The following is a 70,435-nucleotide window of genomic DNA, read 5'->3' on the forward strand; positions in this document are numbered from 1 at the left end:
TGTATATTTACACAAAGTCTTCACTTTTTTGGTAGGAAAAAAAAAGTCTTTTTTTTTTGGTAACTCTCTCGTTACATTCATCCATCTCTGATTTGATTGTTGGGTTTGTTGTTCCCACGGTCAACACTAATCTCGCGAGAACGGATATTCGAGATACTGCAGGTTGACATTCTCGCGAGGCTAACGACATAATTCATTTTGGAGAGGCACTTGAATGCTTTAAAAAATATTATAATATGGGAAATTTACGGGAAAATATTAATACGGGAGGATGACGGGAACGAGGGGTAAAAGCCTGTTTTGGTCAGTTTCCCGGCCAAAACAGGAGACAGTAAGCATAGCAGGAGTAGTAAACACAGTTTATCTGGCAGTCCTTCAGCACTGAGACTGACATGTCAGAGGCACCATGAGGAAACGTCCTTCTGGCTTTTTAGCCACAGCCACCAGAGGGCGCATTTGTGGTCAGTGTGCCTCACTCTCGTCGGGCTGCTGTCTGCCCCTGCAGCTACAACCACACACCTCCCATAGGCCCTGTAGACTAACCACAACCACTCACCTCCCATAGGCTCTGCAGACTAACCACAACCACACACCTCCCATAGGCCCTGCAGACTAACCACAACCACTCACCTCCCATAGGCCCTGCAGACTAACCACAACCACACACCTCCGATAGGCCCTGCAGACTAACCACAACCACACACCTCCCATAGGCCCTGCAGACTAACCACAACCACACACCTCCGATAGGCCCTGCAGACTAACCACAACCACACACCTCCCATAGGCCCTGCAGACTAACCACAACCACACACCTCCCATAGGCCCTGCAGACTAACCACACCCACGCACCTCCTACAGGCCCTGCAGACTAACCATAACCACACACCTCCTATAGGCCCTGCAGACTAACCATAACCATGCACCTCCCATAGGCCCTGCAGTCTAACCACAACCACGCACCTCCTACAGGCCCTGCAGACTAACCATAACCACACACCTCCCATAGGCCCTGCAGACTAACCACAACCACACATCTCCCATAGGCCCTGCAGACTAACCACAACCACACACCTCCCATAGGACCTGCAGACTAACCACAACCACGCACCTCCCAAAGGCCCTGCAGACTAACCACAACCACGCACCTCCCATAGGCCCTGCAGACTAACCATAACCATGCACCTCCCATAGGCCCTGCAGACTAACCACAACCACACACCTCCTATAGGACCTGCAGACTAACCACAACCACACACCTCCTATAGGCCCTGCAGACTAACCATAACCACGCACCTCCCATAGGACCTGCAGACTAACCACAACCACACACCTCCCATAGGACCTGCAGACTAACCACAACCACACACCTCCCATAGGCCCTGCAGACTAACCACAACCATGCACCTCCCATAGGCCCTGCAGACTAACCATAACCACACACCTCCCATAGGCCCTGCAGACTAACCATAACCACGCACCTCCCACAGGCCCTGCAGACTAACCACAACCATGCACCTCCCATAGGCCCTGCAGACTAACCATAACCACACACCTCCCATAGGCCCTGCAGACTAACCATAACCACGCACCTCCCACAGGCCCTGCAGACTAACCACAACCACGCACCTCCCATAGGCCCTGCAGACTAACCACAACCACACACCTCCTATAGGCCCTGCAGACTAACCATAACCACGCACCTCCCACAGGCCCTGCAGACTAACCACAACCACGCACCTCCCATAGGCCCTGCAGACTAACCATAACCACGCACCCCCCATAGGCCCTGCAGACTAACCACAACCACACACCTCCCATAGGCCCTGCAGACTAACCACAACCACGCACCTCCTACAGGCCCTGCAGACTAACCATAACCACGCACCTCCCACAGGCCCTGCAGACTAACCATAACCACGCACCTCCCATAGGCCCTGCAGACTAACCACAACCACGCACCTCCTATAGGCCCTGCAGACTAACCAAAACCACACACCTCCTATAGGCCCTGCAGACTAACCACAACCACGCACCTCCCATAGGCCCTGCAGACTAACCACAACCACACACCTCCCATAGGCCCTTCAGCATCCCTGACCTACCACACCCACTGCTGAGCACCAGTTACTTGGGAAGATCACAACCATCAAAAATTTAAAAATAAATAATCCTTGACAGTCTGACAGTACACTTCAGGGAAGAGTTGCACACGGCAGTGACAGGTCAGCCGCACGGTGCTGATTGGATGCCGATGACTCGGAGGTTATGTAGAGCTCACCTGCCCGAGGAACGGAAGATCAAGGCAGGGTGGCATTTAGTCCTGTGCTGGCCAGACGCACCATCAAGGGCGTTTTTACTGCAGTGGGAACAGGAAACATGAACCTCAAGCCCAGTGGTCTTCCTCTTCTACTGGCTCCGCTCTGTGTGCCAAAACCAACTGTCTCTCCTTTTGTGCTGTTTTCAAATGAGTTTCACATGGAGCTGTTCACTGTTTTGTTTTTTTTCTTGTAGGTGCCACAAGGCGTGGTTCAAAGCATACAGGACTGTCAGAAGGTTAGTGCTTGTGCCCTGGTTAATACAGCCGTGCAAAAAAGTTGGAATTAACTGGATGTTTGAATGAATTGCTTTTAATCAAATAAATAAAGACATTCATAACATACACTTTGCCATATCTTAATTAAACAAGTCAACCAACGTTTATAGGTTAATCCTGAGTATGCAGGCAGGCATCCTTCAGGGTGAGGGGCGGGGTCTAGCCCTTTGGGTGTGGCTGTGAGTGGGTCTGGGCGGGGTCTAGCCCTCTGGGTGTGGCTGTGAGTGGGTCTGGGCGGGGTCTAGCCTTCTGGGTGTGGCTGTGAGTGGGTCTGGGCGGGGTCTAGCCTTCTGGGTGTGGCTGTGAGTGGGTCTTGGCGGGGTCTAGCCTTCTGGGTGTGGCTGTGAGTGGGTCTGGGCGGGGTCTAGCCCTCTGGGTGTGGCTGTGAGTGGGTCTGGGCAGGGTCTAGCCCTCTGGGTGTGGCTGTGAGTGGGTCTGGGCAGGCTCTAGCCCTCTGGGTGTGGCTGTGAGTGGGTCTGGGCGGGGTCTAGCCCTCTGGGTGTGGCTGTGAAAGGGACTGGGCAGGGTTTATTGTAGCTCAGCACTGTGTCCAGGATGGGAGTGGTCATCTCACTTCAAACACACTGCCTGTCCATCACACTTATTGTCATGGTATTTCTCTTGATGAAACTTTCTGAAGAACACAAGAGAACTTCTCTAGTGTCAATCCACTTCTCAACCATCTGTTCTTTATGACAGATTTTTCATCTCCTGCTTTAGGGAGATTTACTTTTGCTGGTGGAAAGCTTGTTAGTTTGGAACTGAATCTGCACCAGTTTGGAACTAAATCAGGTCCTTGAAGAGAGAATTAGTGTAAAATTTATACACATACAACATGCACTGCTTTCCAGAGTGTCCACCAATGACATTACACATGCTTAACCGAATTACTTTGTTTACTAGCGTAGACCTTCATCCTTTAAAAGAAAACAAAAGAACACAGACACAACGATGCCAACTGAACCCTGGACAGCACAGGTTATTTTCCCTGTTTCAGAGCTTGTTTTGTTCTACATACAGGGGTCTTCTGGGAGACATGTTTTACAGGAGGACACGAGTTCTTCATAAAAGTTGAACGTAAAGAGAGAGTTACAGCCCTCCATTGCCATCCAGATGTTTTCATTAGCGTCACAGTCACGAACATGAAGGAAGCATTAAATAGTCAGAAATCTGCCTCTCAACTTGATTAAAGAGGGGAATGGAAATTACAACCAAGCGCAATGCTTCAGTAATCGATCACATCTTCTGCTTTGACAAGACCCACAATAAAAACAGCAATGTAGTGATGAAGCTTTCATCCACATATGTTTTCAGCTGGGACTGCCTGTGTGAGATGCGCACCTGGGCAGGTGAAGGTAGGGGGAGGGGGGTGGGTCCCTTACCTGTGTTTGTCCAGGTGAGGGTGAACTGTCCATTACATCTTTCCCTACAAATGTAATGAATAGATTCTTACTGGCTAATCCAATATATTTAATAAAGGTTTTCATAATAAAGCTGTTTTAGTGAAGACACACATGGTCAGGTGTTAATGCACTACCGCAAGGTGACGTCATAAACTACGCCACAAGTCATTATTTACGGGACACTAGTGTAAATAAACCTATACTTCAGTTTTTCTGTTACAAATTGTTCATTTATAGTATGTACGTGTGCCACGACCGTTTCATGTTTAATCTGCAATGAATAAAATACATGATATTTTCAGTAACAAATTACACTAGCTCTGTAAATACTTGTGTAATAAGACTGTGCAGCAGACATAAAGCTGTCCAGCTTAGGACATTTTACCCTTTAGGATGTTTAGGGTAAATGCATGTCTTTAATACAAGGGTGCGCTGCCAAAATGTGAATCTGATAAACAATATATGCACATACAATGTCAATAAAATAATAATTATGATCATTAAATACTGTTCGTGTAGACCTATATAGGCAATGTTTAACCATTACGAATATCAGTTACTTGATTCATAAATAATATAACAATTACCACAATTAACATTCTTCTTCTTCAAAAGTGAAAATCATTTGACTGAAGACAGCATATCATCATGAACAATTAGTGCTTGTTTAGAGCCCTTTAAAGCAAGACAAACAAAATTACTAATAAAGTCAAATAACTTTTTTAATGAGGTGTGACAAAATCCACATGGCTCAATAATTCAGAAGATCCTAAGACACAAAAATTCTTTATAATGCAGATATTTGCCATGAGAGATCATATATTGAATGAACTACTAAAAGCTGATTTCACTCAGCCTCTCGTGAGGTGTTCTGTGGGTGACGCTGATGGTTAGGGAAAAGTTTTTACTGTTTGATGGCTTCACATGAAAAAGTCCCCGTGATGTTGAAAAACATGCCATTTGGCTATGACCTTTTGGATACAGAACTTCTGTGGCTTTGCACAAGGACAATACCACGTATCACTGGAGACATTGTAGGTCACCATGACTATGCCTAGACTACTATAGTGTATTCTGACTGATAGAAAGACATATGCTTTTTGAAGATCCTGCCAATGTTACCTCCACACAGAATAGCACCTGAGCCTTTTCAGCAGTACTTCACTACTACACCTTTGCTTACTCATTTCATCAAGCATCATAGGATCTGGGTCTTCCCAGATGCTGTCCGAGAGCAATAATCCAGAGAACGGATTACATTTACATTTACATTTACAGCATTTAGCAGAAGCTCTTATCCAGAGCGACTTACAAAGTGCTTTGCTTCTGATCACAGAATACATCCTAGGAAATAGTACAGATAGGCCAGAATTCAAGACACCATTGAGTCAGACTACTACTAAACTACAGGAGTCAGTATCATTACCTAGTGTTTTGCAAGTTAGACATTTGCCAAGAAGCACAAATAACCATAAACAGACATACAATTTAAGAACAGCGGCAAGTGGTATCAGCTGAATTAGTGCTCTGGTTTCACAAAGGCTGAAGATCAAACCATTTGCTTTGCTTGCTGCTGGCAGTGCAAACATGCTTCGAGTTCACACATGGTTAAATGTTCTTTGTCATGGTCTGGTGGTAGGGAACTGGTCTTGTGACCGGAGGGTCGTGGGTTCGATTCCCAGACCTGAGGCCATGACTGAGGTGCCCTTGAGCAAGGCACCTAACCCCAACTGCTCCCCGGGCACCGGGCTAGGGCTGCCCACCGCTCTGGGCACGTGTGATCCACAGCCCCCTAGTAACCACTAGTGTGTGTGTGTGTGTGTATGTTCTAACTGCACAGATGGGTAAAAAGCGGAGAACAAATTTCGATTGCGGTGAAAAATCACAATTGACAAAAATATGGCACATTTGCCCCAGGTTTTTCTTTGCACATGTATACAGTAGGTACAGAGAATCTGTGCTTGCGTCGCTGTACCAATTCCCTGAGCTGCATCTACACAAATGCTGCGTCGATGCTGCAGTTACATCTCCACTGAAGATGAGCAGCAGAACAGTGAGGACATTGGACCCTTTTGAGCTGTGCAGAAACTGGAAAAGAGCTCGGTGGGAGAGTCGCCACAGGCAGTGAAGGTTCTTGACTGTGTGGTTTGTCGTTCTAGAGGACAGGAGTGGTGCTGGAGGCAGAGCAGACTCTGAGGTGCTGTGTGGCTGATGGGTGGAGGTGTCAGGAGAGGCAAGAGGGTACCAGTTAAGAGGGTACCTGTTAAGAGGGTACCAGTTAAGAGGGTACCAGTTAAGAGGGTACCAGTTAAGAGGGTACCTGTTAAAGCGGTTTGTACCTGTTAAGAGGGTACCAGTTAAGAGGGTACCAGTTAAGAGGGTACCTGTTAAGAGGGTACCAGTTAAGAGGGTACCTGTTAAAGCGGTTTGTACCTGTTAAGAGGGTACCTGTTAAAGCAGTTTGCTGCTGGTTGTTGAGGAGTTATACCAGACGTGGTACCTTTGCAAACTTGCAAATGGCGGCCTGTTTAATTTCAGTTTAATAATAGTCTTTGTACAAAACAGACAGTGTTAATGGCCTCATTCACATGACCTCGTAGCGTAGTTTGTATTTGTGGCTTACTGCATGCCACTATGGCGTATATAGTGTATATGGTGCAGTATGTGCAGTATACAGGATGTAATAGGCCATTTCAAACATAACCATAGCTAGGTAGCTATGGTTCTATTACTGACAATAAACATTACAAATCATTAAGCAATGTTTGATATTATTATGTTCTACATTTATAGGTTTCCAGTAAAACATTAATTGTTAAAGCTTGATAAAAACAATGTAATTATCAAATAATGATTCAAACACGACATGCGGCACGGACCAAGCATAAATGCAAACTTCACAAGAAACGTAAAACAAATATTGACTGGTTAAATCATTTTAGTTTGTTTATAACTTGTTTGTGCTGTCAATCATTTGTTTACACTTCTTTGTGCCGTCTGATTAAATTCGGGTCACAGCAATCATGCAGAAACTCGGATACCGTAATATGAAATTGTGTATGTAAATATAGAAGTTTTTCAGGTCAAAAAGCAACCGGGGACCTAGTCTCGGAACCTGTTTGGTTGGGGCACAAATCATCGATACTGTGTTCTGTTACTCGCTGTTGAAAGAGCTGTGACATTTTCACGCTTTATTTGCAACACTCAACCTTTCAGAGTTCTCATCCGATTCGCTGTTTGCCTCTAACTTCACCTCAATTCAGATGGATTCTGTACCTTAATCACGATTTCGATTGGTTTAATTTATTTTATCATAGTAAACGCCAAAGTCTGTTCCTTGTGTTTACTGTTCACTGTTTCTATTTCTCCCTTACTCGTAGTTATTTGTGTCTTCGCTAATGTTTACGTTTCCCGTTTTCTCTTTTATCACTACAAACGCATGTAAATTATCCCCGTGGATATTTGTGTTCATTTGGAGGGAAGCCGTTGTCGTACAATTAACAAAAGTAAAACCAAACAAACTCCAGAAACCCTAAGCCAAGATGACAAACCAGCTGTAGGATGCGTTTTCCCGATTCACACGTTAACACCGGAAACTTTTTTTTTTTCAAAATAAAAGTGCATAAGAAAATTATGGGTTTCAAAGGCTGTTTAGAGTTCTAGTCTTTACATGTTGTCATCTAGTAATTAGGCCAATAAGTGTACCATTTGTTCATTCGTTTGTTGTCTTTTCATGTTGTTGTCTTTTCACAACCAATAAATCCATAACTTTTAACAAACTCATTTATTAGATATACTTGCAAGACAAATAATAATTGCTTTCATGGTCTATATGGCCAGATCTTTTTTCTCTTCATTCAGTTGTTCCTTATAAATAAAATATTTAACTGTACAAAACAAATACATATTTTCATGATCACAGAATACATAAAAGTCCTTTGACATAAAAATCCAATCCAATCCATTTTGCTGTCCACCATAGGTGGTAATGCCTTCTGTGATGTATTCTCAGTACACACATGACACCGTGCATGAAGGAATGTTAAATACCCTCACTAATTCAGAAATTGAATGTCCCATCCAAACATTGCCTTCTTTGAACTCTGCTCATTCATGTCACCTTGACATTAGCACACTGGCCAGTGCTCGACCTGCCAAGTCACCCTCAGAGATAATGCCACATTATATATCCAAATCTGCAGAATATTAACAGGTAAGTAAGTGCAGTGTAGTTAGGTAAGATACATAGAGATATAAAAAACTGTAGTGAAGTATACAAAGATTAAGGACGTTTGGAAAGAAGGCTTTCAATCATAAGGTTTGTCTAAATTTCCACTAGTTTTTAATCAGGCAGTGAAGTTTTGTTTCATGGCTGTGTGTTTGATCAGGTGTATCCAGATTTATTACGTATGTATGTGTTCTTCATCTTGTCATTGCTTCTGTTATTTTTACAGATCTCAGAGAGTTGCACATCTGAACAAATTGAGTCAGGCAGATGTCAATATATCAGTAGTACTTTTAAACAATTATTATTATAATATATTATATTTGTTGATGCTGGAGTACATTGGTAGAATTAGCTATCATAACGTGGTAATGTCAGCGTCATGTTAAGTGAAGTACTCGGGTGCCTTAGACTGTCTTTAGTCATGTCCATTCCTCTAGACCAGGTATCACCAAATGGCGGACCGGATCCGGACCCGAACGCCGTCCTGTCCGGACCCAATCACATTCCTGATTAACTGGATACGGACCCAAATGCCAAAAAAATTTTACCGGGAGACTATATTTTAAACCGGAGAATTTATTTTCAGACGAGTGTTACGGTCACCACCCATTTGAGTGTTACGTTCGCCCCCCCGCTCAACAACTTTCGTTCGCCACCGCGGACCCAAGGTCTGAGCTATCTGCCAAAAATGGACCGCGGAAAGATTTAATTGATTACCCCTGCTCTAGACTACACTCGAGTTCCTTCTGTATTGTAATTGTTACACACACACACACACACACACACACACACACACACACACACACACACACACACACACACACACATATACAGTTGCAATCAAAAATATTCAACCCCCCAAAGATTTTAAGGATTCATCAATATATGTTTTTTCAAATAGCAAGATTCTGCTTTGGATGACTTCTTCATGAGTCGAGTGATACATAAAATCAGAACAGAAAATGCATGATATAGTATTTGTGTGTAACAGTATATTTTGTTAAGATAGCCATGTCACAACCCCTACATAATATTGTTGTTTTTAAAGCTTTCTGACAGGTTTTATGGACTAAAGTGGAGTTGAAACATAACTAAGCCTTTGAGAACTCTATAATGATCCTTCATTTGCTTCAGCTGTGATGCATATATAAACCCCACCCATGAAGGAATTCAAGGTGAGTTGCAATCATGGGAAAGACAAAGGAGCTTCCACAAAAGCTGAGAGAGGAGATTATTTCATCGCACCTAAAGGGCCTTGGGTATAAGAAGATTTCCAAAAAATATAACATCCCAAGAGACACCATTGGGAGCATTATAAGGAAGTTTAAAACTTAAGGAACAGCTGCAAACCTGCCTGGCCGTGGAAGAAAGCCCAAAATTTCATCAAGGGCCCTTAGCAACTTAGTCAGGACAACTAGAAAAACCCCTGTGTGAGTGCAAGACACCTACAGAATGACCTGATGAAGGCTGGAACAAGTGCTTCAGTAGCAACTATAAGACGTGCACTGAATAAAAGAGGACTTCATGGCCGGACTCCAAGACGCACTCCACTCTTAACCACAAGGAACATCAAAAGTCGACTAGAATATGCCAGGAGGAATTTGGATAAGGCTACAGAGTTTTGGGAGACAGTTCTATGGACTGATGAAACCAAACTGGAACTGTATGGACATATGGACCAATGGTATGTCTGGCGTGCGAAAGGCCAGCCTTACGACCAGAAGAATACCATCCCCACAGTCAAGCATGGAGGTGGGTCATTGATGATGTGGGGCTGTTTTTCTGCAGCAGGAACTGGTAATCTTGATTGTGTACCTAGCATCATGGATTCTCAGAAATACCAGGCCATTTTAAAGAGGAACGTGATGGCATCTGTTGACAAATTAAACCTTGGCAATCATTGGACCTTCCAGCAAGACAATGATCCCAAGCACACCTCCAAGTCAACCAAAGCTTGGTTGAGAAAAAGATCATGGAATGTCCTGGAGTGGCCTTCTCAGTCCCCAGATCTAAACCCGATTGAAAATCTTTGGTGGGATTTAAAGAAGGCAGTTGCAGCACGGAAACCATCAAACATCACTGAACTAGAGGCTTTTGCACGTGAAGAATGGGCCAAGATTCCAATTGAGAGGTGTAAGAAGCTTGTTAGTACTTACCAAAAACGTTTGTTGGAAGTTATAAAAGCTAAAGGATGCTCCACAAAGTATTGAAGCAGGGGGTTGAATAATAGTGCACATGCACATGTGTACAAAGAGTTACATTTTTCATTTGAACTTCAAAGTTAAGTCAACTTCTGTTGTCAAAATAACTCAAATATGTATTAATAAATACTGTTTGTTGTTTAATGAGGTTATTTTGTCATTTATTGTCAGTCTTTCATCCACATCTCTATAATGTCTTTGGAGGTGAGGGGGTTGAATATTTCTGATTGCAACTGTATATAAATAGAACAACTTTCATACTCAACAGCCATATTGTTCCCCACTGTCTGCCGTCATATCAGCAGTCTGAAGTAACTACACAAAACGTTTTTCAACAACTTTTCCACTCATACATATCTTTGGTTTCAGCAGACGTTAAGCACTGCTGTTGTACATTCAAATGAAGAAGCTCAGATAAACTATTAGGTGCAAATCTCCACAAAGACTCCACTGTCAGCGGCACCATGTTTAGATGTCGCCTACATTTCTATGATCACCTAGACAACTTCTTGGTTGTGGCCTAAGCCAGGGCATTCACATTCAGCTTTCCACCTGTATCTTCAGGTGTTGAGAGGGCCTTTAAATGGTGCTCTACCTATCGCCATAGATACAGAAGTAACCGCCACTATGGATTTATAGCGTCGAGAGGTTTTATATGGTTCCACTGATTCGGCCTTAGATACGATGAAGAGTGTCTAATAGATAAACCTCATCAAAAAAGACATTTTTAAAAAGTAGTAAGACCAATGTCATGGTCAGGACTACCACAGTCTCTCTCAGAAAGAGACTGGATCTGTTCCTGAACAAAATGTTCATCAGCCAGTAAACAGCCAGCTACCAAATAAACATTCTTGATAGATTTGGTTAGCTCAGAAAGCATATTTTTGTTTGTGAGGGATTGGGTTTGTGGGTATGATATGTTCCATAGAAACCAAGAACACTGGTGAAAACAAGTAATGTTTTTTTTTTTAAATTGAGGACAATGTTTACAATCACATAAACAAGTTCTCATATTTTATAGTTTTACCCTGTTACATAAATAGGTTTATGATACGAGTATAATATAAATAGAAAAAGTATATAGATGACAGACTAGTAATGCAGGATTAACACTTCCAGAACTGGTACTGCATCACTTGTCCCTCCTAATACTGTTATATTGAAAATGTGAACCACTTAACGAAGATGCGTATTGCTACTCGTGGACAGTGTCATCTCTTACAAACTGACTTCAGTCATTTATGGCTTCCTCCAGAGTTCTTCTTTACTACAAAACTGATATTCTTCATCTTCAACCAATATATCTCAATCTCATGTCAACACAAGTAAGAGAATATAACATTTGGGCAACATATTTGTTTTGGTTTTCTACTGATATCGTGTGACATCTCAAGAAAGACAGTAAAACACATGGAGCACACGACTTGTTAGTTTGCCAGCATCTGTTCAGTGTTCAGAGGAGTATTTTATATCTGGATGCATTCTATTCAATTCTGAGGGAAATAAACATGAAAAATGTCCTCATGTATTTTTCTTTCCATCGTTTTTGGTAGGAATTCCCCCCTTTTATTCCGTGTTGGTTCTTTCAGTGGACCTGATGTTCATTCTAAACTTCTGTCTGAATCTGATGACTTTGAATCCTGGTTTTTCCCTATGAATGAAATCTTATCTTTTCTACACACAGAAACATCAGATCTCTTCTTCCGTCTTCTTGCAGCTTCTCTGAAAGCTACTAAGTCCATCTTTCTGGCTTTGTCATCAGACTTCCTTTTTCGTTTCCGTAATTCCTGCCTGAACGCCTCAATGTCCTTCTCTCTAGCTTTATCATCTGACTTCCTTTTTCGTCTTCTTAATTCCTGCCTGAACGCCTCAATGTCCTTCTCTCTGGCTATGTCATCCGACTTTCTCTTTCTTTTCCTGGAGTTGTAACGATTGAGCTGCTTTCGAAATTCTTCCATGTCAATTTTTAAAGCACATGTTGAATTACTCTTTAGGTGTGAGACAATTCTAAAGAATCTTTCGCCACATGTTCCACACTTCACCATTTCACCTTTGCCTTCAAAAATCACACCACTGGCATCTTCAAACTTGAAATCTTCCATTTGCCATCTAGATGAAATAAAAAAAAAGTAATCTCTGTCACACTAGAAATGTGTATGTTACACAAATACTGTAAATGTAGAATTCTAGTCTACATAAATTTATTTTTACATTAAAATTGACATAGTCCAGTTAAGATTACTGTTACATAACACTTTTGGGAAGGCATTCCAGAAGATTTTGGAGTCTGTGAAAACTGAAGCATATGAGGTGAGGGACTGACACTCACAGAGCCACATACCTGGGCTCTTATATGACCCATTACATTGCTAGTGTTTGTCTATGAAAGGTTCATGGTTATATGCTTGATTATATACCTCTGTTAACAATGGGTGAGGCTGAGACACCTGAACTCAATAATAACATACTTTTGCCCATGTAGTGTATATATATCAGTTCAATTAATTAATTTGGGTTAATTAATTAGGGCTATTTACTTACACATTTATCTTTCTCTGTGCATCTTTTAAAACTATATTTTATTGCAGTCATAGTCCTGTGGTGGGGAACTGGTTTTGTAAACGGAGGGTCGTGGGTTCGATTCCCAGGCCTGAGGCCATGACTGAGGTGCCCTTGTGCAAGGCACCTAACCGCAACTGCTCCCCGGGCACCAGGCTAGGGCTGCCCACCGCTCTGGGCACGTGTGATCCACAGCTATGGAGTGAGATTACTGTCTTTAATATGAGAGCGCAAAGATAAGGTTAAATTGAGCCAGTTAAATCGAGTCAGACACACTGAGCAAGCAAAATCAAGAAAACCGAGCAAACAGTGACAGCGAAAGCAGAGAAACAAGAATTGGATGGTTAAGTGCGCTCACTTCACTGTTTTCAGCATGCTTTTCAGTTTTTTGCTCACTTCTCTTCATGATTACAAGTGTAAATACGCCACAGCTCAAGGCTTCGTAGATGATTACCTGAACCATCGATTGCAACTGCAAGTGGGCATGTCACGACCAGATTTAATCGTACAACAGATGCTGCACGCTTACTGCTGCCAATCTTACATGCATGAGACATGTTGATTGTTTTCTAAACAATTAGACATCATAGATATTCAATTTAATGTCTTAAATTAAAGACAGTAATCTCACTCCATACACAGCCCCCTAGTAATCCCTAGTGTGTGTGTGTGTGTGTGTGTGTGTTTGTGTGTGTGTGTGTGTGCTAACTGCACAGATGGGTAAAAGTGGAGGACAAATTTCGATTGCGGTGAAAAACCACAATTGACAAATATGGCACGTTTACATTTTTTACATTATTGTTCTTATTTAGTCCATCTTGATTAATAATTTACATGTTATAAGTAGCCTAATGTCTCCATTAATATGTGAGCAAGCCATAAGAAAGTAGTACCTCATCTTTTGTAGTAAATTTCCAGTACAGGTACCTTGGAATGGGACCCTAGAAAATAAATTAATTAATGTCTCTTAAATCCCTATAGGTCCAACAAGGTAGGGTATGTTTACGTCTAAACAGAACTTGGTTTTATTCCTGAGATCTTGCTGACGTGAATTCACTACAACCATCGTCCTTTCCTAACAATCACGTATGCAAACGCTTACTATAGTTACCTGTGGGCTCGTGAAGGACCAGCCTGCTAAACGTGAGTGAGTCCTCAGAAACATTTCTGAACCTCTACTTGAAATATGCATGGACTATTTCGTTGCTGCATATAAAGTGTTTCTAGGTTGTTATGTTTAAACCGACTTTGCAAAGTGACACCGTGTCAAACCTCACTCACCTATGCGAAGAGTGCTGAAGGGATATTCCTGCTCCAGCATCCCTACTTTGAGTAATAGACAGTCTGTCAGAATTGCCATCTGATTCACTAATTTGCTCCAACTTCACCTCAGTTGCAGACGTTGTTACAATTTCGACAGGACTTTTTTCTTCTTTAATATTTACTGTCACACTTTGTCCCTCATTCTCAATGTTTGCATTATCTATCTCTTGCTCGATAGTTATTCTTTCTGTCTCTCCGCTAATATTTATACTGTCGAAGTATGTATACATCTTATCGTCTTTTATTTCAATTTGGAGAGAGGCCATATTCGAAGAAACAATTACAAACAAACAGTAAGTCGTCCTCCAGCTTTAGTATACATTCAGAAAATATACAAATAAATAGACACATTAAAAGCCTCCTACACGAATGGGAAACGGGTTTTTGTGTTTTACAAGTGTCGCCGGAAGTATTTTTCTTTTTCCAAAATAAAAGTTCAGATTTTTTCACGAGAAGACCTATATAGCAAAACGTACATAATGCAATCTGTAAGATTTTAATAGATCTACATCATGCAAAAATGTTTGTATAGCCTAGATAAGACCTATGATCGCAGTTTGTCTGACAGTTCATATACAAGAAAAAAATATCTGCAAAATCTTGCTTTTTTAAAAAACATTTATTAAGTATCTATGTTTATGGCTACTCAAAGGCAAGTGTTAAAACCAAGAAAATAAATAAAATTTGACATTCTTTATATATGCCTCATTTAGATCCAAATTTTAGATCTTTTGAATCTAAATAATCTACATGAGCCTTTTTATGACTGTAAGCAGTTATCCTTGCTAACCTACTGAAATGTGAAAATGTGAAATGTGCCATATTTTTGTCAATTGTGATTTTTACACCCCAATCGAAATTTGTTCTCCGCTTTTAACCCATCTGTGCAGTCAGAACACACACACTAGTAATTACTAGGGGGCTGTGGATCACACATGCCCAGAGCGGTGGGCAGCCCTAGCCCGGCGCCCAGTTGGGGTTAGGTGCCTTGCTCAAGGGCACCTCAGTCATGGCCTGTCTGGGAATCGAACCCACGACCCTCCAGTCACAAGACCAGTTCCCTAACCGCCAGGCCATGACTGCCCCCTACTGATCCTTAAATTACACACTACCACCCTTCTTGGTGTTAAAATGAATCAGAGGTGGACATTCCAGGTTCAGAAAGTAAAACTCCTTCCCAGGATTTTACTCAAGCTTACTGGATTTTCTAATTAGAGCAAGCCAGGTAAAATTCTGAGCCTGAGCAAAATCTTGGTGAAGACTTTTACTTTCTGAACCTGGAATGTCCACCTCTGAAAATGATGATGATAAAATTGTGGTGATAAAATTAAAAACCATTATATTCTTTATTCAGAATTCCATTCGCTTCCGTATATGAGCAACGTGCTGCTTGTGTAACAGTCAGGGGACCATGAACGCTTATCCCCCAAATAAACCATCCATGCTTTCATTACAGCACCCTGTTTCACTCCACATTTACTAGTCAACAGTAGAAAACTAATGTTATGTAGGTAGGCTGTTTTATTACTAGTTTTGTGTAAATTGTGACGATCATAGCAAGTTACATTAGCTTCCGGCTCTTTTTTGTGGAAGTTGTATTGACTGTCCTGTGCCAGCAGGAGAGGCTCAGGTATGGTGTAATCACATGAAACACTTAGCATAGCAAGATCTTCTATAGCATAATGCTCCTCGGAGGGTAATACTACTTGGACAATAAAGTTCAGCGGTCATAAAACTGTATATAACAATACAAGAAGTCACATTTAAACGATAATCCTCTACATTACAAAATAGATATTTATACAGTATACAGTTACAAAGCACTTTGTCTGGGCACTTTGTGATCTCTGAAACAGAAAGTTATCAGTGTGACATCAAAAGTGAACAAGTACCAACAGACTTAGACCAGTGGAAGGAATCTAAAAAGATTTCTCCAAAAGGCAATTCATTAACAAAAGCTGATAATATTCAGATTGTTCTAGACAGATCTGATATATAAAACAGAGACACACATTTGAACCAAGTTACAATTAAGAGCAAATGAGTTATTAGAATACACACATTTGGTGTCTATGAAATGTTTCCTGAAAAGTCATTTTACATGCCATGTCAATGAATACAGTAATATTTGAAAGCACAGTAAAATGGTACAAATGTTCACGGTTTAACTTCTTAAGCTTTTACAGTGACACAATTCAACCTTGAGCCCACACAATATCACCAAACACAATTTAATTTCATTGGCATGTCACTCAGAACACAGGCTCCTATGTACAAAATCAGTCAATCATGGCTTTTCTATATTAGTTGTTGAAAATCAAAAACAGCATGTTGTACAGCAGTACCAATACCTTGATGATAACACAGATGATTATGAATCATGACTTCTCACAAAACTAATAACGAACAGCATATTTAACAAGAGATTCTGCTCACTCCAGGCCCTAAACCAAACAAACAAACCAAAGACCCAAATAAAGTTACAACAATCTAAAAAGTACGCACCAAAAAGAAAAGTGGAGATGTATTTAATGTCGGATACAAGCAACAAACAGGGGTTTCAAAATGCCTGCACACATCTACGTTTATTTCCTAATATCTCTGGGCATCGTTTCAGTCGCAGGGTTGCTGCATCACTCTTTCATCTGTGCCACCCAAACTTCCTTTCTGCCGGGCTGCGTGGATATCAGAGCGGTCACATGTGTCCTCCGCAGCAACTGGACTTCTCCTTCTGGGACTCGATGTAATCGTGGATCTGGAACTTGGGCTCGTGGGGCAGCTCGGCCGCTCTGTGTTTCAGCTCCCTGCGATGGACAGACATGCACGCAGGAGAGCGCAATGAATGTGAAATCACCACTGAAACAATGAAAGACCGGTTTGACTGTGCACATGCTCAGATAACATTTCAGCATTTCTTTTACTCAAGTGTTGAAATTAATCATGTAAAACAATGTAAATGGGGAAATTGACATCTAAATGCTGCAGAATAAGAGGAACTTACAATAACTGCTTTACATAAACAAACAGACAAAATTTAAAATATATCAGACAAATCAAACATCAGAATTTATCAAATTTTCGGTGTCAGTTAAAACGTCAAGTGTTTGAAAATAAAAATATAGCCTGAAATTTCAATACAATTTTAAAAAGGAATGACAGCAATAACAAACGCAAATGTAGTGCTCTGTAAACATGGTGTCCTACCGCGCTATAGCATGGAAAGCGAGTTCCACGTTCACGCCGGTTTTTGCACTCGTCTCCATGAACGGAACTCCGTACTCCTTCAAACATCACAGGGTAGCACGGTTGTACATAGCAAAACAGCAAACAGCATCAATCTGTGAACGGTGTCTGAAAGCGGTTTCTAATTGCTCATATTCAAACATGACTCCAAAGTATTTATGTATAACGTGTTGTCCATGGTGTTGGTGTACGACGTTCAGGACAGCCTACCTTAGCCAGCTTCTGTCCTTCCTCCTGTTTGATGACTCGCTCGGCCGCCATGTCGGACTGCGTGAACATAAGTATTGATTGTTATTCAGGTGTTACTGCACATCCACTGCATTGATTGGTCAGTGGTCACCAACCCTATGACCCATGACCTAATATGTTGCATTTCAGTTCATGTGTATTAAACAAAACTGAATATAATGAAATACATTGGAACTGGTGAAGGCCCATTGGTTATGACACCCATTTTTAATACCAAATGCAGGTCAAATGTAGTTACTAATATAAATAACATTATTAATAAATTGGCATTGGGGCTGCACAATATGGACAAAAACACAATAATGTGATGGTCTTTCATCTTGTGTTTTTGTAATAGGTCATGTGATATATTGACACATGCAATGGCCCTATACACATTTCATATTCATCATCAGACTTTTACAACACACATTTAGAAACTACATCTGTCAGTCTTACAGAAATCATTTGTTTGTTTGTATCATGCTGTGATTCATCAACACCCACACATCACTTATCTGTTGTGTCTTTTAATGGTCAAGATACTTTTGGCACACATTTTTAAAATGCTGTGATTTCCTAGAAGGCTAATTTGCATATTGCAATCATATTGTGCAGCAGTAACTTTTTTTATTCATTATTGATTTTATTTTATTTTTTACAATATTCAGTCAACAGTGTGCTGTTGTGAATCACCAAATGGAGAAACACCATACTAGATTTAGAGAGAATGACAATAACAACAGAAATAATACATTATTTGGTGATTCTGTGTGTAGAAAACACTGAGTTGTTGAACAATGCCATCAGCATTCCACACTAGTAGGGTAGATGACACCTTAGTGGCATTGCTGATGTACAGGACACTATCAAAGCTACACATCATTCCAGACACTACCACCAGTAGCTCTTTACATTTATCCACAGGCTCTTCAACAACCTCAACCACCATATGGACACACACATCTTTGTACTTTTCTACACACATTTCCCCATTAGGGGGCACTGCTGCCATAAATGAGGCAAAATCCTCATTATTGCCATTATTTAAAAAGCAGTGCAACAATGTACCATATGTACAAATATAATTAGAATTAAAATGAAGCAATTTAAAAAATCCTGCATGAATCAATCCATGACATTGTTTTTACATTAATACATTTAATTAAAGATAAAACAGTCAACAGTTTGGTTTGACTGCATCTAAATGTGATTTGTTTTATGAACCATTCTTTCTTAAATAATATAGTCAGGAAAATAAAACGCTGTATTTATGTGAACACCAGAAGGTCATTAAGAAAACATGCTGACAGCTCCCATTATCACCACCAACCAGCTGCAACGCTGCAAATCCCTTAGACCCTCTGATTTAGAAGGAAAATAGATGGGAAAGGCCTCTGTAATGGCATTTTAGACATGCATGAGTCCATACTGCACAGTCCAGACAAATTAGCCATCTGAAAAAAATGAAGTCTGTTCTTTTAGCGGTGCTTATTTCATGGCCTGTACAAATAAAAGGACCATATGGAAATAAATGGTAATTAAGGAGCTTAACGTTTCACTAAAAGGATGTAGATTCAGTTCAGTGCCCCAAAGAGTTGCTTCTGATGGCTCTTTTATGGCGACTGACATTACATCCCTCTCAAAGTAGCATTTCTGAGTCATAATTACACATTTGACACATGTTTGGTGTCCACTTATAATTGTTTGCGAGTTTTACTTTCAGGAGACTGCTTATCTGTATGTCTTTGCTCCTCCCAGGAAGTCCCACTCACCTTGTTGCCAAGCAACATGATGACCACATCCTTCTGTGCATACTCATGAATTTCAGTCAACCAAGCCTGCGTGGTGACAGATGAAGAAAAGAAAAAACAACACGATGACATGAGGAGACAAACGAGAGTCGCCGTTTGAAAACAAACGCTTGCAGTTCAGCCGAGTGGCGTTGGGAAAAGAACATTGCTTTTCATTCGAACGCCACATAGGCAGAAACATGAGAAAGGTGCGCCTGCCTTACCCTGATGTTGTCGAAGGACGACTTCCTTGTGATGTCATACAGTAGTAGGAGAGCTAAAGGTGCAAGAACACAAAGTTCACCATTAATACCTCAAACACCACCATTCATTTCACCATTATAAAAGTCCATCACCCCCCCCATCACACCTGTCCTCCCCATGAAACAAACACAGAGCCGTGGTGTGTTTACCCTGTGCATCTCGGTAGTACGCGTGCGTGACACTGCGGAATCTCTCCTGTCCTGCTGTGTCCCAAATCTACAACAGACACAACGTGAATGAAAAAACATCAAACAAACACTCTAAAGGATCCCCTTGACAACAACAACAACAACATCTGATCCAGGAAATGATTTAAATACAGTATAAGTCCAAATGTAATTCTTATGTCATGTAATTATTCAGATCAACATCATTTGGAATATGAATGGGCAGAATAGCATCTCATGTAAATAGAAACCAAGATGTATTTGGCATGTTGATTTTGCTGTGCATTGACTGGATGAAGCCCTTCTCTGCTCAGGGAGAGAGAAGAGGTTGACTGAAAGTGCGAAAGCACCCTTCAAACTATGCCAAAGATAGCCAATGTTATGCAACAGCCAATTCACACTAATAACCTGAAGGTAGACAGAGGAGCAGACTGTACAGCTGTGTTTTAACAATGAGCATGTAGACTCCAGAATGCAAATTCCAGAATCCAGAATTAGCCACAGTTGCTAAATCATGGCTCCCCACAAATGAAATAACCAGCAAATCTGGATACATTTGAATGTTTGTGGAGCTGTCGGATAACTGCGTGGGCATTTCACTTCTTTCAAATGGAAAAGAAAAACAAAATTACAAAAGGTTTCCCACACTGTGTGAACCCTAAAAAAACAACCATATAACAGTGAACAGGTTTTTCTCGTTGTCCTGCATATAGAGTTGCAAGAAAACGGTCATTATAGTTAATGGTTATATGTACGTGTAGTACAGTGCAAGTAATGGAGAAACGGTCATCACCAACCTGAAGTTTGACCTTCATGTCATCCACCGTCACCACCTTGTTCTGAGAAACCAGAAAAAGGAGATGCATGAAACATTCATAAAAAAAACTCAATGCTTCTTTGTTCTTGCACAATATGAGATTCGTGTTTGCAATTTTCCATTTGCAAGGATACAAAACTTGTAACAGTTTGTTATGTATGGAAGGCATGCATACACGCATACTTAAATGAGTCTCTCACGCTCAAATAAGTCTCTCACCAATTTATTCCTGCCAAAGCCAGAACCCTATGAAGCGCTTCTGTCTGATAAGACTTCGTTAACACAGGGGAGAAGAAAATGGCCGTCAGAAATACCAAAGCAGCTCCCTCTTCATCTCCTGGAGACATGTCTGGTTAGCATGTGGCGTGTTTTTGTGAACAAAATGTTTCAAAATTACACCATCTGCCCTGAAAACATGACGCTTAATAAATCATTTCACACATTACTGCCAAAAGGCCCAGTGAACTTGACAAAAACACTCCAACAGCCGTGAGTTGTTACAGCGCCTACCGGTGATGAACTGTTAGTGGTGATGATCAACGTAAAAAACATGAGCGTCTTGTCAACATGCAGATTCGGTAAGGTGATACAAATTATAACACACTCACTCACTCCATCGAAGTATTAACCAACTTCCTTGATTTGCCCTGTTGCACAGTAGAACTAGATAGCGCATCTCCAGTAGAACTAGATAGCGCATCTCCAGTAGAACTAGATAGCGCATCTCCAGTAGAACTAGATAGCGCATCTCCAGTAGAACTAGATAGCGCATCTCCAGTAGAACTAGATAGCGCATCTCCAGTAGAACTAGATAGCGCATCTCCAGTAGAACTAGATAGCGCATCTCCAGTAGAACTAGATAGCGCATCTCCAGTAGAACTAGATAGCGCATCTCCAGTAGAACTAGATAGCACATCTCCAGTAGAACTAGATAGCACATCTCCAGTAGAACTAGATAGCACATCTCCAGTAGAACTAGATAGAACATCTCCAGTAGAACTAGATAGAACATCTCCAGTAGAACTAGATAGCGCATCTCCAGTAGAACTAGATAGAACATCTCCAGTAGAACTAGATAGAACATCTCCAGTAGAACTAGATAGCACATCTCCAGTAGAACTAGATAGAACATCTCCAGTACAACTAGATAGCGCATCTCCAGTAGAACTAGATAGCGCATCTCCAGTAGAACTAGATAGCGCATCTCCAGTAGAACTAGATAGCGCATCTCCAGTAGAACTAGATAGCGCATCTCCAGTAGAACTAGATAGCGCATCTCCAGTAGAACTAGATAGCGCATCTCCAGTAGAACTAGATAGAACATCTCCAGTACAACTAGATAGCACATCTCCAGTACAACTAGATAGCACATCTCCAGTAGAACTAGATAGCACATCTCCAGTAGAACTAGATAGCACATCTCCAGTAGAACTAGATAGCACATCTCCAGTAGAACTAGATAGCACATCTCCAGTAGAACTAGATAGCACATCTCCAGTAGAACTAGATAGAACATCTCCAGTAGAACTAGATAGCACATCTCCAGTACAACTAGATAGCGCATCTCCAGTACAACTAGATAGCGCATCTCCAGTAGAACTAGATAGAACATCTCCAGTAGAACTAGATAGCACATCTCCAGTAGAACTAGATAGAACATCTCCAGTAGAACTAGATAGAACATCTCCAGTAGAACTAGATAGAACATCTCCAGTAGAACTAGATAGCGCATCTCCACTGAGACACGGTAACACTGCAAGAACGTTGACCTCAGTGGCATGTGTGATAAATCCAGAGTGAGGTTTGTATTCTAGATGTGCCATGTGTTCGTTTGGTCAAAATGTTGTTGAAATCACAACTTGTTCTCATAGGTAGAAATGTAATGATCTTTGACAAACACCTTCACAATTCACTGGAAGACATCTGTGACTTCACTCTCATAAACTGGCTCTAATGTCATGCGGTAAAATCTATTTGCTCAGTGCACCTTCTGCTCAGATGGTAACGACATCTATGAAATAACAAAGTGCACAAATTTATAAAAGGAAGTTCTAAATCGCACTGCATCTCAGACCACAATGAGACAGCTTGCTAGCAGGATGTACAACTCGCTAAAATGATTGCAACACCCATTTCTATACTTGTGCCTAGTTGGTATAGTGCACTGAGTTACAGTGCTGCTTCTCCTGTGGGGGACTGGGGGGGTCAAACCCCTATAGCCCGTGTCCCTGGGCGTGACTCCTACCAGTATGTTTTCCGACCTAAGTAACACGTACAAATGTGTAAATTGCTCCGGTTAAGAGCATTCTACCGAATATGTAAATGTAATGTCTTACTGGTGCATCTGATTGGTGCAGAGTTACCAAGTAGCCCATATGTCACATGACTCGTCAGCCACCCTTTCCGTGATTCACAACTGCTCAGTAAATGACCGCTGGCCCACTGTCAGGACGTTATTTGGGTGGGTACACAGCAGTGACACTAATATGTCAGTGGGTGCTGTGCTCATGTGAATGCATCAGGCACAGTGGTGCTGCTGAAAAGTGTCAGCATGGCCTACAAGCCAAAAATATCCAGCTAACAATGGTCTCATGCCCAGAACCCAAGCAGTAATGAGAAGTCAGAGCACAGCCAGCACAGATTTATGGCATGGTGACAGATAAACAGATAGAACCTGCATAAATGGAGTTCAAAACAGAACTGAGAAATATCTGGTTCCATGATGTTTCTGGTGTTACAGCGTCGTGGGAATAATAGCTGTAGACTTGAACCGTCCAATCACGCTCGATGTGCTTCGCGTTCTCTTGCTGCTCGGTGCACTTGCTAACTCGCACTTTACCCATTGTACTGCTTTTCTTGCACAGCAGGGCTGTCACGCCTACCCTGGAAATCCTCACTATCAAACAAAACTGAAAGGTCACCTTGGATTTTTATTATAAATTGGACAGCATACATAACCAAGACACTCGCTGAGATCCAGCTTCACTCACAAATGATTAACCACTGCCTAATGTCAAAACCAGCTGAGGTCTGGTAGTCATTCATACACCCAGAGTCCAATTTGAAATCACAAGCTGCCAACGATAAACAGAACTGTCCCAAAATCCAAAGCAAGTGTTCTAAAGTGTTAGATTGTTCATTTTGCCCAACCTGTTTTCCTTTGATTATATTTAAGGTGAACCATCTCCCCAGTGGTATTTACAATGTAAATGTTTACAACCAGACTGAAGTACAGGTGGACCTGTGTGAATGTGAGTCTGACATCTGCTGTAGTTCAGGTCAGGGGGGCTGAGGAGTGGACACGTGTATCCTGGAAGGAGCATGGACCCCGTCACCCCTGCTCTAAATGACCAATCACACAGCATGACCATCGAAAACAGCATCAGTCAAACTGAATTCCTCCTCAATGGAAACGTAGCAAATAGCATTTCCTTGGACACCTGGTTAAAGACATCACATAGCACAATTAAAATTGGTTTTGAATGAAAACATGTATGTACGTACATGTAATGGGGTTGTGAGATGAGAAAAGTTCAGAATGTTGATGTGCATGGGTGAAGAATAGCAAATTCAATACAATATAATACAATACAATAAAACTGCTACCAAATCAATCAATATATATATATACACATCACTTCTATTAAATAAACATTATAAATCTTTCAATGCCTTATTTAAGATTTCGTGGAAACAATTTAATGATGAGTTGATGCACTTATTGAAGCATATATTGATGACGATCTACATTACAACGATAAAGATATATTTACATAGTTATTGATGGAAATAGATGTACCAAATCATTTCTTATAGCAGAAATGACTGCAGTGAATGGAGGCTGGGTTGGACTGTGGCTACATTGCAGGTGCCTGTATGGTAGAAGCCGTTCTGAGGAAACTTCATCTACTTGGGTATAGCTACAACGTTCAGGTCCATAATGAAACCATCACATCTGACATGACTCAAAACATTTAGTCCTGCTTCAAGCATCCAAAAACACCCCAGAAGATGAAGGTTTGCAGTTACACTATATGGAGTGTGTCACATCTCTCACACACGTTCCTTCCCAACGTGTTCGTTAACTGCAGCGATGGTCAGTGGCTTCACTGGTGAGCTGGCTGTGTACACAAGCTTCAGGCCACCACTCGTTACCCCTCACTACAGATCGAAACCATGATGCAATTTGTCGAAATGGCTGGTGGTTGTTTGCAACCTACCATTAAACCACAGAAGAGGAAGAAGCGGAAGACAAATGAGTAGGAGGAGGTTTCTTTGGCAACTGTCCCCGGCAGGGCCAGGCAGGGCCAGGCAGGGCCAGGGTCTTATCTGCTTCTTTAAAGCAGAGTTCAGTCTCGCTCCTCAAACCAAAAGGACAACAATTCTAACCTTATTTTAGTTATTGCAGAAACCATAAAGCTGTTCTCAAGGCCTAACCCTAACTTTAAAGGCCCAATAAGTTGGGTTTTGTGATGATGATGATGTTTACAGCTGTTTTGCATATTACTGCCTGGCAACTATCCAAATATCTTATCAGGATACTGGGATGAGGAACATCCATCGCTGCTGTCTGTCCAGCTCACACACAACTCAATTCTTCTTAACATTTCACCAGCCATTAAAGGGAAATTCTGCTCGCTGCACTGTTAATCAGAACACATTCTAAAAAGTGAACCTCTCCACTCAAGACCTGTTCCAGCTCATCAATTAGTTGTAATTGGTTTCCATTTTTTCTCCAGCAGCAGCAACGGTGAATGTGACGGACCTGTTCTCTGGGCTCCCACACACCCACATGCTGAGTAACTGCTACAAGGACGTGCTCCCGGAATAGAGCTGCCATGTCCCAGTGAACCACTGCAGCTTGGCCATTCAGCAATTACCAAGAAAAAAAAAAGAAACACACAAAAAAAAACAGCCCAGCTGCCTCCACATTCCACAAACAGGAAGATAAACCAGGACAACTTGGTACGACGTTGGGGACCGTTAATTAGAACCTAGTAATAGGATCAGGATGGACTCAAACCTCTCACTTCTTCTGTTAAACTCCGTGTTTGCCGATATGTCCCGGATCTAAACGTTGGGCTATGTGTGTCCAGTCCAACCTGTTGAACTTCGTAATGGAAACCACCCTCTATTGACATACACTTGCATTTCTACTCCCAAGCCAACAATATGATCAAACAATGGCAAATTTTAAATAATAGGGTTTGGTTTCAGCATAACAGCAGATATACAACAGGACATGCTAACGATTATAATGGATAATTCAGCATATAAAGTCTGGCTGCAGGTAGACAGTAGATAAATGTTTACCAAGACAAAATGTAATTTTCCATGGAACAAACGCTACATGGTGTAAAACTATTATTAATGAAGAACTCCGAAATCGAATGTTTTGTTTTCAAATGAATTACATGAACAAATTACAGTCGTGGGATGTGAACAAAAGACTAGATCTTCATGTTTCAGTTAGTAAAAAACTGATTAACTACCGATGCATCAAATAGTTATCCAAAAAGTGATCGAATGTTACTGTATGCTTTTCATTTGTTGGGAGATATGACATGAAGCCCCACCTTCCCCCAAGAGGGTACTTTAACCAGCTTGAGTTCTACTGGGCTTGCTGCTCAATCACAACCTTAATGGCTTCAACAGAAAAACACTTTGATTGATCTGACTCACCAACCCAGTCGTGCACAGTCACTTTTAAATATAATTCTCTCTCTCTCTCTGTGTGTGTGTGCGCATCTGTCTCTCTACATATTATGTAGATCCTGATCCTATTTATCTGTCTTCATTTCTGTCTCAAGTCACAGCTATGGGCTCTGTTGTATATACTGTATTGTCTTCTTGAAATGTTATGTAAATGTCATGTTCAATGGTTTGTGTGTGATTGGAGTATTTATGCTGCCCCCCCCACCACCTCCACTCCCCACTTACAAACCACAGATTTCCATTTATCCATTCAAGCTTCCCCCCACCTCTCTTATTATTTGTTAGTCTTTGTGTCCTGTCAGCATTGTGTGTGTCACACATGTACGCATGTAGTGTATACATGAGTACTGAATGCCGCATATGGCTGTTGTGACAATATATGTAAATATGGTTGCGATGATGATATCTACAAGAGAACCGCGGCTGATGCACAGAGCACGACTCCTCATTTAAATGTTGCTAGATCAATCTTACAGGCCAATATTTGATAAATAGATGCCATATGCTTCACTGTCCAAACATGCAGTCTAGATGTTTGTGTCTAAAATCACATGTTGTAGAACTGCACCCCGCAGAGCAGATCCTTGGAGCAGTTGAGATGTATCTGTGCCCTGTGGCACACTGATGATGATTTGGGCGGAGGTGTGAGTTGGGTTCAGGCAAACCTTTTACATTACCGCCCTCATGGAGCTTTAAGAGACACACTGGCCCGTTGGTGGACATTTTGTGCTCTCTGTACTGGCTGATCCCACACCTGTGACATGCAGAGACCCGCGGTCCAAATTAAATGCAACAAGCATAACGTGGGCAACCAGAGACCCCTGCAAGAGTACAGTAGTCATAGCGCTCCAGTACAGTCACTTGCCCAATAATATGTGTGTGCGCAACAACACGGTGGTCAGCACGCAGGTCAAACACTGGATGTGTTTGCTTCTTGCTCACCCTAAAGTCTATTCCCACGGTGGCTATGAAGTTGCCTCCAAGAAAGGCACCGTCTTTAAAGCGCACGAGGATGCACGTCTTCCCTACAGCCGAGTCTCCCAGGAGCATCACCTACACGTGTTAGGGTCAGAGAAAACTGTTAGGGCTACATTCATTTAACTCCTGAAAGTGAATTACACGTCCACTTACATTGTGGACAACTATACACCAAGTCTCACGCACATCACGCACGTTGTCTGTAGGAGGCCACGAGAGACTGAGTGATTCATCCACCGGAATTTCGAATGGCAAAATTTGCATTTCACATCGCGAATTTTCAATATATAGCAGATTTGCATATTATTTCTGTTGTGTGTTTAGGCTCAGCTATTTGGAACATGTAAATTCTGACCGTTGCGATCCAACAGGGTCGTTTTTAGAGGGATTTGAACTCAATAGAAAATCTATAAAAGTCCACAAAAAGTCCACGTACTAGAAAATAATTCTGCAGTTTATCAGAAAAGAGACTTGGCGTGTCTGCAGCTGTAACTACAAACTGAGCTGGGTGATTCAGAGGAAACCTCAAGGCATCCCGCCCTCAGTAAATATTTCTGACCGTCAAAGAAAAAGTTGTGTTTGAGATCAAATAACACCTGCTGAAGCATAAACTACAGAAAAGCGCGTTGTTTCAATAGATGGTGAACTTTAACCTCGAGCAACACTGGCGGAAAAACCCTATACAATTTATACAAGTCTGAAATCTGAGAATGATTATTAGTGTATTATATCTAATTCTAAAAAGTGTTCGATGTTCCTTGCAAAGGACGTCTGGCTACCACGTTATACAAATACGGAAAATACTTATTTAAAAAGAGGCACAAGAATAAGAATAAGCTACATACATACCTTGAAAGAAATGTCAAAATACTCATTAACTGAAGCACATCTTTCCAGTACATTTCTCGACGTTCCATTTTTGACCTCATTTTCCGTCAGTGACGCTTTTTTAATGGACATTGTGGACACAAATAACTACAAGGACGTAGATCTGTGGATCTGATCAGTTCCCCAACAGTGAGTGAATCCAGCTGCCAGGCGCAATGTGCCCATCAACAATTACATACTGCTGCTAAACGAGCCAAGAGCCCAGCTCAAGTGATCAGTGATCAGAACAAAAGCACGTGTGTCGGGTCCAACTTCCAGAGACGTCCGTCCCTTCAGATGGAGAGATTAGACGCTCCTGCGAGCGACCGTAACCGCCCAGACACTCCGATCCAGCCGGGCTCGGTTCCGCCCCATCACTCCGGCGCTGAAGCAGTAAACGTCGCTGTTATCATCTCTCTTTACCTCTAACCGTCATCGGGGCAGAAATGCGCTCTCCTCACGGAACCGAACCGGACGGCAACAGGCTCGAGTCACACGCGACAGGTGGCATGATGGAGAAGAAGGAGGAGCCCGTCAAATGGAAAAACACGTCAAAACGAACCGGAAAACGCGATGCGAACCGAAGAAAACGTCGGAACCGGAAAGATTTCGGGTGTTTGACACTACGGGTTGTACCGTCCGTTCAGTTTATTTTTCGAATTAATTTGTAATTCGTTAAAAGCCGCTTTCAAATGAAGATTTGCAACGTTGAGCTTGTTGCATTGTGTACAATGATATAATGAGATTCAGGTGTGCAGATGGAGACCAGAACCGGTCCGTGAAACATTAACTCATATTTACCGACAGCATCATAAAAAGTTACTTAAATTAAGTTTGTCAAACTGCTGCCACGGTTCAGAAGGTGTCCATATCGTTTCCTAAGAGTTTGTCTCCCCCCTCTGTCCAAGAACTTGATTTGAAGTGTGTGTGTACGAACCCGTCCACGCCAACACGAGTCTCATTAAAGTCTCCACGGGGTTCGTCTGGCTCGGTCGCACGTTGTTGGAATGATTTTGCTTCTGAAACGTGTATTCGTACAAGGACATCCACCAGAACTGGGTTTCCCAACAGCATCGTAACACAAGGTTCATCTTTAATTGGTAGCTCGATTATTAGAATGAACGCTCTGCTATTTAAGGAGATCTTAACACCACTGGTCCTTTAGACCCGCCTCAGTTCGGCAATTCTGCTGTTGATTTCATAAATCATCTCGGTTCCTTTCAAGAAAATCCCATTTTATTTCGCTAAGTCCTTCTTTCTTCCCATATATACGAACTGAGAAGGTATGTTGTCACAGTTCTCGCTGAGTTTTCATCTTTTCACACAGTAGATCTTCTCACCATGAGAGGGGGGGGGGGGGGGTGCTTATGACTTATGCTTATTGAACGAAAGTCATCTGTATCGCCTACTGTTTACCACAGATTGTTGTTTCTAAACAGCTGGTTTATACAATTAATTCTGGAAATTTAAAATCGTATTAAACAAACAGACAAGGTGTGATTACAAAAGCCAATTCGACACTCCTGCCTTGTCGTCCACCTTTAAAATGTGGGCGTTGCCCAAAGTCCCTTCATCCAAAACAAGCTCTTATCCAGCTGAGCCCGGAGATGCTTCTACAATTATAACTATTCCGTAGTAACCTTGTCATTTATCCTGCTATCATAATCAGACACCCAGCCTTTACCTCAATACTGAGCCCCCAGTCCATGTTATGAATTTAAATAGGCAGCGATTGGCAGAAGCGCCCCCAGAAGGCCATCACTGAATGGTGCTGTTTTCTCAGTATTATTACACTCTGGCAAATCCTCAGGAGGTTTTCATGCCAGTGCTAACAGAAAGCAATCACTGTACACATCACCATTCTGTATTTGATTGCAGTTTTCTTTACAGTGATTACACACAACAGAACTCAGATCAGGTGGGAGCAGTTTGGCTTTCCATAGCCACTGACATTCCTAAATTCCCCCTTAAAAAACCCAAAATCCAGTACTATGAGCTAATGGGAGTTTAGATCTTATCTCTGATAGCACTCTTGCCCCATAGTGCGAAGTCATTACACGTAGTGGTGCTTGACTTTGAGGGCCACAGTGCTGTAGTGTCAGGACGAATACTCACCGTGAAGCCAATGCCAACGGTGGCAGAGAAGGAACCGGGGATGAATTTGCCCTGGTCGAACTGCACCAGTAGCGAGGTCTTCCCAACTCCACTGTCTCCAACCAGTATGGTCTGTGCCAAACAGAAATCACCCAGATGAATAACAGCATGTTGACCAAGACGTTAGCAGGGACGAAACCAGTTTTGATTTTGACATAAGGGTCTTTGTTTTTGACTGTCCTGGGAATTTATTCTATTTATCTGGGACAAAAGATGTCCTGCTTTTTATTAGACTTGCTTGTTTACTGGATATATTCTGAAATATGTATTGTTACGCTGTGTGCTGATATGAAGCTGGCTGTGTCTTATGCCTTCACGTGTGATCTAACTCATATCATGAGTGTCCATCTCTTTGGCCTACTGACTGTCCAGTTACATGTGTTAGTGATTCTGGGTGAATAGTAGGTGCTTGCGAGTATCTGGGGTTTTAGTGAGCCTAAGGTTCTGTTGTCTTGGGAGAAAAGAGCGAGATCTTAAGATGTCACCAACAGATTTGTTAAGGTCAGAATCATCAGCTTGTCACTTGAAGTAGGAGAGCGATGAGGTCTGGTTTCCACAACACTCTCACTGAAGCGTCACACACTGACTGGGCGTAAATTCTGAGTTTGCTGTCACGTACTGTAGCTCACACTTGTTAAACAAAATGCTCCTTCAATCTTTCTCTCTGTGTATCTCTTTGTCTCTGTCTGTCTCTCTCTCTCTCTCTCCCCCTCTCTCTCTCTATGTCTGTCTCGCTCTTCCTCTTTCTGTCTCCCACAGCACTGGCACCTCAGATAAATATCGCTCCCTATCCCACCGGGTCACGTTCTAAGCTCAGCAGAAAGCACAAGCTCTACGTGGGTGTGATCTGGTTCCTGTTGCCATGGTTATTCCGCCTGCAAGCAGCCGCTGTTCGGCAGGCGTGCTCTCCCGCTGACGTTCGTCACCTCCGGCCAGTGGGCTCAGCTCCGTGCAGCCTTATCTGTCATCTCCACAATGCCTTTTCCGCCCTTACAAGCAACACACGCTTTCAGCTCTCAGATCTGACATCTCCTCTAATCCCCACAGAGTAGGAGTTGCATTTCTTCGGCGGAGAGATTATGTTATTTTTGGCGACTCCTCGGGTTCTGTTTGAACTGGTGTCGTTTTGCCACGGGTGCGGTTCACGGATGTTTAAAGTGGCAAGGTGGGCCGTTGGAAGCAGGGACAGAGACGGGGGTGGTGCTGTCAACGTGTCTTCAAGGTTGGGAAGAGGCTCTCAGTGGCTGAACATGAAAACATCAGTGTCTTCTGAGCCCCTCCGAGGTGTCTCCACTGTGCGCATCACACAACAGTAAGTGCCAAGATCTGCGTGGTCACAGGAGCCCACCACGAATACCACTGGCATCCACACTCCATTAGTTTGCTGTATCAGACTGAACTTTGATACCATTCACAACCCTCATCTTTCACTTAGCAGTGGGCGGGGAACGCAAGAGCAAAGCACTGACTGGTGGGGGAGGGGGAGGACTGGCTGGTTACCATAGCAGCACGTCAGACCTCCAGCACAGAGATTTCTTAATTTTAGTACTCCGTCACATAAACATAACAAGCGGGTTCACATTGAGCAGCTGATGGGGACCATTGTCCCGTGTTACTCCCTCCTATGGAAATTCCACATTTGGGAGACGTTCCATTGTAGCTAATGAACGTCTGTCTCCTGCATAATCCCTACAGACCTAATGAGTCATCACACAGCACTGTTTGCAGACGTCACCCGGAAACTAAACAGAAGTATTTAGTAAAAGGTGGCTTGGTGATTGTTTTCTTAGACCATTTGCTGTGACCTCAACCTTAAGCTCACGGGGATGTGATATCTCTCATGGTGTAATGGGAGCGTCACTGGACTGCTAAATGAATTACAAAGACTGGATCAGAGCACAATAATAGGTTTGGCTTGAAATGACATTTTGGTTGTTCTCTAGCAGACGCAGACCAATCTATGTTCAGTGTAATAAAAGCCAACCAGATGAGTCTGTGCTCTATTATTTGACCTTTAAAAAAATACTTTTTATAAGACATGAAATGTTAGGCAAGGCCAACCATACACAGAAGGAACATGTATGTCATCTTTTAGATGTACATGTGAGTGAAGCCATCCAGTGTTGTTTCAGCAGCATGATGGACAGGCTGGTGTAGGGGGTCCACAGAGAAAACAAAACAAACATCTCAGACTTCTCTGAACAAACATTTCACAGATGAGGTGTTTGTTCATCTGTTTTTAGTATGAGCCCCTACACCAACCTTACCCATACATGTGGCCATGGAGAAACAGTCATTACAACATAAATGACAGAAGAACAGTTGAACAGTTAGTCATGTGTATCTCTACAACCCAGTGTATCCGTGTGCATTAACCAAGGTCTTATACCTTTACATCACCATGACATGGAGAGTCAATTACTGGAGATATAATTAGCAACAGTGATTTGCAGACGTATTTTACTGTGTACTCTGAAACAATGAACAAATGAATGCACTAACTGTCATGGTGGTGCTTAAGTGCTTTCAATGGTGTTAACTTAAATGCGCTTTGAAGAGACCGGTTCACCTGTTATTCTCAGAGGATAGTACAAGACTGTAAGTTAGTTAGACAGTTAGACAGATAGTTCATTCATAACTTCACATTATGGGTCATGAGTGTTATCATGGATGAGGTGTTGATGCTCCTCTTCCTCGTTTCTAGAGTGGTGACGGGTAAAGCTGAGACAGCCACCTTCATTTAATAGAAGATTCAATAAGGTAGTAGAGGACTTGTTTGGTTCAGCTTTGCAGGCTAGTGTCAGGGTTTTAAAGCTAATGCAGGTGTCGGCGTTAAGGCTCCTGTGGAGGGCAGGTGGCTGTGGAGTGATGGTGGAGATCTTCTGAAGGCTGAAGATAAGTGGTGTTGCTACAGTCTGGCTCAGCTGCCCAGACCTAAGAGCAGGGGGACACATGCCTGAAGATTGTGGCACCTGGGTGGTCTGTCTAGAGCAAAATCAGGGTGAGTCCTCCTCATACGGTACAGGACAAACCTGCAGGACTACATCAGGACTGCAACATGTTAGGAATAATGACTGCTTGTCCCAAACTACACCCAGGTTTTGTGCATTCTTAGAAGGAGTGGTCAAGATTTCATGGGGTCAGGGTGTTTTCAATAGAAATGACACTCTTACTGGGATTTAGCAGTCATTTGACATCCAGGAACTGATGTTGGGTCCTGACTATAAATAGATATACAGTTACTGTGTGATCTAGCAAGTACAAGTAAACAATTTTTACATTTCCTGACATACTGATACTATCATATTCTAGATATACTTCTTTCTCAACTGACCAGTTATACAATTTGGGCACTAGAATTCTGGCATGCTTGCATGCTAATTTGGTGGATATTACATACCAGATATCAAGGGTTCTGGCGTAGGTCAGTTTTACTTACAATTAAAACTGTTATGATCAGAATGCATTTTGTCATCATAGTTGTTTTCTGTTTACTTACCTGCAGGCAACTGATATGTCGAGTTAATGTCACGTTTTATAGCTTGTTGAACAAAAGTTATCTCTGATGTGAATGTTACATATATTAAAGAGGCTATTCAAGTACATATTTAGCATTCAGAATGAAACCAGCAGAAGAAAAAACTGGACTCGCTAACAAGTTTTGGTGTTTTAATTTCCATTTGGGTGTCCATGCATCAATCTACAGTCGTCCAAGTATTTTAGAGCACTTGATAGAAAAGGACCAGTTTTTCTAAAGATGGGAACGTGAAGTAAAGTACTTGTTTAAGAGGAAACCAGAGACTTACCCTGTCAAAGCTCTACAGTCATGATTTTGTTTGTCTTTTATGTATTTATTTCAAATTGAAAAATAAAAACAACATATATGAATATAAAATGTTTGTTTTCAAATAAAGTACATTTTAAGTGTGTATCTGAAAACTGGAATCACAAACTTAAAATATATTGATATAGTACCTAATATTATTTGTATATGATATTCATAAATATAAATTTGGCTTTTTAGAATGCACCAAGGAGTTCCCAAACATTTGGGGTTGTGGTTATTAGCATGCTACAGATTTGGAGTGTTGACTGTTAGGGTGTCACATTTCAGTTCTTTATATTTCGTTAAATCTCAAAAGAATCGATCAACAGTATTATTGTGCTATAATATTAATGTGAGATGCGATTCCCACCCCTTTTTACAGGCCTGTTTTACAGCTGTTCCCATGGCAAAAGAGTTGTGTGTGTGGTTTGAAAGAGCAAGCGATTTCTGTTTCCTTACACAGGCTCACAGTGTCATGCAACAGTGGTGATGAGTACCAGCATGGCTTGGCCGACTCTGAGCTGCTGCTTTCTGCTCAGCAATAAATGAAGGCTCTGTTTGCAGTAAATGTAGCTCTCTCTGTCCTTTACACATTCAAACGTTATCTCATCTTGAGAGCAGTGCCAGTTGTTAACTCATTATGCTCTATGAGACCTGCTCTCTGACTGTCAGGAAGCTTGTACTTAATGATGCAAAGTCACATTTTTTCACCACAATTATTAGATTTCCTATGTAGACAAGAGGGTTCAATTTGTGAATCCTTAATTAGGTTATTTGAATGTATTTGTTTGTAATACAATCAAACACATACATAATAAAATAAAATCCCACCTGTCATTGAGCTACTGCCAAGTTGCATCAGATGGAAAGTAAAGTATGTGAGTCACTGTTCTCACCCAAAAACACAACACAAAACTGTTAGAATGCACTCACTCACCAGCACTAATCATTACTGGCCCCTTACTCCTGAGGGTAAACACTTATTTACCCCCCCACCGAAAGACGCTTTTTGGTGATTGGTCACTTCCTGTTCCTGAACCTGCCAGCTAACTACCATGAGGGCAGTGTCCAGTCAGGACTTTGAGAGTGGAAAATGACAAATTGAGGAAGGCATGATTATTATGATTATCCCTTCATGCAGTCAATTAAAACTACCTCATTTATCCCTTACTGGTGAGATGCATAAGAGCATTCTCATTTGCATACTAATGTGAAACTTAGTTTATGTTTGTGAAATTGAGAGTTCATTCTCAATCTTGTTTAACAGCAGCTAAACACTTAGTGTAGACTTACGTTACACTGAATTAACTTAGTTATGAACATTAATGTACATGTAGGTTGCGTTACTAGTCAAGTTGTACAAGCTTAACAGTTACTGATGTTACAGTTACTCACCTTGTGTGTGAGTTCTTCGTCGTAAGTCACAGGGGTTGTGGAGTGGGTCTGATTGTACTCTGTGTCCGTGCCCATAACCGATGACCCATAAGCACTGTCAGGGTTAGGTGTCCCACCATGGTCCACAGTCTCAAATTCCGCGGTGAACTCCATCGCGACTGCACGTTCATGTGAAATGCTTCTTTTAGTGACTAACCGGGCTTTGATAGTCGCCGTGGCAACTTAGTTCCTCCTCCGCTCGCTGTCGCACGTTTGTGCTCTTTAGCGATGTTACTCCGCCCCGTTAGTCCCGTTTCTCATCTTTTTCACTTCCAAGCGATGCGAGTGGCAGGAATTAGACTTCGTGCAGATTCTATACACTTTTCAAAAGACACCCCTCACCCCTCACCACCACCACCCCGACGCCAACAAGATCACGAGGTGAAGATCCTACAGCGTTTGAGTTTGTCGACCTTAACGTGCGTACAACGTTCAGTACCTTGGATAGCGCTCTCAACCACAGCGCGACAATTCATTAATCCCTCGCATTTATTACATGGTTCCTTTAATCGAGTTCATATGGCTAAGATTAGTTGTTTTTGTACAAAGCCTGACACAAGTCATCGACTACAATATTTGTTTAAAACGGAATCAATGGAAACTACTTTTCGAGTTAAAGTAACCCCAAGTCAAGTCTGATAAAATAACAAATTATATAAAAACTAGTTTATGAGCTGCTCAGTACGAGTTGTATTAGCTAAATTACTTCTTTTTATAATGGCCTAACTAACTGTTTCAGTGCATGCTAACAACATAGCTACAGATTATTCACTGAAGCAGCAGGAGGTAGAAAAATAGCTGCGTTCACACTCAGAGACGATTCAGTTCAAAGGCGTAACTGGGATCTTCTGGCCCTAGTGTGCCATTGTCTGTCAGTTCTTTCTCAGAAGACATACAACTTCTCTATAAGAGGCTTTTATGTACTCTGCCTTTACTATATGGAATTTTCATCACTGCCGTTTTATGTAGTGTCGCCAGTGTAAAAAAAATATCGGTTCATAATGTCTTACTACAAATGTTTTGCCGCCGTTATGGCGCCAGTAATCAAATCTTGTGAATATCTCGTCTATATCTGCATTTGTTAGCGTCCATAACCAACCCTTTGAACTATAAAGATTGGTTAACTTCGTTCATTTATTGGTTGGTTATTGTTAGACGTTTATACAGAATTGACCAAACCTAAAATAAAATCAAATGGCTTTGTCCATGTTCCCCATTGGTGCTCAACAGCCACAAATACACACCAAAGACTTCAATCTATTACACAATCGTTTGATTATTTTGAGTGCTCCAGATCTGATCAATAGCCTATATACCCGAGTGGTATGGGAAAGGGTTGGCTTACAACTCAAAACTAGCTGGGCTTTATTAGACCACTTTGATTCACACATGCATCCAAGAACGCTGGTCTAGGTCGTTTTGCTATTCCTATAGGCCTATATAAGACAAAAACTGACCCAAAAACAACTGTTATATACACGTGAGACGTAGAATGGACTCTATAAAACACTCAACACTTACCAAACAGGAACTGATAATCTGTGCACACTTTTTTACCAGATATTTTTGAAATAAACATTTATGGGCTCAAAGTGACAATGTGGTAAATGATCACACACCTTCCGTTATTTATAACATTTATTGTGCCTTTAACACACATTCTTCTGCTCTTCAACTCCACCGTTTCTTCTTCACACCACCCATTGCGACAGTAAAGTCATTCGTCACGTGGACGTCGTGAGACTCCAGTAGAAACTCTGCTCCAGGTACCATTTCATGGGAGACCGAGACAGACAGACAATGCAGGAGTCGAGACAGACTACAGATGAAAGCAGCGTTTGACGTGTGAAAATATGACTTTCCTTGCTAAAGAGGGTTATAAATAAACAAATAATCCATTCACTCACAATGCACTACTACACGTCTTGTTCAAAAAAACACTGCCTTCTCTGAAGCAAGACGGTGAAGACAAAAATGCCACTTAAATAAACAGTAAAAAAAAAAAAACAAAAACAAATAAAAACAACAAAACAAACAGTTTTAAAAAAAGTTCAAAAAGTTAATGATTTTCATGGTCACTGCAATTCTGAAACAAGACTTTAGAAAAGAAGAAGCTACCATGGAAGGAGGAGTAGCTGATTGGTGGAGCAAGGCCACCAGCCCATACAGGTTACAGTGTTTTCCACCACAGTTCAATGTCGGAAGGAAATGAAAAATGTAAAAGCCAGAAGGTACAAGAACTGGTCAAAAAAAAAAAAAAAAAGAAAACCCTACTCAATAAACAAATGATATACATCACAACGCAACAAATGGCTGAAAGAAAAACAAAATTCAGTGGTGATATGTTTAGCCATCCACACTGAACCTGCACCGATTTGTGCTGTAATTCTACAGTGAAACAGAAAACTATATGCAAGTAATTAACACTAGATTCAGAGGACAACTGTTAGCATTCACAAGAGTAACAAATGATTTTCCATTGAGTTCAGTAAACAGAGAGAGTACCAAGGGGCTTGAGTGCTTCCTAATACTCACACTCACCACGGTCATGAATAGCTTGAGTCTAAAGAAATGCAGGTGAGCATTGAAACTGATCCTAGATCAGGGCTTGGTGTGAAAATCTGCTTTGTGGCAGGCATACATGAATAAGACAGAGAGAAGCCCGTTTCCACCAACCCTCACCTTGGTCAGACAAAGCATTTTTTAATTGTACAGTCCACACTGCGGTGTAACCCAGCTAGCTTCTTCAGTAATGGCCAATGAAGTGGTTAACATCTACATCACAGGTTTCTCTGAAGCCATACAAAATGAGCACGAAAGTCCGTGATGGCATTACAAAACTCACAAAGTCTTAATCCTCACAATCTTTACATCTTTCGTGATGGACGGACGTCACCAGTGCCGCTTCGTTTTGTAAATTGCACACGAGTCCACGCAATGACGACACTGACTGTGTAAGCAGCATTTGAATATGATTGAATACAGCCAGTGGATCAACAGGCCTGCAGTGGCTTCACAAGCCCCGCCTCCTTCTGTGTCTCGGTACAGATAAGACTTTGGACTTACAGTAAAGTACACTTCATTGATCTGCTTCTGAAGTACTGTTATACATGCTTCAAAATAAGCACAGACACACAAGCCCGAGAACTCCAGCCACTCACCTTCAACAGGTAGTACAGCTTCCATTAAGAATTTGGCTAAGCTTATTCACAAAAAAACGAAGAAAAAAAGAAAATGTGCACGTGTCCTTGTTGATCTTGTAAATAAAACGTTAAAATTACTGAGGTGAAGTCATCGACCCATCATTCTGCATCATTCATCCAGTCAAAGAAAAGACCTGCATATAGACAGACCTCAAGACCTGCATATAGACAGACCTCAAGACCTGCATATAGACAGACCTCAAGACCTGTATATAGACAGACCTCAAGACCTGCATATAGACAGACCTCAAGACCTGCATATAGACAGACCTCAAGACCTGCATATAGACAGACCTCAAGACCTGCATATAGACAGACCTCAAAACCTTGAAACGCTTCAATGACATCTGAGCAAAGATACATTAAGGACATAAAATATCAGACTGTCCTCATGTGCAAATGTCAGTAACTCCATGTGGATTTTACTGACACACATCGTAAACTCTCAACACAAGGTGCCTCGACCGAACCCCGTGGTACCTCCAGCAGTGTGACGGTCGGAGACTGTACACTGTAAACATCACGTAAGGGGGCCGGTCCGTGGTGCCACTGTAGCCTGTATTTCTGTATCACGTCCTCCCCGTCGTTTGTCCCAACTATGGGGGCTACCTGATGCGACCGTTGCTTTTGACTGGTCCCAGTTCTGATTTGGGGTCTGGTGAGAGTGAGCTCCAGGAGGACTGGGCACACGTGGCTATGGTGGGGCACTGAGAAGTCTGTGTTGAACATACATCTCCAGTCACCCAGAAGGCCCCCACCAAGCTGTCCAGCCAGGTCTCCAGATCCTTGCCCACCAAAGAGGCCTTCTTCTGGGCTTCCTCCAGGTGGCGCTCCATTGGGGGCAACTTCAGTACCTGTGCCAGCTGCTGGAAGCCTTGATCCAAGTACTGGTTGCCCGGAGGCCCCGCGTGCAGCCAGCCATGGTCATCTGAAAACACACAAAATGGACGTGTAGTATCGGGAATGCAGAGATAACAGCGTAGCCATTACAAGCGTCTTTCAGCAGTATTGACGGCATTATTGCAGTGACTCTACAACCTTTAAAGAGTAACGTAACGTAAGGTAACGTAACGCTTCTACGCTTTGTAATCTCATTCACCAACGTGAGCACAAATGCCATAGCGATCATTAATGCCATCAAATAAATACTAATGACACGTTGAGCAAAGACGCTGTTGCACTGTCTGGAAATGTAATGCCAGCTGACGTTTGCATTCACGTGCCGGCCAGTTCCACAGGCCCATTAACCGGAGCCATCTCACCTTTGCGAAGAGGTTGTCGTCCTTTAAAGGCTAGAGGCATGACCAGGAAGCGCGTTTCTGCCACCTGCTCCCACAGCCTCAGCACGCGGACTGTCCAAACTCCAGGCCTGAGGGGGCGCTGCAGCGGAGGCTTGTACTGGGTGAACTCCGCCTCCACGTCCACGCTGATGTCGTACGAGGCAGCCACCACGCGTGCCGGGTCGATCCACACTACGGTGGCGGTGAGGTTGGGCCCGCGAGCCCACTTCTGCGCTGCCACGGGCTCGTCCAGAGGTCCCATCACACTGCCAAAGTTCCGGAAGATTCTCTCCTTTGGATCCCAGTCAGTGCCGACCTGGTGGACGACGAGGTGCAAAGCATTCGTAACTTTACCCTTAATGACCTCAAAGGAACACATACTAACAGATGTTTGTACAGTGCTAGTCCTCTACAAGGACTAATCTCCACTAGATCTTCATTACAACCCACATATTTTGGTGAATTATCCCATTTATTGTGCTAAACTCTTTCCCACTGGTTTGGCACGAACATTTCACCTCCAAACCACCACCCATGATCCCTCTTGGTAACAACATTCTAGCCCATGGCAAACAGCCTGCCTCTAAGACCTCTACACAGTCAAGCTCAGTGCACCCATGACCTCCGTCTACACCATCTCACCTCCAGGTTCTTCAGCCTCTCGAACTCACGCAGGTTTCCCTCTAGCTGTAACGTGGCCTGAGGAACAGCCCACACCTCCAGCGTCTCTCTCCCCCCAGACTTCACGCTCTGAACCTCCTGCCGTACCAGGTAACCCTGGAAACGGTCGTCATAGAAATAGAGATGCACGGACACAGGGTAGCCAATGGGATCAAACCTGTGGGAAAATGGAGCAACGTTAAAAGTAGCGGCATAAAGTTTTGGGGGACTGTAAAACCCGACAGCAGTCATGCAGGTCCCTACATGAACTCTGAACTCTGGCAGAACACGACAGCCCAGAAGCAAATGGTGAGTGCATCACACGGCGCTCTGCCTCTCTGCCTCTCACACGGCGCTCTGCCTCTCTGCCTCTCACACGGCGCTCTGCCACTCGCAGCACACGACTGCTGACTACGCTGTGACTAAATCTGGTGTGAAAACTGGATGACGCAAGTTTCCGTCAGCAATTCACACACACTTTCCCAACGTACATCAGAAAGACAGTTAGTCCTGTGACTCACTGAACAAACGTGCAAAGCTAATACGCGTGACCAGTTCTCGAAGGTTCTCTTCCCCCCTGTAAACGAAACACGGAGCGAGACCCGCACTACGACAGACGAGTCCCGTCACTCCGAGTCCTGCGGGGAGGCGGCTGACCTGCAGGTGTCGCTGTTGGCGTGGGCGGTGCGCTGTGCGTGCAGGCCCAGCCTGAAGAAGGAGGAGTAGGCGGTGAGGGCCACGTCGCTCAGCGCGCTCACGCCGTCCTCCCGCTCAAACAGGCTCTCCCAGTAGGCCTTGAGGGCCAGCGTGCCCGGCGGGTGCTGCCCGTACAGGTGGGTGTCCAGGATGTCGATGGACTCCTGGTTCACAGTGGACTCGAACTTGCGGGCGAAGAAGGTGGGACGGGTCAGCTGCTGTAGTGGGGCAAAGAGGAGGGGGCGTGGTCACGATCACATGACACCACCTGGAAACACAGCACCTTATACACAGAACTTTGTACAGAGGAGCAGGAGCCTGAACACACACACACACACACACACACACACACACACACACACACACACTCATCTTTAGGTTCACCATTTTACAAGTCAGAAAATAATCATAAAGACAAAACTATGAATATTATATTTGCTCCATCACAGATTCACCCTGAGGACCCAAGATGCTCCCAGAACTCAGGAAGTTCCTCTCCTTGGGATCCCCTCCTGTTCCACTCTGGTAGATGATGAATTCTGAAGCTGGCCTGACCTTCCTCTAAATAGCATTCATAAAAAACATCTCTCAGCTATCGTTCCCTCAGTTCCCCGAGGGAGCCTCAGTTCTCACACGTACTGAGCCCTGGTCAGCTGAGGAAACACTAACACCCAGGGATGAACTTCACTGTCCTCAGAAACGAATGCCTAGATCCTGATATTTTAGATCAAAACGAAGAATCAGTTACATTCAGTTAGGTGAGTTCAAACTTGTATCTAACCATACAAGACATCCCTACCATACACATCCCCACCATACACACTGGAGCAATCTCACAAACAGGCACCTAAAATCAAGCCATACGTTTTTGAATGTGACATTTTTGTATTGCCAATGTAACTGGGCCAATGTATCTCCCGTAGTCATCATAACCCAGCCACAGAAGGTCAGCCCATGTGGGTGTGAGTGCAGGACTCTCCCCCGACCTGGATGCGGATGAGGTCGGCGGGTTTGAAGTCGTTGGGCGAGCAGCCGCACCAGTCCACGATGTGCTTGTACTGGCACTTGCAGCCCAGTTTGCGGTTCCAGTTGGTGACGCGCAGGTTGTTGTCCACCAGCGTGTCACACATGTGACTGTTGCCCAGTACCGTGTGAAAGAAAGACTGGCAAACACAGCGGAAAGAGGGGAGAGCTGTTAGGGAGAACGTTCCCACTTTCTGATTAACACAATCAAGTCTTGTTAGCATGTGAGTCTTTAAACATGCTATCGTCAGACTCTTGTTACTACACGCGCATTTCCAAATCAAAGTGAAGTTCTAAAAATGTAAAAACACTTTTATACAAATATCAGAAAAACACTGAGATAGAGTTAGGACAATGGAATGACCCACCCCACTAAAGTGCAATGGAATGACCCACCCCACTAAAGTGCAATGGAATGACCCACCCCACTAAAGTGCAATGGAATGACCCACCCCACTAAAGTGCAATGGAATGACCCACCCCACTAAAGTGCAATGGAATGACCCACCCCACTAAAGTGCAATGGAATGACCCACCCCACTAAAGTGCAATGGAATGACCCACCCCACTAAAGTGCAATGGAATGACCCACCCCACTAAAGTGCAATGGAATGACCCACCCCACTAAAGTGCAATGGAATGACCCACCCCACTAAAGTGCAATGGAATGACCCACCCCACTAAAGTGCAATGGAATGACCCACCCTAATTCAGTGCAATGGAATGACCCACCCCGCTTCAGCATCCAATCAAACCCCCGTAATCATCAAAAACACGCCGCCTTTAAGCCAATGGTTGTGGAGAACAGGAGGGTGGGGCACCTCAGCGGGGAGCAGAGCGTAAGTGTAGAATTGCTTCAGGCCCGTCACCAGCGTGTCCTGTGATCCCGCCACGTACTCCACAAAGCGCCGGGTCAGAGCGAACCAGTCCGAGCCGCCCGACACGTCCAGCCCATCAGGGATGGAGCGCTCGCCCAGACGCCACATGTGGTTGTCACACTCGTGGAAGACGCGGTCCAGACCCTGTTTCTTAATGAACCTGGAGCACGGCAGAGAAGACGCCACACGGCATCAAAATTAACATTATTGCAATAATCGCACTCATTTTATGCAACAATTAAGCCGTTTTACTAATTGTCCTTACTATCATTTTCCAACTGATGAAATCACATAACTACAGATTTGACGTCTTAAAAGAATTACTAATTGACCGATTAATCAAATGGCTGAAGAGCCTTAGGATGCACTGTGCTTTATATTCAGTAGGACTCGCATATTAAAAATGTGTTTATGTAGTTGTAAGTTAAAGTAAAACAGTATCTCAGATGTTTTCTCAGAATCTTTACACAAGTGCAGCAGTGCCTTCACAGAGGCTGAGCCACCGAGCACACGGTCAGCAGGAAACACACAGCACTTCTTTGGGGATTTGCATGTCAATGAGTCGGGTAAAGTGGAAAAGATGGTGAACATGCAACCTGGCATTCTCTCGGCCGTGAGACTTCAGGAAGTTCTTGTCACGGTTTTGCGAGAGAAAAGCCACCAGTTCATCGTTGGTCCTGTGTGAGGGCGATAGCAGGAGAGAGGGACAGATGACGGGGGGAAAAAGGGAGAGGCGTGTGAGTGAAGTAAAAAAAAGAAAAAAGAAAAAGCTTCCTATAAATGGAATTAGCCACTCCTGACAGGATTTGGTGGTCCTCAACGCCTCTGTGTACCATAAGTGTCAATTTAGCTTTTTTAAAATGTTATTTTAAAGGCACCCAGCACAGAGCTGTTCTTGGCCGATTTCTAATCCCCACAGCCAACTGATGTGCAGGGGGGAAAGAAAACCTCCCTGATGTGACGGAGAAGAAAGGGAGAGACGTGGCAACCTTAGTGCACACCAGCACAAAGACCAGCACTTTCACAGTGGCCATCACACGGCTGAGACCTTCACCCCCCCGTCCCCCCCGTCCCCACGCCTTTCCTATCGACACCCATGTCTGAGTAGGACTAATCTGAGTGAACATAACATCTCTCCGCGTTGATTTCCAGAGCAGAATGTAAAGGATATTTAAATATGTTTAAAAGGCTGTGTTATGTAAATGATGTGGTAGTAAGTACTCCATTATGGACTGTTTGAATTATTATATTTGGCTGTATACGTGTATGAACACTGGACCTGGGGTCATCGTGAAATGGCAGCATGATCCTCACGTTCACACACACTCATCCATTCACCCTCAGCACATTTAAGGACACGCATCATTCTCCACATCAGCCAGAATGAAGCGGACACATCTGAGTGAGGCCTACAGCAGACCCAGTGTGTGATTCTGCGGGGTTACGTCGGGCTGACCTGGTGGGGAAGTCGGTGGCGCTGAGGTTGATGAAGAAGTCCCACTTCCAGTCGAGCATGGAGAGAAGATCCTGCATGCTCCTCAGGTAGGCCTTCAGCAGGCTGGCGCCACCCCAGATGGTCACCATACGCCAGGGCGTGGCCCTCACGTTGGGATACTGCTCAGCTATTTGCAGGACGTTGCGGTGAAGGTAGCCGGAGCGCTGGTGGGCGGGGTGGAGATGGAGAAACATCTACAGTCTCTAATCTTGGACAATCATCACATGGTTCTGTCTCCGTATCACACCGGTTTATTTGTCAGTCTAATCATTATTTTAAATGTGTTTTTTTCTAATGACATCCCACTGTATCTAAATAAGGAAGCGCTGCCCTCTGCTTCAGTTCCACCCTGACGTACGACACCACTGCTCAGTGAGGAACAGTAATGTTAGTCGTTTAAATGTACTAAAGTTTCATTCACCTCGTCTCACTTTACAATACACACAAATGTTTTCATTGCCAACACTTATTGTAGGCCACTAGTTCTGATGGGTTTGAACTAGGGATGTCCCAATCCAGCTTTCTGAACTTCCGATCCGATACAGATATTTATTTGCACCTCCGATCCGATACAGATATCAGCTGATACCGGCCTATCCGAGCATGTAATAAAGTTATTTAGCCAACTTACTTTGTTGTCAAACTCATGTTGAAAAGAGTTTTACTCTTGATAACAAGTAGCCAGCTGAATTAGGTGTGTTTGAATAATACACAGTGGTTGGTAAGGAGAAACTGACCTGTTTATTTAGCAATTAATAAATTCAAAATAGACTAAATAATAAATAACAAACAGAAATGGCATCAGTAAACCAAGGCTTGAAAAGCCATAAGTGCAAATAATATTGTAAATGACTTGTGCCCTGGGCTTTGGCACATTTCAATGGCTGTTTGTCACGCTTTGCAAACGTTTCTGCCAGTGTTAGTTGTGTAGAACCTTTCTTTTATGTCTTTAGTTTTCTTTAGAAAGTCTTCATGTTGTTTATGGTGGTATTTCGCTAAATGCTTGATTAGATTGGTTGTATTAAAAGTTCTTACAACTTTACCACAACGCTTGACTTTACTGTGGCATATGTTGCACTCTACCTTTTCATCTTCGTCCTTTAAGGTCAAATAATCCCACACAACTGACATTTTTACCAATAACTTAAAATTTACATTGCTGTCTTAATGGTTAGGAGATTGTGTGCTTAAGATGTGCTGGAAAATGCAAACCGGATTTTACTCTCACTGGCGAAAACACAGCAAAAACTGGAATGGATTATCTAAATGGGTGCGCTGAAAACCCGGATGGCACTTTGCAAATATTGGCGGCCGATCCGATCCAAATATCAGATCGGGACAAGCCTAGTCTGAATAAACGTTTACTTTAGACATAACCCGTGATAGGCTAGTGTAGGTTTCCTCCAGTTTTCTACAGTGCGCTGTACTATTCTCTATTTAAAAAATGAAATGACTTCTTCAGAAAGTAGCCATGTAGTAGGGTAACTGAGCCAGTCTGCCATTATGAGAAAATAAACGTGTCCACATAACTAAAAGATCCCCCTGCTGACTTTCTCACAACTCTCCATATGACATGGCCAGGACGGCCGTGTGCACTCAGCGTCCAGGCTCGTGCTTGCTGCTGCACGTGGGAGTGTGAGATCAGCAGACGGAGAATGAGGACAGGCTAACCCTAACCCGCACGCTCCACACTCCAAACATCAGAACTCGTTGGCTCCATTTTTTTTCTGGGCTTTTGCGTGACGACGTACTGATTCATTGTCAGGAAACTAACTAAGCTCTGGTGAGTTATTTTTAAACCATCGACAAGAAGATACCCTGGAAACACTGAAGAATGGATCACAGGAGGTGGTAACAGAGAGCAGGTGGTACACCAAAAGAAATCAAGGCCCAAAGAAATAGATTATTACCCTAACGTGTGGAGCCTGGAGCACATTCCAAATACCCCGAGCCTTGAGAGCACATCTGCTCTGTACAGGACGTGAGACCTCTCATTTTCTCAGAGGAACCCAGAAGAACCACACGTTCTTTCATCTTCAGCGTTTGTAGGGCAAACTCCGAGTGCTGTCCCTGACCCATTAATCACTATCTGACATCTCCAACAAAGGCATTCCAAGAGTGCTTCAACGGCTGGACCACTAATCTTTCACACAGCCAAAGCGTCAGGTTGGGTATCTACCCCCAGTTGATCTTCCAGGATCTTCGCGCCAACCCAGGAGCTTACCTTGTCCACGTGGATGTAGTAGAAATGGTCTCTGTGATAGATGGCCTTCAGGAGACGTTTCAGCTGCCGCACGGCCCGGCCGTGGACCACCAGCATGAAGGCCACCCTCACCGGGTTCTCCACCTTAGACACGTCTTTGTCTGTGATGTCAGCCTGCTGGCCAGCACTGGACAGGACTACCAGAGGCCAGAATGGAGAGAAAACAGCACATGGACATTACTGCCATGTATCATGTTAACCCTGATGAGATCCGGGCGTGGTCTACCTTCTTGGGGTCCAGCTGGGCGTGGGGGACCCATTGCATTTTTTGTTAAAATAATCAGCAGATTTAGCCCAATTGCAAGTAAAATAAACAATACATATGTTAAATTAGTTTGCTCTCATTTATTTATTAGTTACTTTTTTATTAAAATGTAACACAATAAGGAAATGAATCATAAATCATGCTGGCTGACAGGCTGGTCCTATGGCTAGCTGCTGACGGGCTGGTGCTAACGGAGCTGGCTGCTGCTCATCCTCCTTTTCATTATCACTATCAGACTCTGATATTTCAGAAATGTGATCCTGAAATTTCTTCTTCTGAATCACCATCAAAATCCTCTGTCTCTTCCAATAGCAGCTGTAAGGCAGTCTGAACTGAGAATCGCTTTGCCATCTTTTATAGCATTTTTAGCATTTTTAGCATTTATAGCATCATGTCCCCATGATTGGATGAAACACACACTCACACACACATAGACACACACACACACACACACACACACACACAGGTCCAGAGAGGAGGGAGGGATAATGAGGGCTGAGAGAAAAGATGCTTCTTTCAGATCTCACCCCTTTGTCTCTATAGAGATTCTTCGTCTGCTGTCTGACAATATGCAATCAACCCCTGATGTGACAACCATCAAAAGTGTTGATGGTTGCTCACCTTTGCATGCCAAACTCCTCTGTCCTTTGTTTGTATATCCTTTAAAGTCATACAGACGACTATCAACTACCCAACCCAATGTTGATTGCCCACTTTGACTAGCCCAGGGCCCAGTGGACCCTGGACCCTGTATGTAATACAAATGTGAAGGGGGGGGTACGGGGGGGTGGTCATTGAAAATATTTTCTGATTTATGTTGCTCACAGAAAATGAGCCAAGGACCAATGAATCTCAGTTTGAAAAAAAAAAAATTGTAGAATTTTTTTAAGCTGATTTTTTAAAAATGGGTCCCACAGACCCTTGGACCATATAAGGGTTAAACAACTGAGCATGGTAACACACACAGACACACACGGACACGGTTTGACTGAGGTGATGGTCTACATTTTCCCATTCCCATTAACATTCCCGTTACATGCAAATAAAGACGTCACAATCATAGCTAGCCATGACTGCACAGTGAGCCGTTCCTACCATGCTGTGGACAGAACTGAGGGAGAGTCTTGGGCATCAGCTGCCCAGCCTGGTGTTGGCACACGATGTTGGCAATCTCCTGTCGGCACTGCCTGGAGCTGGCGCGGTGCAGCGCAGACAGGGCGTCCTTCCCCGAGATCTCACATTTGGGCACAAAGTCGCTGCTGGGGGCCTGTGGAGCGCCCTCCACGCTGCCTGGCTCTCCCAAGACACCCAGCGAGGCCCTGGGTCCCTCCCCCGGACGCACCTCTGTGAAGTTTCGGCTGCTGGAAGGGTCGTAGGGGGCGACGCCGTCCGCCGCTGCGCCCTGCCCCGCTGGAGTCTTGTCGATCAAGGGGGGCTTGGCCCACAGCCGGCGCAATCTCTTGGGGGGCGGAGTTACAGCGGTGCGTTCCACGGCCCGTCTGGACTGACCGTGGTAGCCCCCAGACAGGGCGTTCTGCCTCTCCCATGCCTCAGGGTCTCGCTTCACGTCCTGCTTGTTGTGGTCTGGCAGCTTAGAGCGCCGATGCCTCTGCTGGAGGGAAAGTGAGGACCAGTATAATAGCAGAGATGAGAGAGAGAGAGGACAGAAAACAGAATATCAACAGGATGGCTGGGATTGTTTTTAACAAATCTCACCGATGATTCAGACCTGAAGGGGAAAAAAAATAGCTGATGTGGTGGAACAACACCAGAGACACAACAACTTTACATAATCATATTTCTTATGTTTTCTTTTTTTCTTCTTTTAAAGAGCATAACTATTTTAAACAGACCATCTACCTCTTTTGGAACTGGGGTAATTTAGGGGGTAGGTGTGTGTCTGTGCGAGAGAGTGCAAGAGAGAATGAGTGTGAGACAGAGAGAGAGAATGAGTGTGTGTGTGTGTGAGAGAGAGAGAGAGAGAGAGAGAGAGAGAGAGGGCACACTGGAGTGGGCAGATTGAGCTAAAGGCCTAGAGGGCTGGCTTGCTCTCTGCTGCCCACTAACATCACCATCAGACACCGAGTGGTCCTACCAGCATTTACCACAGGAACGTGATTGTGTGGTTGTACAAACAGATTCTGGGCTCTTTTGACAGAACACCAAAAGCTAGAGAAAAGATGACAGTGCCAAGACGAACCCAGATTAGACAGTCAATGTAAATTTATATGGAGAGACATAAAAAATGACCATGAGAACTGATATTTCTTATGTCAGATTTAATGGTAACATCTGAGGTGATGAGTCCTCATGACTTTAATTCCACAAAGACACCCAGCCTTGAGGAAGGAGCTAGTCTTAGTGAGGGCTTAGTGTGCCTTCAGATTCTGCTTAGTGTAATTCCCTGGTGTTGAAATCAGGTACCTATAAATGTCAGGAAACCCAAATACATCAATGTCCATGAAGCACTAGTTCTTTGGTTATCTGTATAGATCCCAGTCAAGCCCAAACGGTCTTTAATTTAAGCGAGCGTGCGTCTGCTCCGTTCACACATTTAAACGTCTCCCCTAATAAACGCTGCCATGTTGCTGTCGATTTCGCCACTTTATTTATTAGTCACTGCATTGGCGCTATGATACAGGAACCGCTGTTAATATGTGTGTGTTCATACATGAAAAAGGCTCACTGGTGAACTCTTGATGCAACACGGACCGGTGTGAAACGTGGTAAGGAGAGCAGGCAAAGTCAGCACTGAGTGTCCACCAGCCAAACTTGTGTCTCAGCCTGGAGCTACAGAGCACAACTGTCTCCTAGACAAACTCACACTGCATATGCATTACACACAAGCATTGTTTTTCCTAATAAGATCATGGAGCAAAGAGAGTATTTTAGTTCTGCCATTGAATACTGAGGTCATTTAGAAGAATTAAATGTGTCAAGGAGAAACCGCAGTCAACGCAGAGACCAAATCAGAGTTGATGGCACTGTGATGCTTGTTGAAGAAAAGCCTACGATCAACTAACCTGAAGGACGTCTATACGGGTGCAATCTTATTCCTGACTTGCTCGTGGTTATGGTATGAGGTAGCCCAGCACAAGTACAACGTCAGAACTCTACCTACAAGCTGGGCTCAAAGACCAGAACAATCAGAACTAGATTTGTTCCCTCAAGGGGGGAACCAATTAAAGAATATGTACACAGTCCAAACGGCTTGAGCTTGAAACAGTAAATGCTTTGAGGTTGTGTGGGGAATCGAGACTACATGTCCACGTCCAGGATGCCAACCTCAGCCGGCCCCATCTAGCAACAACAGATTTTACTGCCCGTTAGTCCCACTGTCATCGCTGGATCAAAGGCACCTTAACGGAGCGACTCTATAATGGCCGAGGCCTCCCTCGCACACTCACACGCTGCTGCACACTACAAGGAGCCCTTATTTTAACTGTTCACACTCGGGAGACTTTATAGACCTCCGTGATGGCACGTCAGCTGCAGAACTGTGTTCTCCGTTTGCCAGACAGCCTACGTGGAACGTCGAAACCAAACCACAAAAGAAAAGAGCTAAACATGCCAGAAGGAAAATGACTTTAGAAAAACACCTCATCCCACACTGGGGCACAAAGATGGCCTCCCCCAACAGCAGAGGCAGGAGCGCTGATGTTGGCCCAGTGGGCGGGGAGAGACGGATGAAGAACAAACATACCCCACAACCCCCTGCTGCAGAAAGACAGCACGGCCCAGTCCAGACTGTTGCTACATGCCACTGGCCCAAACGCAGCAGAGGATTGTGGGAAGAGGGGCCGTGACCCAGAACCCACATGGCCAGACCGATGTCACGAACGCTACACAGCCTCCTTTAAGCTGAGCCTTTCGCACACAAGCTCATACTAAATGTGGCCAGCAGAGGCAGTAGAGGGCGCAGAGAGCCTGGCCTTGATGTGTGGAGTTGTGCGTCCCACACCCACTCAGAAACACCAACCCCGCCTGGAACGGGTCGCCTCCCTGGAACTCTGCGCTCTTCTCCAGACACAAAAAGGAATTTCACAGAGGACCTCGGACGACAGCACCGCGGACGGCAGGAGCGCGCTCTAGTTGCGCAGACACGCTAAATCTCTCAAATGGAGGCCTAACGGAACTGCGACTTACATTTTAAACGGCGAGCGGAGCTGAAAAGTGATGTCTTCGGCTAAGGCTGGCAAGGTTCCTTTTCAACGATGCATCTTAAAGCATACAAGCAATAAGGGTGCACCGACACCACAACACTGAGCTGTAACTCATGCCCTTTGCCTTTCTGCAGAGCAAGAGCTTCAGAATCAATGTCCTCTTTCATCACCTCCCTGTCATGCTGAGCAGTTCTGCCCAAGGAGAGGTGCCGCTTGAGCCACGACCCACTACGATTGTTCCTCTTGAGCGTGAGAACGACAGCTTATGATAGAAGGTTCTCTGCCTCTGAGGTCCTTGGCCTTAACGTCCTGTCAGGACCATTACCATCTGCAGAAGCCTCCTACCTCAGTAGATAATGAGAGAGCGCCCCAGGACACCCCCTCACCCCCCCGACAAAATCATATTTCCAATTCACGTTGCACTAGGGTCTGTATCCAGGCCACCACAACTTGCTGGAAACAGCAGAATATCTTGCAAAGAGAGGCTTGCTTCTTCTGTTCCTCGAGGCATATGAGAACACTGCATCGATGTATGCGTGTGTGTGTGTGTGTGTGTGTGTGTGTGTGTGTGTGCTGAATCTGTAATACCATTTCTCTGAGGGTGTCCAACATGCCCTTACCTGTAGTCACCATTCTGAGACTACTATTTAGAGGGGGTGAGAGAGGGGAAAGACTGGGCACCCCAGGAGGGATAATTATGAGTGGAGCTTCTGGAAAACTTTTCAGCAACGATGCAGACTGCTCCGGTTCAGAAGGGACAAAACAAGCTTGGGTGTCTTCCAAACAGCTTAGAGCAGTACTTCATCCTACACTGCTAATGGGGGCTAATGCTGATTCCTGAGGGGAATAGTTAACATGATCTCAGCCACATAAAGCTTTCTGGGCCCTACCTGCCATGAATAATTAGCAATGTTAGTCTTTTATTTTTTGCTAAGGCATTCCTTGATTGCCTTATAAAAGGGCAGCATCTTTATTCCACATACATTACATTGCTGCTGAGAACAGGCTGTTTACTTGAACACCACCATAACATTTCTCAGATGCAGCCATCAGACGTTTCCCACGTCACTTTTACATATAAATCACATTAATCACAACGAACCTGTTTCTGCAACAAGACACACCTACATGTAGAATACGTAAATAGATTCAAGGATCAGAGAGAGTTTAACAGTCTCAACATCACCATGTATGCTCGGTCATTTATAACGCATTAAGTCTGATATTTCCTCTACGTGGCTGTTAATTGTTTTTTTTTATATATATGTTAAAGCTACAAATGTGAAAACATAAGATGATAAACTAAATTGTCCCTCGTTGTGTTTCTCCTGACCCGGTTATGCCACCAGCGCATTCCCGACACCCGTCCCTACTTGTAGTAACTCGAGGTGGCTCGGTTCGTGAATTAACCACCCACTACCGAGCTGCTGGAAGTTTATATTTGTATTTTATGTCGTTGTTGTTCAGACTTCAACACAACGAGACAGTCAATCACTTCGTTTAATCTAACTGACCTTTTCTTTCTTGGTCAAATAAACAACTTCAGCTTTTTATTTTCCCACGTACCAGCCACGTTAGACGGTTAGTTAATCGGTACATTGAACGACACACACACGGTCCAAATCTGGACAAAACAACGAATATCAACTGGACCTGAACCGATAAAACACATTTAATAGTGATTAAAGGACCGTGGATGAAGCCCAGGCGGTCAAACCCACCGCGGGGCGACACGTCCGCGTACGGCCGCTTAGTGCGTTACCTCCCCGGCCGCGGTGTCAACACTACCCACCCCGACACATGTAGCCGGCCCGGCTAACGTGTTCACGCCGCGACCGGGTCGCCACGACCGGGTAAAACACCCCAGGAGAGCCGCCGTGTTGTCCGAGCTGCCACGTTAAGCCTGCTGGCTCCTTCAAATCACACCGTCTCAGTTCAGCGACGGGCAGCAGCTTCAGTCTGATTCACACAACAACCGTCCGCTAAAAGGTCGTTTTTTAAAAGCCTCACCTCGGCCTCCCCTTCTTCCAGACTCCTCAGACTCCATACTACCAGCCCTTGGACCAGGAGAATGGTCAGAGCGGCGGCAATCGCAAGTTTGTACCGTCGGAGGAGCTTTTGTACGCGGGCGCTCGCCACCATTTTCCCTCGCCCCGGTTTACGTGCAGCGGCGAATCGTTCGCGCGAGTGAATCAGCGGATTCGGCTCGATGAACCGCGTGTGGAACCGAACACCCGTTTGATTCAAACGACTCCGTCGAGTCAGATGTGGCCGTGAATCGTAGACCGTATATATACAGTATACTGTTTATATCCTCCACTCCACTAGTTAATCCGGTTTTATTGAGCGACACCTAGACCTAGAAAAAAGTTGGTCTACGTAAGCCAAATATATTTTACCTATCACACTTTCTTAAACCGGATAAAAACCTTTCTAATTTGGCCATATTGGCCTTTGCAACCCATTTGACAAACACTGAACAGAAATATTATAACATAGAAAAACTGACAGCCACAGATTTTTAAAAATATTTTGAACGTTTATTTTTCGATACTTGTGGAAACTAACATTCACAGTCTAAGAATGCTAGATTTCAGACCCAGAAATCGCTTTCCTTAAATCAGAACCGTATGTTGTACCAGACTGATAGGTCTGACTTGTGAGGTCATCCGGTAAGCGGTTCCTCCGTGTGTGTTCAGTGGTCACCTGTGGTCATCCCAGTGGAACATCTCACATATCTTAGAGGAAACACATGCAGCATTCTTCCAGATTAGTGCTGGTGGTTTGTTGAGCAACTGGGATTGGGCAATATCGAAATGTATAATTTTGCTAATTTTGCTGTATGTATGTTTTACGTTAGCCTTAATGATATGTATCACGATATTCGTTTTTAAAATAGGTTTGCCAACAAGCTGCAGTATTCACAAACATTACTAGCTGCTTTAAAACATGTAAAAAATAAGTATCTAATTAATTTTGAATGACTATATACAATAATAAGTTATTTCGTTGGCCTAAATAAAAATGATCAGAAAAGCTAATGAATTTTACCTACAAGACAGCATCACCAAGTTTACATAGGCCATCACAAAAGTATGGGTAAAAACAAAGCAGATAAAAAAATGGGTTGCCTAAATTTAATCTCTCTTTGGTGACAAATGTGGAGAGATCCACTCTCAATCAGACATTTCACAGCCTCAGGGCGACCCCAGACAGCGTCGTGTGTTTCTCAGCCAACAGGCGGCCCACTTTAAACGCACAAAGTCCGATCATCTCCAGGACAACCAGCATGTTGGAGCCCCACACACAACGGCGGTTCCTCCGGTGCCATCAGCCCACACGGTCGTGCTCCTCCATCTGATATAAGAGTGGATTTTTCACATTTTAGGTTCGTCTAAGTGAATCAGGCGTTTTTAAGGTTCACACAAATGCAATCAAAAGCCGGACATCTCGTTTGATGTTTCCCTGATGTTTTCCGTCCTCTCAAGGTTTGCCCAAATCTACCCGAGACCGACGTCACGACGGGTGAAAAAAGCCCACAGTGAGTCGTGACTGACATGCAGCGGAACAGCGAGAAGTTCTTTGGGCTCACGCTATTCGGTCTGAGATGGAGAAGGAGAGAAACTGAAACCCGAATGTCCTGATTATTTACCACAAGAAGGGTCGAGGCGTTTTTAAGAACCTTATATTTTCAGAAGATGTCCACCGCCGTTTCTCCAACAATCTCCACTTCACTTCTCCCCACGGATCAACTGACAATCATTGTGGCTTCATGTAAGTGAAAGTCTTGTGCTATTCACTATACAGGCTATTATAACAAGTTTTTTCATTTGCCGAGCATTTTGTTTTAAAGTCTGGACTGGGTTGTTTACATTTTCTTTAAAAGTCTCATATGGATTGTGTGTGTTTATTGTTGTTTGTTGATGGTTACTTCATAAGTCACATGTTCAATAGCCTGCTATATGTGGATTACATTTTATTACATTCAGCATAATAAAATGAGCTTAAGAACTGTCCTATTGATATTTAAACAGCTGTGGTTCACCAATAACTGCCTAACATTACTGCTTCTTAGTAACTAATACTATAAAAATTTAAACGATTTCTTTCTGCTTAGCATTCAGTAGGTTGGTAAATCATCTGATTAATGGCAGTTAACACAAACGTTAAAAGCACGGTTAACTCTCTGATTGATGAGGTCACTTTCTTTTTCCCACTCAGTCTCTTGTCTGGTGTTTTTTGTGGTGATTGTGCTACTCCTGTCTCTTCTCTACCGGAAGGACCCTCTCTGCTGCAAAGTCGGGGCTTATCCGGACCCACACGGAGACATAGTAAGACTCATCTCTTCTTACTCATCATCACAAACCACAGCCAGGAGGGTCTAAGAGCGAGAAGTTGCCTGGTCAGGAGTGTTTTGCATTGCTCTGCTAAAGAAAGCGGTTCTTCAGCTAGTTTTATCAAACGTTCTCTTGGGCATCACCACAAACATCATGTGGATTGCATTTTTTTTTTGCTAAAGGTGTGTCCACTCTAACCCTACTAAAGGTGTGTCCACTCTAACCCTACTAAAGGTGTGTCCACTCTAACCCTACTAAAGGTATGTCCACTCTAACCCTACTAAAGGTGTGTCCACTCTAACCCTACTAAAGGTATGTCCACTCTAACCCTACTAAAGGTGTGTCCACTCTAACCCTACTAAAGGTGTGTCCACTCTAACCCTACTAAAGGTATGTCCACTCTAACCCTACTAAGTTCACTTGGAGACATCCCTGATTTTGCTCACAGTTGTTCTTGGGAACTCTTCCAAATGTTTTGACGTAGATAAGTAGTTGCACAACATCACATACATCAAATCTAGTAGTACTCTATTCACAAGAGTGAATTTAATTTAAATTTCTCTAATAATTGTTTTGGCGTTTTCATAAAATCTTCCAAATCCTTGTAGTGGTGCCAGATGCACAGGTCTTGAGTGGTTCCGGCTACACCACTATCTCTTACTGTGACCACCATCCACGGCACATACAATGGAGCTGTGGTGGAGAAAGTAATATGTCATGGCTATGAATGTCATGGGTTATCTTCACAAATAGAGTTTCCACTAACCAGTATATAATAGCTCGATTGTTCTCATTGGTCTGTTCACTAGCAGCATACTGTATCTTGGCAAACATTACAGGGTAATCAGAGACATAACTGTGGAGGAGGGAATCTCCCGGCGTGCTCTTGGGTGCTGGTGCTCAGACTGACCCCTTCTGCTCTGCTTGGACTCACAGATGGTCCAACGGTGCGGTGCTGTCTGACCCCAGATCAGCGTGAAGAGTGTAGAAACTCCCAATAATTGCAGAACTGGTTTTTAACTAACATCATCTGATCTTGCCAACAGCTATGAAACAACCATCCTCAGTATGTGTTTTAGTTTAGGAATAATTCATGTTTTTACTTGTATACTTTTTACATGTTTGAACATAAGGATACTTTTATCCTGGCTGGGCTTTACCATGTGCTGGTTTCAATGGTTTTGAGGCCAGTTTACTGTTAGAACTTTGTTAGAGGAAACTGGTCCTAGATCAGTATCAGAGGGCAACTTTTATCTTCAATGTTATTGGACAGGAAATTTCCCCCCTGTCACAGTCCAGCAATAACATTATCAGAGTTTCCTCTTCCTGCTTTACGTCTGTCTTACGAGACTCCCAGGAGGGACCTGGTGCTTATCTGAGCAGGGCAGAAATGAGTCTCCCCCAATCTTCATCTAATCTAAAGGAAAAACATGGCCACCTCCTGCTATATTTTTAGCTCTGGAATGAATGGGCAGATGCCAATGCTATGTCAAGAAGAATCAAAGGTTGCTGTTCTAAGCACTTTCTCAGTTTGTTCTTACAAGAAGAGTAAATTGTGCCTGTCAGACCATCCTGAATAATGGCTGTTAGCAACTTATAGTGTTGTAATCATATTCTAATGGCACAGAAAGACTTTTTTCTACTGAATAATTGTACGGAGGTATTTTACATGAAGTCCACAAACAAGTATGTCAGAGCCAAACCCTTTCATAAACGACAGCCTTTAGTGTCTCTGCTTGTTTCTTTTTTGACAAACTTAGACCTTCCCTTTGCTTTAACCACGTTTCCCAGGAGTTTGTCTTTGGGCCCTCCTGTGCTTGTGGGGGTAGGTATGTGAATACAAAAGCTTTACTTTAAATCGGGCACTGAAAAAGGCACACCACCGAAGAGGTCCTCCCCCGACTTCAGCCCTGATTTTACACGCTTGCGCTTTTTCACACTGCCTGAATTAGGGGGCCAAACAAAAGGGTCTCTCCCTCTCTTTTTGTTTTGTTTTTTCTTAGAACAGCCAAGACTCTTGAAACTGTGAACCAGTGAGGAGAAGATGACCCCTGACCTTGCCTTTGCCAAACACCACCTATCCTCCCTCTATCCCGCTCAGAAGGGGCGGTCCAAAAGGTCAAAGCGTGTCACAGGGAATGACGTCACTGTCCCTGTCCCTGTCCCTGTCCCTGTCACGCAGCTCCATACAAGTTTTATAGACTGCAGACCTGCAGACCAACCCATCTTAAATCAGCACTGCAGGCGGTCTTGCCCACAGTAGAGCTCGCCTTACAGGAAACGCATCAGCTCCCACCACCTCTCGCACGCACACACGTCGCCTCGGCTGACAAACGGCCGCGCTGTGCTGCTGCTTCGGTGACATATGGGGCCGTAAAAGCGGAGCACGCTCATTAAGTGGTACCTGCTGGAGGAACAAGAGGAACAGAAAGAAGCTTTTAAACGGCCAGTTTCTGGGGAGGGCTACTGAAGGCCTGGATGACAGAGTAAGACACTCTGCATTGTCTTTGGATACAAAGACTCCCATTTAGGTGTGGGGTAATCACCTAGTGTCCGGCTGGGTCAGCAGAACTCCCCGGGGTCATACAGTGGTGCCCTGCCATAATCTTGTTTGGGAGGGTGGCTGAAGAGAAACCTCTTGGTGGTCCTCTAAGTGGCGATGTAATTTATGGCTGGCTAAAGGTCTGGGTTGAACATTGTCAGAGTGAGAACAGGAAAGGACTTGACGACGACTTACAAAAGAGGACATGACTTCATATCTGTGTCTTTTTGTTGCCTGACAGGGAATGAATATAATAGCCCTTTAAATACGGTATTGGTGATTTCTTAAGTCTTAAGTTTTGCTAATACCCTTTCTACAGGAGGCCCCTTCTCAGTATTACAGCAGCAGACAAACTCTAGTGGGCTCACCATGTGCTGAACTGTCAAATACTACGAGGCATGACAACTCAAACACTCAGGTAAGATGTGAAGATCACCTCTTCACATATTGGCATGTTTAGAAATTCAGTTGAATCAATGATCGAGTTAGAATAATTGATGTGGTTGCATTTCTAATGGTCCTATTGCCCGCTGGTCAATATCTTTCATCCTCCAATCACATTTCTCCATCCGTCCTTCAGTCGGGGCAGATGTTCTATGTCGGCCTGCCCAGCATGTACCGCCTCCCAGACCTGGACCTCCCCATGCCCCGCCTACCCTCCTACGAGAGCGTGCGTAAGAAGGACCGTCAGCGGCAGATCCATATGATGATAGCCGACCGCTTTGGCCTGAACGGACCCATGACGACAGAGGTGAGTCCATGTGGAACGCCAGCTGGATCAGGCGGTATTCAGCACGCTTCGCCCTCAGGGTCAGTTATGATAATCAGATCATTTGAGGCCACGCCCCCACGCTGGCCCAGAGTAAGCGGTACCCGTCTCCTCTGTGATTGGATGGACTGGTGTCGTGTGAATTATCCTGGATTTTGCGGTGCTCACAGGAGCGCGTCGGTGCGGTCCGATCTTCTCCCGCCCAAACAGCGCGTCTAGCCCCTCACCTGCGCCGTTGCCATGACATGCAGGCTGTTCATTTCTGTACCCTTTGATGTTGATTGTGTGTGTGTGTGTGTGTGTGTGTGTGTGGTGTGAGTCGGGAGTTACACACGAGCGCACAAACTAATGGAGGCCCGTCAAACACAATCAGGCGAAGCCTCCTGAAAAGTAAACAGCAGAGGAGAATGTGTCTTATTGTGCTTCTCCACTGTGCTCGTCTCCTCCCCGTGACCCCGTTAGTGGGCGGGACCTTCCGCCCCCTGAATCTGTCACTCACGGGATGTTTCCCTCACATCCTCCTGGGGGGGGATACTTGGGCCTAATTATATTGTCCATCCCAGAACGATGGACAAAATGAGCCCTGCCTCCTTACAAGCCTTGAGAGTAGGGTTGGGGCCATGAGATAAAGGTTATTAAAAGATAATGTGGCCCAGCTGAGAGATAGAGAGAGAGAGAGAGAGAGAGAGAGAGAGAGAGAGAGAGAGAGAGAGAGAGAGAGAGAGAGAGAGAGAGAGAGAGAGAGAGAGAGAGATAGATAGATAGATAGATAGATAGATAGATAGATAGATAGATAGATAGATAGATAGAGAGAGATTTAACTGAGAGATAGGTAGAGAGATTAGCTGCATGATGATGCAGGAAGCGTGTGAGAGCAGTGTAGCTAAGCAAATCTGTTATGGAAATACTTGCAGAATGCACTACAGCAGGTTTTTACATTTGAAGACGCAGTAGGTCACATTTGGTTTCTGTAATGGCAGCAGCAGTAAGAAACTTGTCTGCCTTGGGCTAATATACATAATCCTATAAATAATTCATGAATGCCTGCAGTAATAACAAACTTGTGTGAAATGACTGAAGATTTCATAACAGCAAGGAAACAAATCTACTTTATTGAAAGAGATTTATGGGTTTATTTTATTTTAAAGATGAACCTCTTCTCATCATGTCTGTTTCTTATTTAGCCCCCTCCCACATATGAGGAGAGCGTTCGCCAGTCTGTTCAGTCCCTCGATGTTCCTTCTGACACCATCTCATCAGCAGCTACGCCACACGCTCTGTTGGGGAACCTTCAGTCTCCTGTGGATGCCTTACCTCTATACGAGGCACTACCTCAGAACACGGCCTCGCCCGCTACCCACAACACTCCTCAACCAGACTGAACCAGACTAATTAGTCCAGGACAAAGAAGTGGAATTACTATCACCAGAGCACACTGGCACAGCAATGCCAGGTTCCACTGTAACCTCTACTCTGATTTTTTTTGGTAGTTTGTTTTCAAAGACAATATTTGAACAGGCTGGTGGATTTCAAGGCCAAAGCAGCAGAGCAAACACAGAGCCATGAGGAGACAGGTGTAGTTATACAGGCCCTGCAGCTCAGACAGAAGCTGTGAGTCTGAAGTACACCCTTCCATGTGAAGCACATTCTACACACTTTGTTTACAAATGACTCTTCATACCCGGGCAGGAAAATCATGGGATTTGATTGCAGCCTTTCTGCACTGGGTATGTGCGGAACGTTACATAACACAAAAAAAGCTGTGTAAACGGCAAAGGACAACCGTAATGCAGCCTGGCAGACGTGGCTTAACTTACTTTCTGAATCGCAGTGTAATCTCAGGGAACACACAGATTTTATGGACTAGGAGACTTGAGACTACTGGAGATGGCAGGTTCATCTCACACCAAAGAGCCATTCTGTGTCGTTTTTATCCTTTATTACAGTTTGTCTTTCATAGTCTTAAATGTAAAAGCACAAACTGGGATTGTGTGCTGTTATCCTGGTTTGATATTTTTCTGATCCTTGGACGTTTTCTCATGTTTACAATTTGAACTGATTACAAGTTCTGATGCCTCAGCATGACACACTGGTGTATGCATCAAACTAGGAACTGTGTGTTTTTAGGACATGAGAACTTGTACAAACATTGCCTGAATAAAGTATGACTTACTGACCTGCTCTCTCTCAGAGCACGTTAGGTACTGTGTAGACTTGCTGAAAGGGTGTTTAGAATCAGGAGGTAGGTTTTTTAATCTGAGAATAAATTAAAACTAAACATGAACAGCAAAAAGGCAACTGCTCATGTGAGACGTGTGATAAGAAAGGACTGAAAACACAGTGGATCCTCCAGATGTGAATCAGCAGATGTGCATCAGCAGATGTGAATCAGCAGATGTGAATCAGCAGAGCTGTCCTATTAAATCTGGTTCTGTGCATCTGTGGTTGTGTTAAACATCCCAAAGGTATGCACAGATATGCTGTCAACGTTTTAGCACTACACCTAATAGCTCGGTATGAGTTGTCTTTGCTTTGCATTCACAAATAGTGTCTCATTTACAAAGATCCAGTTTCGACTAATTTGAATCCTCATGGTCAGGGAGTGAGTGGGCTGGGGTGTGTGGACATTTGCACAATTTTAAAGATGTAGGACACAGTTTAAAACTTCTGCCCAACCTTCAAAAATGACTATTGAGAAAGGTGACCACATCTACATGCATTATTTGCTAATATGTCATTTATGTCTCTACAAATATTTGAAGTGTGTATGTACATCACGTCTTGTCATACTATGAGTTACTGTGGTGCAGTGCATCTGGCACAGGTATGATTTGTGGCGAGTCCGCTACATGTTGTGAGATGTGAAAAACATCGTTCACTCCTGAACTCACCCTGATCTCACCGTGATCTCACCCTGATCTCACCCTGATCTCACCTTTTCACCTAATGCTCCCCTTTCTGAAGCCTGCTGATGTTCTTTCACATGGTTGGTGACGGGGCGGGTGGGTTGATGTTGAATCAGCACATGTTAAATCACGACTCCTGGCGGCCATTTGCTGAAGTAATCTCTTGATTCAGATTGGCTCCCTGCCATCAGAATGAGGTCTCCAGCACTGAAGACACGTTTCCAACAGAGCTCTTCAGGCCTCCATTGTCCCGATCTGGTCGGGGTCTTAATGAGAGTCAAGCCGCACAGAGCCGTGGGTCTCTGTCGTTGAACATCCCAGCAGGAGCTAACCCTCAGGGCGGGCACAGAGCTGTGGGAATGACATATGTCAGCTCTGGCCTGAATGAAGACATAGGGAATGTCACAGTTTGGTAATCTCTTAAACCTTCCTGCTTAGTGCCCCAATCCAGCTCAGGTCATTGATCTTCTAGGACATGGCCCATTAAAGAAAAGAGCCGTGGGGAGCAACAGCTCTGCTCTGACACCTCATTAGTGCCCAGACCTGGTCCAGAGCAGGTCCAGAGCTGGTTCAGGTCTGGTCCAGATCAGGTCCAGAGCTGGTTCAGAAAACCCACTTCTCTGGACAAAATATTGTGGACAAAATATAACCTATCCATATATATTAAGAATAGCTTTAGCTAATATTAATATAGATTGTTTATTACCATGTAATATTGTAGAAAATCTGTTCACTTTTATATAAATTGCAGTTATCATGTCACAGTGAAGTTTAAGCAAGCAATTTGATACAATACACAGACAAAAAGCCTACTTTTCCGATTGAGATAAACAATTCTTAATATTATTTTGTTATTATTTTTATCGAGAAATTAATTAATACAATTAAAATGTTGTGACAACCCACGTATGTTCTGTCCAGCCTCAACAAACATGGCGTAATATTCTGCCCACCACGTCGAGCGCTGCATCCGGAAATATCCGAATCATGTTCGGCTTCCAAAGTCTCTGTATGTAAACAAGGTCAAATATTCACCGCAGTGTTCAGTTGCATCGCTACCAACATCACTGTCGCCGCCCAATCTACAGCTCAGGATACACGAAAGCATCACAGGTAGGACACTAAATACTAACGTTTTGTGTCTTAGCAATGCAAAAACAATGCTGCCGTTTCTGTTCAATGTGAAGAATATCAGTATTTTGTTTTTCGAGATATGGCACCACTACATGCCTGTTTACCTGCACCCTAATGAGATGTCATGAGAAATACGTGGGGAGTGGAAGACGTTGCAATGTCATTCAAGGACACTGGCTCATCCATATACATGTCAGCACTTGAGCAGTGGCGCAGTCTCGTATTCCGCTGCTTATTCTGAACGCCTGCCTGTGTGTGTGTTGAACTGGGTCAGCTCTGAGTTATGTAGAGTGCATAGTCAATTAGATCAATTATTTACATTTCTTAAAATGCCGTAAAATGATTGACTAAAACGCATTTGCAATAAATAATAGGTTTTAGCTAGGCTGCAGCAATTACTTGAGATAGAAGCGGCTGCATGTTTTCAGCTGTGTATGACCTCGTTTGATTCATTAAGTTGATTTAAGAAGTTATTGTGACTGTATGCATCGTCCTTTTTGAGGCATAACAGGATGCCGATATTGCATTATATTGCATTGAGTTTATGCATTTAAATCAGAAGAATTCCTTGAAAGAATAAAAAGTTAATTCTGAGCTTAATTCTACATTATTGAGAATAGAGGTGAAATTGTGTAGAATTGTTGTGCATTGGTGTGACACTAATTTCTCCCTAGAGGTACTGTGATAGGCCTTCAAGCTGTTTTTTTTTAAATCTACTGAGCTAGTCTTCTGCAGAGGGTCCTGCTGTCTCAGCTCAAGTGCAGACTGCCAAGAGGTGGTAACAGAGTTTGCAGTCTGTCTTACCTCTGCATTGGACTTTTAACCTCCCATCTTAAGAATTTCAATGGGTACAGACTGACCTCAAATGACCCAAAAGTCACACACCTTCATGACTTTGCATTAAGAAAGCTTAAACATCACTTTATAAGAAGATGGAATCAACATGCTTGATGCTAACTCATATTAATGAATATGCACCAATGGGGGAAACTTTGTAAATAATGTTTTATTTACAATAATATTTATGAAATTTCTTCCAAACTAATTTTGTATGTCTCAAACCAACTATGCATGTTTTAATAATCCATCTCTCACTGGCAGTGTGCCCATTTCATTTCCTTCTCCATATACAATATAATATTTCAATGCATTAGGGCTGTATCACCTTGCTACAAATCGTGAAAAATTTTTGAATGGACATTTTTGATTGAAGTGTTTCAAAATTATTTCTTGCATCTCCTAAGACAAATATTTTAGTTTCCGCAAGACTAATACCAATTTAATGTGAAATATGTCAAAAGCTGATATATGTGGACAGGTTGACCTTAAGACATTATTCTGATTGTTTTCACTAAAAGATGCAGTCAGGCATAGCAAGTCTGTCTAATGATTAAAAACCAAATGTTTTGAAAGTCATCACAGTCATCCCTTATAATGGCTCGCTTATTACTTCAGTTATTTAGGGTTATTTGACTGGAACCATGGACATGGCATTTCTTCCAGTGTATTGAAACAAACAGATGTCCATGCAAATGAGTGTAAAACAATTGCTCATTTTAAAGAATAGAAAAGTATTGTAAGAGTATAATGAGAATAAGCCACTTCCACAGCAACTGCTTTAAACCACTTTTATTTAGGAAGTACTGCCAATAAGGAGAAGGATAGAGGGATAGAGGGAGGAAAAGGGAGTGAGAGAAAAGGAAGGGGGGGGGGGGGGCACACCAACACGCATACAACTCACCTTGAGAGTTACACAGAGCTACCCGCACAGCATTCTGGGACTGCTGAAAACCCACCCAGAGGTTGTTCGTTGGCAGACGTCACAGTATCGGTTTCTTTTCACGGAGCATCATTCATTACCTTCAGAAAGAGTCCTTCATAACATCTAGTGCAGTGTCCTCGCGATTGTAGCTGAAATCTTTTGCTTTTTGGGGGGTTTCTTCAGGGCAGAGCTGCCAAGATGATGCAGTGTCTTCAGTTCCTTGTTGAGCCTGCTAAGAACATCACGGTCAAGCTAAAGGTGAGTGTCGGACGGTTTTTCTACCAAATTCTGAACTAGGTCAAATAACTAGGCATTTTAAGAAGTAAAAAGATATTTTACATGCTGAGGTATTCAGGTACAATAAAATGAACAGACTAAAGTATCGGTAGGAATGTTCACTGTATTTGTAGGTTCCATTTTTTTTGGGTATTGTATTACAGCTTTTGGGTGGTCTTGGCTACTGTTTCAATAGCTGTGAATCAGGCAGGGAGGTTGGAAGAACAGAGCGGAGGAGAGAAAGGAGGAGAGAAAAGGGGGAGGCGTGTGGTGCATTATGATGAGTGTACAAGATACCCCCCCGTCTTTCAGAGCGACACTAACAGTCTGCACTAGACTAGCTCCCCAGAATACACCTCTCGCCCTTGCTGTATGCAGCTTAGCTAAATAATTCTTTTTGTACTGTGTATTTTTCGGACAAATTCAAAACTCACGGAATCCCCGTGAGAAGGAATCTCGCCAGAAAGCCGAAAATGAGAAGCAGGTTCTTCTGGATGAGCAGCAGCAGTTCATCGCATGTCTGGCCAAAGACCTGAGCAGAGTCTGCCAGGTAGAGGAGACACGACCGCACAGTCATCACAGTCACAGACAAAACACGGATGTGCAAGTGCAACATTTGCCTTGAGAATCGATGGCGACCGGGTGTTAATGATGCGATCCTGTGTCCTGCTTGGCTCCAAGAGGTCGGAGGTGCTGGAGCAAATCTCCAGCTGTGAGGACGTCTGGCCTACACTCGCCTGCAAGACCTTCATTCTGGAGTGGGCCTCCCTGCTGGAGAGCAAGGTGGGGCTGCACACACACACGTGCAGACACGACACCTACAGCTTCACTTATGACCTCGCCACCTTAAGTAGATTGGACTTCTCGAAGTGCATTTTCCAATATAGACTAGTAACTGCCATCTGTATGATTCTGTAATGTTTATGCATATGATAAGAGACCATGAAATGGAAGTGCATGAATTTTATATTGATATGTTCTGTCAGAAGAGGCCAATGCAGACGGACGGATGGCCAGAGACGCAGGTGGATCTGAGCAGCAAGCAAGATGTAGAGTGTGCAAAGGTGCTCCTCCTCACCTGGACCAAAGACCTGAGGGCCCAGCCGGAGGTAAACACGTATAAATATCTACGTTAAAGGTCGTCTCTCCTGAGCACAGTTCCATCTTGTAGAGGCTCAAAACCACCAAGCACACGTGTTAAAATTCCGCGTTTGCGTCCCACGTTTTCTGGCACGGATGGACGCCACGTTTTTTCTTCCTCACCCTGTAGCAGAGTGTGTGGCCGGGCGAGCGGGTGGTGGCCGCGCTGGACGATCTGGAGAAGCAGTGGAGACGAGGTCACTTGTCCACTCTGCAGTCCGCAATGGAGCTGGTCTTCTGGACCCTACTTCTGAAAGAGCTGAACAAGGTGCCAAAGACCCAACAGGATCATAGTGGTCCCGCAGTAGAGGGGGCAGAAGTCAGCAGGTGTTAGTTTTCACGTGACGTGTGTCTAACTGAATCGTTGGCGTTTCAGGACTACATCCCCCAGCAGTGGCTCATGTGGAAGCAGGAAACTCAGAACATTGGTGGGTGGACTTGATCTTCTTCTAGTGCTGTTTTCAAAACTAAGACCCCTTTTGGATTTGTGTCCATATTGATTTTTTTGTGTTTCAGGTGCAATTCCTTACATTCCTCAAAGTGGTGAGTCAGACAAGTTACTCTAATCTTTATCATCATCCTTGTTTATATAGTAAAACGGTTCAATTAAGGGTGTTTTCCCCCTTCTACTAGTGTGGGATTGGATCTCCAAGGCTGCAGGTAAGTCGTCAGTGACCTTTGAACACGCCAATCATAAAATCCAAGTAGAGAGGGTCACCTGTAGCCTGTTGGTCCGACCACAGTGGCGGTGACCCTGGACCTGGACACGGCCAACCCGGACCTGCTGATATCCGAGGAGAAGCGAATGCGCTGTGGTACTGACCGCCAGGACATGCCCAACTACCACCAACGCTTCGACGGCTGGTGGTGCGCGGCTGCGTTGGAGGGCTTCGGCTCGGGACGACGTTACTGGGAGGTGGACGTGGGCGAGATGGACTGGCGCCTGGGCGTGGCCAAAGAGTCGGCGTTGCGCAAAGGTTTCAAGTCCCTGAACACGAACACGGGCTACCTGACCCTGCGGCTGGAGCGTGGCACCGAGCTCAAGGCCCTGACCGTGCCCTTCACGGCCCTGCCGGCCAGCCTCATCCCCCGCAGGGTGGGCGTCCACCTGGACTACGACCAAGGCCAGCTGTCCTTCTACGACGCCGAGACCCACGGCCACATCTACACGTACAACGAGAGCTTCGACGAGAAACTCTACCCCCTCTTCGGCACGGTGGAGATGGCCAAGGACCTGGTCATCCGTGCGCCGGGTGACAGGAACCAGTGTGTGTGCCCAGGCATGTGTATTTGGGGCTGAGGGCCCTTGTTCTGAACCAGGTCCGTGACTTTAGCTCAGCACGGCACTGCTAATACTAGACCAGACCACTGGTAACAACAGTCGTCTACTAAGGAATGACTAATCCATAGCTCTGTGAACCCAGTTAGGGTACAAGCCAACATTACTGCTGCTTTCTGTTGTATTTACTATACTACTGCTTGCTGTATGCACCTTATTATAAAGTAACCTGCTCCCCTTGTCCTTCCAATGTGTTCGTTTATGGAGGCGCACTTGTGGTGGGAGACAGTAATCCCGCCGTGATACTTTCTGTGAATAGTGAATCTGAATAAATTCACTCATGTTGGAGATTTACTTCCATTGTGCTGTTTAAACTTTGCTGGGTAGATATCTATACGCTATTATAGGCATACATCATAGTCAGCATGCTTAAACTCACTTTATATTACTGTAACGTTCAGTTTATATATGGCCATATAAGCTCTGAAGTCTGTCAACAAATCCACAGATTTTTTTAGACTTTATTTGAAAGAGTGCATATGATTTAATTCACAGGAGTCAGGGGAGAGAAATGGACATTGCGTCCTCTCTTTAGGATTAACAGCCATAAACAAATGTTACCAAAGAAACGTAAAAATGTAAATTAATCCCTTGTAACATGAGAACTGTTGGGTACATACTTTGGTTTTGTCCATGTCTACCCTTGAACCCCTGAATTCGACATTTCACATTGCAGCATCTAAGTTAGCAGCTAGTAGCTAATGCTACATCAAAGTAACTAAAGTGTCTCCAGCTGCATCTCACAGCCAGCAGCTGCCATTAAGGTGCAGTAGTGGGAGGAGCTGAGTGGCGGTTGCCAAGAGACGAGTAGCTTTAAGGTAACCAGCAGCCTCTGCCAGGCGTCCAGCATCCCTGAGAGCGGCAGACACGTGTTCCCATGCAGGGATCTGAGGTGGGGGTGGGGGAGAGGGGCGGGGCTAGAGGCGGGGCAGGCTATCTGCCCGCCCCTCGCAGGCATTCCCAGTCGGCCTCGCTCTGGCAGCGCTGCACGCTGGTGAAGAAGCGTTTGATGAGGCACTTCGCTTCCGTCTTCACTGTCAACACACACAGGAAATGGTCTCATTACCGAACCCTGTTCTGATTTGACAGCGTCGGACAATTTTCAGGCAGATTGGAAAGAAATAACTTTGGCAAGGGGGAATTCACCTTTGCCTTGATCTTTGGCTTTTCCCTCTACAAGCAGGTGGGAGAGGAAGCGTGCAAATGACTTGAACAGGTCCTGGGGTGGAAAAGGGCAAAATTTAGCCTACTAACAGAAGTCTAAACAATTTACTGTCCACATGCAAAGCGTTAAACGACAATCAACACTTACCTTAGTAGCAAACTTGCCCTTTTTGTAGAATGGATCCAAGATTTTCACCACGATGTTGGCTGCCTCTTTCAGCGTCACGGCCTCGGGGAAGAGCCTATTAGTGTCTCTGTTCTCTGTGTCCAGCTTGTTCTCCTGCACCACGGGGTCGAAGGTCACCCTCCTCTTGCAGTTAGTGGGTGGACGGCTGGCGCGGGGGGGCACGTGGTCCCCACAGGGCTGCAGAACAAAGCGAAGGCAGCGTGAGAGCGATCGCAGGTCCCGTGTTAGTCACTGTACCTGTTCGATGTGGACGCGGGTGTCGAACCTGATCGAGCGCAGAAGTGATGCCCACGCCTGGTGCCACCTCCTGGGCACTAGACTGGGGGGCACTAGACTGGGGGGCACTAGACTGGGGGGCACTAGACTGGGGCTCGTCCCTGTTCGGAATGGAAGGGGAGGAGGATCGTTAAAAAAAATCCAGAGAACATTTCAGACAGAGACGCACAAACAAAACACACAGAATAAGCAGGATCACTCGTACCTCTGGAGCTCTAGCACTGTTGCTGACTCAGATCTACGACTGGCCTCCTCCTCCCCGGTTGTCTCCTCTACTGCTAGGCACATGGTAATGTCCACACTGGGATTTACCACAGGCCTGGTGCTCCTGCTGTCCACGTCCATGGAGCTGCCAGCGTGTTTGTCTTCTGCGTCTGTGGAAGAGGCCGAGACGGAGACGTTCCCCTCGGGAGCCGTGTCGGCGGTACGGTCTCCTTCCTTGGGCTGCGAGACTGCTGCATCACTCTTCTTCTGGCTGCTCTCCGTCTTCTTCTCAAAGTACCGTGAGATGCAGTGCGAGTCCTTGGCTGCGTCTGCTCGTTTCTGCTCTCTCTTACTCAGGGGTTTGCCCATTCTCTTGATGGGGCTGTCCGAGGACATTTTGTCTTTGGAAGCTGAGGAGACAGGGAGAGACGTCCTGCTTCTCTTCGGCTCTGGCTTGTCTTCCGGCTCCTCCTCCTTCCGGAAAGGTCCTTGAGGTGTAGGCCCTGTGGAGGGGACCTCATCCTGAGAGGTCTTCAGGAGCTCTGTGGTGGTGTGGAAGGGGTTGGAGGAGCCACGGTATCCTGCCCCCACCCGCTTCCTCTTCAGCTACATGGACCCAAACAAGAGCAGCACAGCGTGACGTTTATCTTCTAACACACCTAAAATCACCCCAGTGG

At 44.0% G+C, this 70,435-nt stretch overlaps 5 protein-coding genes and 1 long non-coding RNA gene across 14 annotated transcripts in view; 2 read left to right on the forward strand and 4 right to left on the reverse strand.

Moving 5' to 3' along the window:
• Positions 1-7,267: 7,267 nt before the first annotated feature.
• Positions 7,268-14,707, reverse strand: LOC143489591 (uncharacterized). The gene is made up of 3 exons (XR_013124720.1): positions 14,269-14,707; positions 13,881-13,928; positions 7,268-12,537 (listed from the first exon to the last, which is right to left on the reverse strand). It is a non-coding gene; the product is annotated as an uncharacterized LOC143489591 (long non-coding RNA).
• Positions 14,708-15,632: 925 nt separating this feature from the next.
• On the reverse strand, positions 15,633-36,088 carry LOC143489571 (ras-related protein Rab-37). Of its 4 annotated transcripts, XM_076988681.1 has the most exons (10): positions 35,758-36,076; positions 30,498-30,608; positions 27,480-27,590; positions 20,803-20,844; positions 19,988-20,054; positions 19,799-19,851; positions 19,557-19,622; positions 17,764-17,820; positions 17,515-17,591; positions 15,633-17,114 (listed from the first exon to the last, which is right to left on the reverse strand). In XM_076988681.1, the coding sequence occupies exons 1-10, from the start codon at positions 35,908-35,910 to the stop codon at positions 17,006-17,008; spliced, it is 846 nt and encodes a 281-aa protein (XP_076844796.1). In that variant the 5' UTR covers positions 35,911-36,076; the 3' UTR covers positions 15,633-17,005. The 4 variants fall into 4 exon arrangements, with proteins under 4 accessions (XP_076844796.1, XP_076844797.1, XP_076844800.1 ...); XM_076988682.1 differs by lacking the exon at positions 27,480-27,590 and having other exon boundaries at positions 35,758-36,088; XM_076988685.1 differs by lacking the exons at positions 30,498-30,608; positions 35,758-36,076 and adding an exon at positions 29,320-29,471.
• Positions 36,089-37,165: 1,077 nt separating this feature from the next.
• xylt2 (xylosyltransferase II) lies at positions 37,166-53,892 on the reverse strand. Of its 4 annotated transcripts, none has more exons than XR_013124714.1 (12): positions 53,733-53,892; positions 48,655-49,171; positions 47,256-47,431; positions 44,993-45,195; positions 44,133-44,213; positions 43,480-43,696; positions 42,622-42,798; positions 41,597-41,853; positions 40,922-41,117; positions 40,262-40,595; positions 39,230-39,927; positions 37,166-39,133 (listed from the first exon to the last, which is right to left on the reverse strand). XR_013124714.1 is itself a non-coding variant. In XM_076988680.1 (11 exons), the coding sequence occupies exons 1-11, from the start codon at positions 53,862-53,864 to the stop codon at positions 39,605-39,607; spliced, it is 2,610 nt and encodes an 869-aa protein (XP_076844795.1). In that variant the 5' UTR covers positions 53,865-53,892; the 3' UTR covers positions 37,166-39,604. The 4 variants fall into 4 exon arrangements, 2 of the variants coding, with proteins under 2 accessions (XP_076844795.1, XP_076844794.1); XR_013124713.1 differs by having other exon boundaries at positions 37,167-39,221; positions 39,318-39,927; XM_076988680.1 differs by having other exon boundaries at positions 37,166-39,927; positions 48,655-49,168.
• A 1,000-nt stretch (positions 53,893-54,892) lies between these two features.
• LOC143489573 (uncharacterized) lies at positions 54,893-61,564 on the forward strand. Its single transcript, XM_076988686.1, has 6 exons — positions 54,893-55,110; positions 55,211-55,496; positions 55,944-56,053; positions 58,921-59,019; positions 59,182-59,352; positions 60,555-61,564. The coding sequence occupies exons 2-6, from the start codon at positions 55,421-55,423 to the stop codon at positions 60,750-60,752; spliced, it is 654 nt and encodes a 217-aa protein (XP_076844801.1). The 5' UTR covers positions 54,893-55,110; positions 55,211-55,420; the 3' UTR covers positions 60,753-61,564.
• Positions 61,565-63,235: 1,671 nt separating this feature from the next.
• Positions 63,236-68,221, forward strand: LOC143489616 (E3 ubiquitin-protein ligase TRIM69). Of its 2 annotated transcripts, none has more exons than XM_076988764.1 (10): positions 63,236-63,389; positions 65,356-65,430; positions 65,900-65,998; positions 66,130-66,231; positions 66,435-66,557; positions 66,719-66,856; positions 66,965-67,016; positions 67,105-67,131; positions 67,222-67,248; positions 67,332-68,221. In XM_076988764.1, the coding sequence occupies exons 2-10, from the start codon at positions 65,371-65,373 to the stop codon at positions 67,886-67,888; spliced, it is 1,185 nt and encodes a 394-aa protein (XP_076844879.1). In that variant the 5' UTR covers positions 63,236-63,389; positions 65,356-65,370; the 3' UTR covers positions 67,889-68,221. The 2 variants fall into 2 exon arrangements, with proteins under 2 accessions (XP_076844879.1, XP_076844881.1); XM_076988766.1 differs by having other exon boundaries at positions 66,438-66,557.
• Positions 68,222-68,370: 149 nt separating this feature from the next.
• Positions 68,371-70,435, reverse strand: part of recql5 (RecQ helicase-like 5) — a 21,404-nt gene continuing 19,339 nt past the window's right edge. The window contains exons 15-19 of one of the 2 annotated variants that reach the window (XM_076988760.1): positions 69,760-70,364; positions 69,544-69,655; positions 69,240-69,455; positions 69,074-69,146; positions 68,371-68,961 (exon numbers count right to left, since the gene is read on the reverse strand). In XM_076988760.1, coding sequence (XP_076844875.1) covers positions 68,861-68,961; positions 69,074-69,146; positions 69,240-69,455; positions 69,544-69,655; positions 69,760-70,364 — 1,107 coding nt within the window. In that variant the 3' untranslated portion in view covers positions 68,371-68,860. Of the gene's footprint in view, positions 68,962-69,073; positions 69,147-69,239; positions 69,456-69,543; positions 69,656-69,759; positions 70,365-70,435 lie in introns of those variants that run through there. The other variant, XM_076988761.1, reaches the window with a different exon arrangement.

This window comes from Brachyhypopomus gauderio, unplaced genomic scaffold, assembly GCF_052324685.1.
Source record: "Brachyhypopomus gauderio isolate BG-103 unplaced genomic scaffold, BGAUD_0.2 sc63, whole genome shotgun sequence".
NCBI classification, from domain to species: Eukaryota; Metazoa; Chordata; class Actinopteri; order Gymnotiformes; family Hypopomidae; genus Brachyhypopomus; species Brachyhypopomus gauderio.

Excerpts from the sequence above, each read along its gene's own strand:
- LOC143489571 (XM_076988681.1), bottom strand. The coding sequence starts at position 35,910 with ATGGAGTTCACCGCGGAATTTGAGACTGTGGACCATGGTGGGACACCT. Across the intron at positions 27,591-30,497 it reads CCGTTGGCATTGGCTTCACG|GTGATGCTCCTGGGAGACTC; the intron begins GTGAGTATTCGT and ends TAACACGTGTAG. Across the intron at positions 20,845-27,479 it reads CCGTGGGAATAGACTTTAGG|AACAAGGTGGTGACGGTGGA; the intron begins GTGAGCAAGAAG and ends CTGGTTTCTCAG.
- xylt2 (XM_076988679.1), bottom strand. The coding sequence starts at position 53,864 with ATGGTGGCGAGCGCCCGCGTACAAAAGCTCCTCCGACGGTACAAACTT. Across the intron at positions 44,214-44,992 it reads GCCACCGACTTCCCCACCAG|GACCAACGATGAACTGGTGG; the intron begins GTCAGCCCGACG and ends GCCCTCACACAG. Across the intron at positions 41,854-42,621 it reads CCGACCTCATCCGCATCCAG|CAGCTGACCCGTCCCACCTT; the intron begins GTCGGGGGAGAG and ends GCCCCACTACAG.
- LOC143489573 (XM_076988686.1), top strand. The coding sequence starts at position 55,421 with ATGTCCACCGCCGTTTCTCCAACAATCTCCACTTCACTTCTCCCCACG. Across the intron at positions 56,054-58,920 it reads CGGACCCACACGGAGACATA|GAGGCCCCTTCTCAGTATTA; the intron begins GTAAGACTCATC and ends CCCTTTCTACAG. Across the intron at positions 59,020-59,181 it reads ATGACAACTCAAACACTCAG|TCGGGGCAGATGTTCTATGT; the intron begins GTAAGATGTGAA and ends TCCGTCCTTCAG.
- LOC143489616 (XM_076988764.1), top strand. The coding sequence starts at position 65,371 with ATGATGCAGTGTCTTCAGTTCCTTGTTGAGCCTGCTAAGAACATCACG. Across the intron at positions 65,999-66,129 it reads ACCTGAGCAGAGTCTGCCAG|AGGTCGGAGGTGCTGGAGCA; the intron begins GTAGAGGAGACA and ends CTTGGCTCCAAG. Across the intron at positions 66,232-66,434 it reads CCTCCCTGCTGGAGAGCAAG|AAGAGGCCAATGCAGACGGA; the intron begins GTGGGGCTGCAC and ends ATGTTCTGTCAG.